Source organism: Arachis stenosperma, chromosome 9, assembly GCF_014773155.1.
Source record: "Arachis stenosperma cultivar V10309 chromosome 9, arast.V10309.gnm1.PFL2, whole genome shotgun sequence".
In the NCBI taxonomy this organism is placed as follows: Eukaryota; Viridiplantae; Streptophyta; class Magnoliopsida; order Fabales; family Fabaceae; genus Arachis; species Arachis stenosperma.
In genome coordinates this window covers 148390770-148462858 of record NC_080385.1, presented here as the reverse complement: position 1 = coordinate 148462858, position 72089 = coordinate 148390770, and the positions used below count along the sequence as shown (strand labels likewise).

At 33.5% G+C, this 72089-nt stretch overlaps 2 protein-coding genes and 1 long non-coding RNA gene across 3 annotated transcripts; 1 reads left to right on the top strand and 2 right to left on the bottom strand.

Annotated features, from left to right (window-relative positions):
* Positions 1-15633: 15633 nt before the first annotated feature.
* Positions 15634-29718, bottom strand: LOC130951454 (uncharacterized). The gene is made up of 3 exons (XR_009073977.1): positions 28856-29718; positions 28168-28205; positions 15634-16196 (listed from the first exon to the last, which is right to left on the bottom strand). It is a non-coding gene; the product is annotated as an uncharacterized LOC130951454 (long non-coding RNA).
* Positions 29719-48536: 18818 nt separating this feature from the next.
* LOC130951894 (cyclin-dependent protein kinase inhibitor SMR1-like) lies at positions 48537-49461 on the top strand. The gene has a single exon (XM_057880644.1). It carries the CDS (start codon positions 48839-48841, stop codon positions 49247-49249), a length of 411 nt encoding a protein of 136 aa, XP_057736627.1. The 5' UTR covers positions 48537-48838; the 3' UTR covers positions 49250-49461.
* Positions 49462-57149: 7688 nt separating this feature from the next.
* Positions 57150-63896, bottom strand: LOC130950854 (uncharacterized). Its single transcript, XM_057879454.1, has 16 exons — positions 63507-63896; positions 63311-63409; positions 62734-62825; positions 62456-62556; positions 61689-61779; positions 61357-61415; positions 61110-61230; positions 60765-60833; positions 60030-60082; positions 59834-59942; positions 59174-59344; positions 58938-59096; positions 58726-58818; positions 58429-58611; positions 57984-58168; positions 57150-57769 (listed from the first exon to the last, which is right to left on the bottom strand). Exons 1-16 carry the CDS (start codon positions 63637-63639, stop codon positions 57424-57426), a joined length of 2064 nt encoding a protein of 687 aa, XP_057735437.1. The 5' UTR covers positions 63640-63896; the 3' UTR covers positions 57150-57423.
* Between the last annotated feature and the right edge of the window lie 8193 nt (positions 63897-72089).

The following is a 72089-nucleotide window of genomic DNA, read 5'->3' as shown; positions in this document are numbered from 1 at the left end:
GTTTGGGTTTAAACTATGGTTGTGATCGCAATTATGATATTGTGATCCTCACATGTGAATTATGAACATTAATTTTATTAACACAATTATGTCATAATTAAATAACAATATTAACATAGTATACATTATATTAGTCATTGTAATCAAGTATTGTTTAGTAAGTATTTTAAAATAAAATTGAAGAAATAGTATAAGATTTTAGTGTACTTGCATCTCATAAAAAAGAAGTACACTAATATTTGGATTTTCGATGAGTGTATTTTTCATTTCAAAAGCAGTATCATATATCCAATTTTATTATGAATTATTAACACAGAAGAGGGATGAAAGGTGCAGGTGAATGTTGTAGACAAAAAATGATAGTAGCAGTAGTAGTTGCAAAAATGGCACTGTAATTCTATAAATAAAGCTTTGTTCTTTATGTACCTCAATATATGTCTTGAAAGGATACACATAATATGTATATATGTATATGTATATGCACGACAGCATCTACCTAACATTATTGGTCTGAAAATCATTCATATATGAAAAAAGTGGTGACAAAATGATGATATATATATCATATATACTACTATATATATATTTTACTTTGTTATATATATACATTCCTAACTGCCAGTCAATATATGTAATAATACATGTGGAAAATCAGATGGATATATATATAGTGTCCCTTGGCACCATTAGAATTAGAAACAAACAATTGTTACGGCATGCATGCATTTGTCATCATCACTATTAAAGTTGTACTTTTTTATTATTATTATTTACCTATTTAATTTCTTGTATGTTAATGTTTGATTAACTATTTCATACATTTATTATAACATGTAGTCAAATTAAAACAGAAATATTTAGTAACAAAAAATTAGTTAAATATAATCGAAATTTATCTTATTTAACATTTATTAATTGTTGTTAGAATTAATAAATATTAAATAAAATAAATTTGAGTTTATTTTTTTGTCTTTCTAATATTATTGAATTAAACGCTTAATTGCTCTAGGAAGAATGAATTATATTTCATAATACCATGATCAAGTTAAATATTGATTTAACTTTTAAATTCATTATTACATAAGCCAAAATTAATTCTAATAATTAATTTCATTAAAAAAATTACAATTAAAAAGTATGTTATAATTTTATGTAAAATTTTGATTTTAACTATCTTACCTACAATAAAATAAAAAGAAGAAAAATGAATTTGAAAATGTGTTTGGGTCCATAATTATTTGAGACACTATATATATGATATAAAAGAGATGGAGTGGCATATATAGTTGGTTCTGACAAAATCTTATTCAAGGAATTGTAATACAATATATAGTGTCAACGAATAAGTTCATTGAAAAAACAAAAGCTAATGAGTAGTGACCAGTGATTATCATAATGCTGGACAAAAAGAAACTATTCATCAATAACATATATCATCACTTTCTACAGGCAGAAAATTAAGATTTTGGGAAAAAAATCATTACTAAATAATTCTATATTTATTTTTATTTTTGTTCCTAAGTAGATATCTGATTCTGAGATATAGTTCATCCTATTCTATATTTAAATTCGTCTATTTTTGAACAAAACGAAATATACGTCAGTTCTTCAAAAAATAGTAGTGGTGTGTATTTATAAACACATTCTCACGCTTAAGTTAATAAAAATGTAAAATAATAAAAATAATATTTAAAATGAATAAAGTAGCTGTAACTTAGTGAGTTACTTGTATTTATAAAATGAATTGGTTTGTAAGTAGTCGTTTGTTTTCTTCAGATTTGTTTGGGGTTTGTTTTTCTAATTGCTTGGTAACTGTTTTTGACTTTTCATGGATTGTTCCGTTGGAGAGAGAATCTTGCTACGTGGTTTATCTCATTTTCTATGGGTTCTGAGTTATAGGTATATTCGGTTTGGATAGTGGATCAATTTCATTAATAAAAATTATTTTAAAGTACAGGGTTAATATAGATCAAATGACATAATGAAAAAATTATATTTTTTTGCAAAGTAGTTGAAACTGCTATCCGTAAAAAAAGACTGTAAATTTAGATTTTCACAAAAAAAAAAAACAAACACACAAATTAATCCTTAAATTATTACTAAAAAATACTATATTATTAATAGATTTTGTTGTTACTACCGACGAATATCATCCGTTGATAAAAACCTCATAAAAATGTTATACTGATGAATTTTTCTTTTTATGTGGGTATGTTATTCCTTTATTTATAGATTTTTCTTTAGTAATTGGCTGTCAGATTTGGCCAAAATAACCAACTTTTTTTTATGAATGTTATTTCATAAAGTTATTAATGGATTTTTCTTCGGTTGTGATCATCGATCAATGTTATTGATGAATTTTTTTAATAGTTAACTTATAAAATTGATCAAAATCATCAAAATTTTCGATGGATTTTCCTTAAACCATGTAGGGGATTGAGGCAAGGCGATCCCTTTTTCCCCTATCTTTTCATTCTTTGTGCAGAAAGGTTTTTCCATCTGCTCCACAGAGGAGAACAGAGGAGAGAGATCTCAGGTCTACGACTCAACGGTAGATGTCCTACGATTAATCATTTATTCTTTGCAGACGACTCAATCCTATTTTGCAAAGTTAATGAGCAGGAATGCCAGAGACTACTAAAGATTTTGGAAGATTATAAGAACGCTAGTGGGCAACTTATTAACTTCTCGAAGTCTTCAGTATTCTTTAGCAAAAACACCCCAATACAGATTAGAGATGCCCTAGCTGAATCTCTACAAATTCCACATGTGGACAGACAAAATAACTACTTGGGACTCCCAGCAGTAGTACATAGATCTAAGAGGCAGACGTTCAATTTCATTAAGGAAAAGGTGGAAAGGAAGCTGCAAACATGGAAGAGATCTCTCCTATCCGTTAGTGGTAGAGAAGTTTTGGTGAAGGCGATAGCTACAGCTGTACCTATCTATACATTGAGCTGCTTCAAGTTCCCTGATTCATTGCTTGAGGAAATACAAAAGAAGATTCTGAATTTCTGGTGGGGTCAGAGAGGCTCCGAAAGGAGGCTACAGTGGGTGAGATGGGATATAATTTGTAGGGAGAAGAAGTATGGGGGGAGAAGAAGTATGGGGGGCTAGGTTTTAAGGATCTTAAAGCGTTCAATTTAGCTATGCTAGCCAAGCAAAGCTGGAGGATTCTTACTAAGCCTGAGTCCTTGATAAGCAAAATTTACAAAAGCAGATATTTCAAATATTCTTCCTTTTTACAAGCCCCAACAGGTCAGCAGCCATCATGGGCTTGGAGAAGTCTACTAGACAGAAGGAGAATTCTGGAGGAAGGGATCGAATGGAGGGTAGGAAGAGGCAATCGGATTAGGATATTTGAAGACCCATGGCTAAGGAAGTTTAATCCTATTTCAGACTACCAGCAAAACAATCACAATCCAGACATGGTATGGGTGAACTAACTCATCAACAATTTCAGACAGTGGCAAGAAGAACTAGTTAAAACCATATTCAGAGCCGATATTGCTACTGAGATTCTACAAACAACTATCTCAGAAGATGGGGAAGATAGCATTACCTGAAAGTGGGAACGAAACAGATACTACTCGGTGGCTTCTGGGTACCGTACTGCTTTTAGACTTTCTCACCCTCCAATCCAACAGCTCCCGGAAGTGTGCAGAGAGAAGAGAGTTTGGAATAGCTTGTGGGAATTGCAATGTCCACCAAAGGTCAAAGTCTTCCTTTGGAAAGCTCTCCACGGTGGTCTACCTGTCCAAAACCGATTACACAATAGGCTGCTGACGATCGAAGATATATGTCCGATGTGCCAGGAATTAGGGGAATCAGTAAATCATTGCATATTTGACTATAAGCATGCAAGAGAAATTTGGAGAAAAGCTGAATTTGAAAACTTTGTTACCTTCAACAGCTCTGAAGATTTCTGGAGGCGATGGATAAAGCTTATAGAGGCGCTGAAGAGAAGACTCAATTGGAAGACAAACAGTGCTCTTACTGCAATTCTCGCTTGGAAGATCTGGCTAGCACGAAACCTTAAAATTTTTGAAGCCAAAGACTCTGCTATTGATGTGCTTTATTCATCTTTTGTGGAGCTCCTTGAAGAATTTGGGAAGAGAAATGTAAGGTAGTGGCTACAGTAGATAGATTCAAGACATTCAGGTTGTCATATTTTGATTCTTGTAATGGGTTAGTAGTGTAATGGGTTAATGGGTAATCTTTTTATTTCATTGACTGTCCAGATTGGACTTTATCTTTGTATATTCATTTTACAAATTTAAATGAATATATAATTAACTTTGAAAAAAAAAATAATTGTTCATTTTATCGACAATTTTTTTTCCGAAAATTGCTTACAAATAATTAGTTAAAATATCAAAATTTATGATAAAATCTGTTATAATGTTGCAGAATTTGAATCGGAGAATGAGAAAAAAGTGAAAGTGTGGAGTGAACTTGGAGAGATTTAAAAATGGAATTGTAGGTATGGTTAATCTCATTTATTTATAAATGACTAGTTCTATATTTATAGATATTAGAAAAATTAAACTACACTAATTTAGCACTCTTTTAACTAACTTAATGCTATGAGTTGGTAGTCTCTAACAAACTTCAGACTCTAACAAACTTACGTAACAAGTCTACTAATTTGAAGATACAACTAATTAGCTATATGAGCTGCATAGCCTTATCATCCAACAGCCTCCCTCAAGCTTGGAGTGCATATATCAACGAATCCAAGCTTGCGATAGAACGATGCAAATGGTCCTAGAGCTAAGTTCTTTGTGAGCACGTCTGCTATCTGCTCTCCAATGGGGATTGACAGTAACTTTAGTGAACCATCTTGTATTCTATCTCTCACCGTATGATAATCTATCTCGATATGCTTCGTTCTTTTGTGAAATACAGGGTTGGCGGCTATATGCATTGCAGACTGGTTGTCGCAGTAAAGAGTGATCGGTTTGCTTAGTGGGGGTATAAAAGTCTCGAAGTATGTAGCTCAGCCACCTTCCCTAACATGCTGCCAAAGCCATAGCTCTATATTCCGCTTCCGCTGATGATCTAGCAACTGTAGGTTGCTTCCTACTTTTTCATGACACAAGAGATGAACCCAAAAAGAAACAAAATCCAGAGACGGATCTCCTTGTGTCTGGACATGTCCCCCAATCTGAATCTGAGTATCTTGTAAGTGATAAATCTGATGAGGCGATAGAGACCTTTATTCCACTGGCTAGTGCACGCTTTATATATCTTAAGATGTGCAGGGCTGCTCTGAAATAATCTGTTATAGCGCAGTCCAAGTATTGGTCAACTTGTTGACGGCAAATGAAATGTCTGGTCTTGTATTTGTGAGGTACAGCAGCCTCCCAACAAGCCTGCGGTAAGAAGTCAAGTCAATTAATGCTGTTCCTGAAAATTTGGATAGTGGAGTTGTGTAGTTCATTAGCGTAGTCTCAGGCTTGACATTTGTCATTCCAAATTCATGGAGGAGATCAGTAGCATATTTTCGCTGATTCATGACAATTTCTTCTTTGCTCCGTGCGATTTCAAAACCCAAAAAGTACTTAAGTTTACCTATGTCCTTGATGTTGAATGTATCATCCAACACCTTTTTCATCCGATTGATTTCGTTCATGTTATTTCCAGATAAAATCATATCATCCATATACACAAGAATGTAAGTGAAGTCATCTCTGGTGCCTTTGGTAAAGAGGGATGTATCTACATTGGATTGAATGTACCCTGAAGCTTTGAGAACTAAGCATAATTTGTGGTTCCATTGACGACTAGCTTGTTTGAGCCCATAAAGAGATATTTCAAGCTTACAAACATTGTTGGGGGGAGTTGATAAACCTGGAGAAACTTTCATATAAACTGTCTCAGAGAGATCATCATGTAAAAAGGTATTGTTGACATCAAATTGGTGAAGAAGCCAACCCTTAGACGCTGCAATTGCCAACAAAATTTGAAGAGTAGACATTTTTACCACAGGATTGAATGTGTCAAAGAAATCAAATCCAGGGATTTGAGTATAGCCTTTTGTAATGAGCCTTGCTTTGTGTCTTTCCACTGTCCCATCTATTTTGAGTTTGGTTTTAAAAACCCATTTGTACCCCACTGCTCTCTTTTCTTTAGGTAAGGATGTAACAGTCCAAGTTTTATTTGCTTTAAGAGCATTTAGTTCTGATCTGATTGCCTCTTTTCAACAATCATGTTGAATTGCTTGTTCATAACTTTGAGGTTCAATGATAAAATCAATAGCTAAAGAAAGAATTTTGTGTGTAGGTGAGAAATTATCATAGGACATGTATTGAGAGAGTGGATATCTTGCCTTGAAAGATGATTGTGATTCATTCTGAGTTGTGTAACACCCTACCACACAGAACTTTACGCTTAAGTCGTAAAACCGAGGTGGTGTGGTATTACGAACTCTAAAATAAAAATATATGTATAATAATTGGAAGAATATAATATATGAGGAGCCTTGAAGAATAGGTAAAATAAAATCGCAAGAAAATTTAAAGCGCTACGCTTCGAGAAAACGTAACTTGCGTGTGAAGAAAACTAGAGCACACATACATATGTATATAAAAAGATAGTAGAAGGTCAAGGGTACAACTTAAGCAAGCTCCTAGCTTAGCCTGCGAAACTAAGGCTGGCCGGAGAATATTTATGTACATATATATAGATATCCATAAACCAAAATACATAAAAGTAACCCTAGTTCTCCATAAACCTCCATGAGGTGTAATAGTAAAGTATATATACACAAGGAGAGTCTGTACATAAATAGATAACAAAGTAAAACAAAATGTAAACTCCCAAAAGCCCACTTCGCTGCAGAGGACTCGAGACGCCTAGTGAGGTGCCTCTCGACCTGTATCTGGAAACCACAAATATCCATATGGAATGAGAACCAGAAGTTTTCAGCATGGTAGAGGTGCCGCATACATAAAATATAAGGTCTTCGGAAAGCCAGAGGCAATCCTAGAACTCTGACATTTAAATTATAAAACTTAAAGATTTAAAACTGAAACCATAAATAGGATGGTCCTTTAAGGCTTCCTAAACTTAACCAAAACTCTAATTAAAATCCTCAAATCTCCATCTTTCCTCCAATCCTCCAACACCGATGGAAACACACAGACAATCAAACAAACAATGGCAAACACAATTAGAATACGCGTAATGTAAATAGCACGTATAACAGTTAAGCATATTAAATTCACATAGGCATTCCCAATTAAAGCATAAGCAGGAAATTCAAACATATGCATATGATGTATATCTATCCTCCTGGCCGTGAGCTCATGTGTCAGTTAACTGCCAGAACATGACATACCCGGTAGCTAACCCGGATACTGTCTCTCGACTGTGCATCTCCAGGAGGCATAAAATCGAGGAATTAGTGCCCTACCACCTTCTCCTGGAGGCATACACCAGAAAAAAAAATCGGGGGATTAGTGCCCTACCACCTTTTCCTAGTGAGGCCGTGCCATACTAATCGAGGGATTAGTGCCTACTACCTTCCTCACATCCCACAAAACACAATCACAAGGAATGTGGGGGAAAAGAATCGAGGGATTAGCGCCCTACCGCCTTCCCCACATCCAACACATCCATACCATCATCATGTTCATTCATTCTCAAATTTGTCATTATTACCTCTTTACATTTGTTCATAATCATTGCACAATCATTCAGTATAGCCATGGCATCACACATATACTTCATACCTTTGTATTTTCGTACATAATTCATCATTTTAAATCTTACTTCACCCCCAAGTTACCACCTTTTCCTAACTTCATCTTAATACTAGACATACCACTAAGATTTAGGGGATAAAAGAATAAAAATAGAGGTTTAGAGGTTCGAAATTAGGTTTGAAAACAAAATTTTATTTTTGCTGAAAATTGGGTCATCTCGTACGCCAGCACTTTGCTCGCGTACGCAAGGGCTCATTTTACCATGCTCACGTACGCAGGATGCCAGACCCGGAAGGGTTGGTCGCGTTGCGTGCAGGTGGTCGCGTACGCAACCCCTCAAAAACCACTACTCGCATACGTCGCGTACGCAAGATGCCAAACTCGTAAGGGTTGGTCGCGTCGCGTTGCAGAAATTTCAGTTTTGCACTCCAAACTTCCGACGCGCATAAATTTTTCATTTTAGAACATTTTCATCCATTCTTCAAACGCATAAAATTCACGGACCCAATTTTCATATGAAACAAGTTTGAAATAATTTGAGGGTCCAGAAGCCGAGTTATGTCTTGCCGAAGTTCGGCCAAAAAAATTAAATTTTCACAAAAATAATCTAAGCTCTGTTTTCAACAATTCACCATTTAAAACCAACTTTCTATGCTCATAATAAACACCAAAACATATCATATCACGGAAACACAACCCCACACTCTTCCATATCCAATCATATTTCATTTTGAATAGTTTCATTCACAACATTTTGCATTCATACTTATTACAATCATCAACACTCAATCTTATTACATATCACCATCAATACATAAGCATTCTCAACCCACCACAAAGAATCATACCTTAATTTTATACAATCTTAAACCTAAATTCCTCAATTAACCAACAACATCATCAACAATCCATCATCTATGCATATTCATCATTATCAACTTTTCAATCATCATTTAATCATCAATTAGCATTCTAGTTCCATCATAAACAATAATCACCAATAAATACTCAATCCATATCCACAATTATCATAAAAAAATACTAAGAATTTAACATACTCTATCATTCCAACCTATCCTATGGTCATCTAGCCTAAGTTTTCACAAGATATTATATATTAAATACAAGAAACTAAAACCATACCTTGACCGATTTCTTCATATAACCCAAGGCAACACAATTTGGCAAAATATCAAGCTTCACCACCAAATTCAGCAATCCAATGACCCAAATCAAGTTTTCGTCTCCTCAATGGTGCTCCAAAACACAATTACACACTACCTATACACATTACCACATCCAGATACCAATTTTCAATGTCTAACACACAATAATCTAAGAATCCGCAAGGTTTAGAGAGTCCTTACCATACTCGTGTCTCAAATGAGCAAAACCCGCTAATCCATTGAGTTTAATTTGAGCCTAAACACCAAGATATCAAGTTTCAATAACCCAACTTCAAAGTTTTTGAAAATTAGGGAGAAAAGGAAAGCTGAGATGAAATTGAGGTTCCTTACCAAAATTAGTCACCGAGATTTGTAGAGTTCAACACCGCAGACGCATGGCCGCAAATAATGCGGTGATCGGAGCTCGGAGTAGCAAGATATGTTAATTTGAAGTGGAGCAAGGGTTTAAGCTCTTTTCCCTCACTCTCCCTCCTAAGAACATGTTTCCTTTGTTTATGGGATGAAATGAGCTGAAGCTCATTGAGTTATAGAGTGTGGGTTGGGCCTTGGGCCCAATACAGACCCACTTCGACCTGTTTGACCTAATTTTAGACTAAATTCTTTAAATTTAATGTCAAAATTCTTATTTTAATTAGCTCTGCTACATAAAACTGTAAAATTTATATTTCTAATTTTTTTATTAAAAATTAATTTATTGATTAATTATTCGCTAAATTTATGACATTTACAAGTTGCTGTACTGGTTTGGAAACATTGGAAATCAAACAAATATGTTGGTGATTTTCTAATCCTACATGATCTCTTAGGAGCTGAAGTTGGTGAGACAGTGGATGTATGAGAAGAGGGAGGAACGAGAGTTTGAGTATGATTAGTGTGTGCATCATGAGGTGTGTATGAGGTGGTGAGATGTGATTGTGAGTGAGGTATATGTGAAACATGATTTGATGTGCTAATAGCAGATTCTATAACATGAGGTGGTGTATTATTTGCAATAGGCATAACAGGTGTATATGCTAATATGAATGTGTCGCCAAAGAATAAAGCACGATTATTTGAAATTTGAGCATTATTAGTAGATGAATTGTTAGTGAATGAAGAGTTAGGAGCATCTTTAGTGTGAAAGGAACATTTCTTTCATAGAAAATGACATTTTGTGATAAAAAATGTTCATTAGTTTGAAAATCTATGAGGAGATACCCTTTAGTGCCAGACTTAAAACCCAAAAATACAGCTTGTTTGGCTCTCTTTTCTAATTTGGTTATGTGAGCAGTTAAAGTCGAGGCAGATGCCAAACAACCAAAAATTTTAAAATATTTGATGTAAGAAATTTTATTAAACATGACTTGATATGGGCTTTTTAAATTCAAAGAAGAGCTAGGAATTCTATTAATGACATGAATGGCATGAGCAGTAGCTAAATGCCAAAATTGTTTAGGAACATTACTTTTAAATAGAAAAGCTCTTATCATGTTTAAGATATTCTGGTGCCTCCTCTTTACTATACTATTTTGTTGTGGGGATTTTACACAGGTGGTTTGATGTAAAATACCTTTTGAATTGTAAAAATTATGCATGATAAACTCCTTACCATTATTTGATATTATGCATTTCACTTTCTTTTGAAATTGAATTTCAATCATTGTGATGAAGTTTCGAAGCAAATCAGAGGTTTCTCCTTTGGTTTTCATAAAATAAGCCCAAGTAAATCTACTATAATCATCTACTATAGTAAAAAAAAATATTTATGGTCTTTGATAGATTGAATTGCTAAAGGTCCCCAAAATGTTAACATGCATTAAATCAAAATAAATTTTAAATTTATTAATACTTGCAGGATAAGGAATATGTTTTTGTTATGTAAAATGATAAGGTGCACAAAGAATGCTTTCATTATCTGAAATGGAAAAATAATAAGCTTTTTTTATTATGTGTAATCTCTTAGAAGATATGTGTCTCAAATATCTCTAAAAGTAGAATCTGCTCTGAATACTGCTGTAAGTGCAGGTACAAATTTATTGGTGAAGGAGTAGAAATCCAAATCAGTATGAATTTTGAATTCCAGTATATACAATCCAGCCTTGACTTCAGCACTACTAATCATCTTCAAGCTCTTCTGATCCTATATCTCACAATGCAACTCGTCAAACAAGAATTTATATGGTAAGTGTTTTGTGGCTTTGGAAATTAAAATTATGTTGAAAGAAAAGGATGGAGCATAAAAGACATTTGTGAGGTTTATATTATTTAAAAAAGAGACTGTTTCACAAATGGTAGAAACCATCTTTGAACCATTTGGTAATTGAAGCATAATTGGATTTATCTTATAATAATTATTGAAGAATTTTAATGAAAAAGAGACATGTGTAGTAGTACCACTGTCCAAAATCAAATCATTTGATTTCAATTTATGTTTGGCGAAGGAAAGAATGTGGCATATATCTACGGATAGGGCTTGTATCTAAATTTACAGTTTTGAATTATGAACAAGATCCTTTTCACAATCTTAGAATAAAGCAATGAGAGTTTGTTTTTGCTCTTTGGAAAATAAAGAACTTAAACTGTTACTATTCTTTCCTGAAATAGAGTTACTGATTTTCTCAATTTCATCATCAGTAGTGACATGATTTATGGTTCTTGAGCTTGAATCTTGCTGGTAATGTAGAGAAAAACCATGCTTGTGATAGCATATGTCAATCAAGTGGCCAGTTTTGCCACAATGAGAGCACTTCTTGATCATTCTTCTTCCTCCTAAGCCACGGCCTCTGCCTCCACGCTCTTTCCCTCTTCATCGAATGCTCATGTTGCCTCTATTAGTGTTGAAGTTACTGCTAATTGTAGCATTTACCAACATCTTACTTTTTGCATGATCTGAACTTGACATACATTTGTCTTTTTTGTTGCAATAATAATGAAGAAACAGTATTAACATCTGGGAGGGATCTCATTAAGATGATTTGTGATCTCACATTTCCGAATTTTTCATTTAAGCCTCTCAAGAACTTAACCACTTGTGACTGCTTTCTGTATCCTCTAACAATCTCTAATCCACACGTGCATGATCCTATACAATTGCATGATGGAATCAGTTGAAACTCTTCTAATTCTTCCCATAGTCCCTTCATCTTTGTAAAAAATGAAGTGATTGACAAATCTTCTTGTCATGTTGAGTACATTTCTTCTTCCAATTCAATGATTCTGAACAAATCTCCTTCGTAGAATCTGTACTTAAGATCTTTCCACAACTCTGATACCACATTATACCACATCACACTTTGCAAAATCTCACTACTTAGGGAAGCATGCAACCAAGACAGAACAAAGGTGTTGCATCTATCCTAAGCTTCAAACGTGCAATCAGATTTCTTAGGTTTTGGTAAAGATCCGTCTATGAAACTGAGCTTGTTCTTCGTCTTCAGTGATATCCAAACCGATCGGGACCATGAGTGGTAATTCAGTGTAGTTAGAGAATTTGGAGTGAGTGAAATACCTGGATTTTTACTCGGATAAAGGTAGTACGGAGATGCACAATCTTGCATCAAATTTGTGTTTGGCTTTGCAGATTGAGCGATCTGCCCTTGCATCGTCGCTAGCTGGTTCATTAATTGGGCTAAATTTTGAAGATCTGAGGCTGAGAAAACTTGAGTTTCCATGTTTTGACATGGGCCTTGCTTTAGATCAACCATACTTTCTGCTAATTTGTCAAAGTTGGACACAATTGCAGATTCTAAATTTCACGATCTCTCTACCTTGCAATGGAGGAGATCCACCAAGGTGTCACCATTTGCACATCCACACTTACCACACCATGATAAAATCTGCTATAATGCTGCAGAATTTGAATCGAGGAATGAGAAAAGAGTGAAAGTGCAGAGTAAACTTGAGAGAGATTCAAAAATGCAATTGTAATTATGGTTAATCTCATTTACTTACAAATGACTAGTTATATATTTGTAAATACTAGAAAAATTAAACCACACTAATTTAGCACTCTTTTAACTAACTTAATGCTATGAGTTAGCAGCTTCTAATAAACTTCAGACTTTAACAAACTTATGTAGTAACTCTGATAATTTAAAAATACAACTAATTAGCTATATAAGCTGTATAACCTTATCATCTAACAGACAAATTTTTCAATAATAAAGTATAACAGAATTATGTTTTTTTTATTTATTTTTCTAACAAATTATATTTTTTGAAAAATTATGTTTTCTTATTTATTTTTCTCTCGCCAAATAAAACTGTAATCATACAAAATAATTATAAACAATCCAAATTTTAATTTGGCATATTTTCATCCGATTTCCTTTTAAACTTAAATTAGAATTTATATAATAATTCAGAAAACAAACCTTACTCATCATATTATCAAACCAATAAAAGAAAAGTGCTAAGACACCCAAGTCAATCCTAATCCCAAAAACAAATGTATGTATTGGTACAACATGTTTAAGAAAACACTTTAAAAAAATTTTGAAATTACTTTCATCTTTATCACATTAAAATTAAAGTATACAAAACAATATATATTTATACACAAATAATTTAATGATTGATATTTTGTGTACACATAGTATTTTTTTTATAATTTAATAGTTTCTTGCGGTATGTGATTTAATTTTTGAAAGACTAATAATTCAACGAGTTAGTTTCTAAAAAAGAAAATTTTCACCCTCTGCCTCTTTATGACCTATCCGAATCCGTCATCTGTCCTCACTACTACCATATCATGGAATGAAGCAAATTAAACAATGCTTTGGATTCTATATCGGCTAATATAATTTGGTCAACAAATTAAATATATAATGACCATATATATATACCTAAGTTGCTTGATCTCGGATCCCTTCTTGTTAACTCAGAAATTGAAGTTTAATTAGTCAAACAATCAACTGAAATTGATCAATATATAGATTATAGTTTAACAAAAAATAAATACATTTCTTTAAGAAAAGATAAAGAGTAATTTCGTTGCAAATTGTAAAGTGGTAGTTAGGTAGGTAAAGACTATGAATGTTGTAAATTTGTTTTTGTACCGAAATTATAATCATCCTAGGGTTCTGGGAAAGCCACCAATGCATGCACGATCACATTCTTCGTAATCCTGTGCACGTGTGACCTCGATTCAGATCTATAGATAATATAAAGTCAAAACTAAGCCCCTAAATTAGGTAGGGATTTGTGATTAGTAGTTAGTCTTAGACTTAGCTTTAGGATACATAAGGTTTTGATTGGCTCATTAAAAAAACAAAAAAAGAAGGCAAATTATATATGTAAAGAAAATGGTTGCAATTACTATCTTGCAAGTCACGGAACTCACCAAGGATATACGAACCTCTTTGAAATAATATTCTTGTTTATCGCAACTATAAGTATATTTTATTAGGAACTAATAATTGTCTAATAATAACAAAAAAAAAAAAAATTTCCCACCAAAAGAATTGAAGGACTCCCCTTATCTTCAATTTTTTGTGCCTTCAATTCTAATCTTCTTAGACATTGTTTATAAGTTTGTTATCATGATTTAAATTTATATTTACGATTTAATTTGATTTGTTTATTAATCTTAGAATAAAAATATTATATACATATTAAAAATTAGCGTATATAAATATATATGTTGTTTAATTTATTTTTAATATATTTTATATTTTAAAATATATTTTATATAAGTAATTGATGGTTTGGTAATTAATATTTGTTGTTTTTAAAACTAGATTTAAATTTTATCTTAATTGTTATGCATATAATTAGAATTCTAATTACCTTCAATTAAAATTGGGATTTTTTATTCATATTTAAATAATTCAATTTTTTATTTAAAAATTAAAGTCTTCAATTATTGGATAGATAAGTTATTTTCCTTACACGGTACACACATGGCATTAATGTGATCTAGATAGTCACTTAATTACTACTATATAAAGAAGGACACAAAAAGTGAAAGGAAGCAATAATTAATGATGAAATGTGAAAAATTCTCAAAGTAGTTAAGCGGGCCAAAGACTAAGGAAGCCGTATAACTATGTTTTCTACCAAAAACTCTATATTATTATTTGGGTTTGGGATGGAACTTATATGCACGTGTGACCATGATAGGCAAGTAAAAGTAAAATTGATGAGAATATAGTTATTTTTGTTTTAAAAAAAAAATATATTTAAATACACTTAAATATATATAATTATGTATAGATATATGTATTTTAATTTTATCTTTGATTGATACTATTGAATTTTGTTAAAATATAATATTTTTATTAATATTAAAAACTATTTAAACTTTTTTATATAATTATGAGTTTAATTATGAGTTTCCTTATATCACTTAGGACTAAACTCCTTACATCACGCCTCGGATTCCTCATCACAGGTTCATAATTAAAAACGGCGGAACCAACTAGGGATGAAATTAACTTTAATTAATTAATTAAAAAATAGATTTATTATAAAAAAATCAATCCTTCACTTAAATAGAAGATATTCTCGTTTAAGATTATTATTAAATTTCTTTTAAAGAAAAAAAAAATTTCACTTGATAAAATTGTAATTTTATCGTTATCTTTGTTATAGTACGTGTCTGCTACCGTATTTGCATCTTTTATAATCAAAAGAAAACTAATATGTCAATTTCAATGCATGATATCCCTTATTTTAAGCACTAACGGATTAATTAACTCAAAATCATCTTAGTGATTATTAGTAACAAGGTTAAATACTTTCACATAATCCGTCTCACAAATAACATCTCATGGATCCACATCCCAGATCAAGAGATATTCTCTCCAAATAGCAAACAACTCCCATTGAAAAATACTATTATTCTCAATCATTTCCAAACTTTCTTTGCCAACTCCCATTACAATCTCTAATAATAATGTAAAAAGTAATAAAGTGAAGTAGTGAAAAAACCCTAAGTCTTCACCCCTCACTCTACGACTCACTCAACTCTCATCTCTGCGTCGTCTACTCTACTGAAGCACAATGGAGCTCTTGCTGGAAGAAGAAGCATTGGCGTAGCCTCTGATGAATCGTCTGCCTCATTGTCGTCTCCTCTGCTATCATCGTTTCCTCCGCCGCTGTGTCATGTGCGGCGACGTCATGGTCTTTGACCTGTCGTGTGCGCTGTCGTCATGTCGTGTGGTCGTCATTGTGGTGGTCTTTGTGGTGGTGGTCGTCGTCACTATTTGTCGTCACCGTTTTGTCAGCTCCGCTCCTCTGCGTCCTGCACGTCGTGCTCTGCCTCTACTAGTCTGGTTTGGCCGTGCTTCCTATGTTGCTGGTCTGGTCCAATTGCTTCCTGCTGAAGATAAGTGCAATTTATTTAAGTATTGTTAACTATATTATTAATTAATAATCTGCTGATGTTAGCTGAAATATTGCTGCCTATATTGTTAGTTGATTCTGCTGATGTTGTTATAGATGAAAATATTGGTATGTAATATGGTTGATAATCTTATTTTTGGATATTTGGAGAGTTGATATTGATTCTAATTTTTTTTTGTTCTATTATTTTGATTATATTTTTTGCTTTTTTTAGTGATTTTGATTTAGCTTTTTTCTTATATTTTTGTGTTTGTGAATTGAGTGTCTTAGGTAACTACATTATCCTTATTAACATATAAATATTGATCAAATTTTGTTATTAATTTTGTGTTTTTTACATTGCATTGAATTAGGATAGTTTATGCTCCTATGCTCGTCATGCGTCGTCCTCTGTCTCTACTGGTCTGATTCAGCCGTGCTTTCTTTGCTGCTGGTCTGGTTTGGTCTAATTGCTTCTCTACTGGAGGTAAGTGTAGTTTATGTGAGTATTGTTAACTATATTGTTAGTTGATAATCTGCTGATGTTAGCTGAAATATTGTTGCCTATATTATTAGTTGATTCTACTGATGTTATTGTGGTTGATAATCATAGTGATTGTGCTAGCATACAAAGCATGAATAAATCATTCTATTTATTAGAGATACCAAGTCGTTATTACAAAATCTGTTTTAATTTTGTATATTATAAAATACAAAATAAAAAACCTTATCAAGTATCATATGCTTTCCTAATATTTATTCCTGTTTTTATTTTCAAGGCCATTTTTCTTTCCCTTTTCATTTTTTAGCTTTGGAACCAACAATTCTTTCTTTCAGGAATTTTTTAGAAAGCACCGAATTTTGCAATGAGTAATCAACCTTCCCAATAAGCTTCGTATGCTACATATTGGGTTGATTGAAAGTAACTTTGTTTATGAATCCTTTTTAAGTTATTTTTTGACTCTCTATATAATTTTGCTTACAATAAATTAACTAATTTAAATATTTTATTACTCTCCCATTACATAATTGTGATAACTGGAACTGGTTCTTTTGACACAGAGGCATGCTTTTTTGCTAAGTTTTCTAGTTGTATGACTTTATTAATTATTTATTCATTTGTTTGTATGACTTCATTAAAGCTTATATAGATAAGAGTTGGATTTCAAAGCCAAGAGGTGGTGCAAAATATAGGGCTAGTTTAAAAAGATTTTTAGACTTTGCATTTGCTAATGCATCGTCCGATGGAATGATACATTGTCCATATCCTTCGTGTGGGTTTTGTCTTTTCCAAACTAGAGAGGATGTCTATGATCATCTGCTAATAAAATCTTTTCCCCCTAATTATACATTTTGGTTACATCACGGTGAGAGACGCATAGTAGAGAGCTCTAGCGATAGACAAGAAGTAGAACCCTGTAGAAATCTCAGAGATTCAATGCATGACATGATCCACGAGGCATTCAACTTTCCAGGACTATTTGGCAATGAAGAAGACTCAAGCAATGAACATTTTAGAGGGGGTGCAGAAGAGTTGCCATATCTATACAGCAAACTTAATCGCGAGACTCGTAATCTTCACAACCTGCTCGAAGATGGAGAGCAGAAATTGTATCCAAGATGCTTAAAATTCTTGAAGCTGTCTTTCTTAGTGAGGCTATACCATATAAAGTGCTTGTGTGAAGTGAGCGACAAGGCCTTCAGGAATAATACTAGAGCTAATGGGGGATACCTTTGAGGATGGAAAGATTCCGACTTCATTGCACGATGCCAAGAGGATCATAAGAGAGTTTGGTATTTCATACAAGAAGTTAGTTGCATGTCTGAATGACTGCATGCTATACCAGGGCGGTGACCAAGAATTGCTTAAGTGCAAGCGATGTGGGACATTGAGATGGAAGCAAAAGACTAAGAAGAATTCCATTATAAGGATCAACGTGGTTGTTAAGAAGAATGAGAAACCACAAGCGGTGAAAATTCTTCGTTACTTTCCCCTTGTTCCACGACTGAAGCGGTTGTTCATGTCCAATAATATATCTGTTGACATGTTTTGGCATAAGAAAGGTCCTAACTCTAACGATTTTTCGAGGCATCCAAGGGACGGTAAGGCATGGAAGGCATTTGATAGAATATATATTGACTTCAGTAATGATCCGCACAGTGTTCGCTTAGTTTTAGCAAGCAATGGCTTTAATCCTTTTGGAAATCGCAGCTCAAAGTACTCTATTTGGCCCGTGATTCTAATCTCGTAAAACTTACCTCCCTAGGATTGCATAAAACCCAACTCTTTTATGCTCTCTATGATTATTTCCAGTCCTAAAATGCTTGGAAATGATATAGATATCTACCTACAACCCTTGATAGATGAGTTGAAGTAGCTGTGGGGTGGTATTCAGACATACGACGCTAACGAGAAAAAAACATTCAAGATGTATGCTGCGTTGATGTGGACAATCAGTGATTTTTTAGGATTGGGCAACTTATCTAGGTGGAATACGATGGTGGGAGAACTTGTCCTACGTGCAACTTGGATTCTAAGACTAACCGACTCACCTGCAATCAGAAATGGTGTTTCATGGGTCATCGGCGCTTTCTGGGTCAAGACCACAGATTTAGGCAAAACTAGGTTAGATTTGATGGTAAGATAGAGGATAGAGGTCCCCCTGTCAAATTGTCTGGTGGAGATATTTCGAGACAGTTAGAGAATGTGCATGCCAAGTTTGGTAAGATGCAAATGGTTGCTGGGAAAAGAGCATGCAGACAACAAGCTGTAGTGCAAGATGAGTCTCCTTGGAAAAAGAGGAGTATATCCTTTGAACTCCCATACTAGGAGAATAATTTATTACGTCACAACCTTGACGCACATAGAGAAGAATGTGTGCGATAACATAGTTTACACCATAATGAATGAGAGTGGTAAATCTAAGGACCACCTTAAAGCTCAAAAAGACCTCCAGGTGATGGGAATAAAGCATGATCTCTGGCCACGGGAAGATGGAAAGTATCCCACTGCGGTCTTTTCCATGTCTCCTTCATAAAAGAATGTATTTCTCGAGCAATATTTCTTGCTGTGTTGACTTACAACAGCGAAAGTTATTGGGCTTGAAAAGTTATAGCTGTCACATTCTAATGGAGCATCTACTGCCAATTACATCATGGAATGTATTACTTGCCCCAATGTCTGTTTTCTTGGTAGATTTCTCATTATTTTTTGATGATTATGCTGTAAATCCATAGACTCTCAACAACTTCCTCTCCTTCAGGATCATGTGGTGCATACTCTTTGTCGCATAGAGATTATTTTTTCACTATGTTTCTTCACGGTCATGGTACACTTAATTGTGTATCGGTCGAAGAGGCACGCCTTGGTGGTCTAGTGCATTATCAGTGGATATACCCAATTAAAAGGTAATTATGCAACAAATTTTTTATTGCTATTATTCCGATAGCCTTAACATAATAAGACACATTTATTGCTCATAAACGTACCTATGTCATCTCAAGCAGTAATGCGTAATAGGGCACAACCAGAAAGCTGAATTACAGAGGGCTACTTATTCGATGAGATTCTCACATTCTGCTCAAGATACTTGATAATGTTGAGAGTAGGATCAATCGACCAATACGTGTTGATGATCGACCGAGTGAAGTTGTGAGTAATGAAATGGCAACCATGTTTCCATTGATTGGCACGGTGTTAGGGACTGCGGCATTTATTAATCTTACACCAACCGTCAGACTTCAAGTACATTGTCATGTATTGGTCAATTGTATGGCTGTAGAGAATATCTTGAAGTAAGTGCAGTTGATTTTGTGGTTTAGGATGTGTGCAAATGCATTTTTTTGATAGTTTGACATTAAATATGTGTGATATAACCAGTGATTTTAGGCCTACCAGAAAGAGAAAGCTGTAAAGTAAAATAAGATCTCAATCTCACATTGACAGGGTTCTCCACAGAGAATTTTTCAAGTTGTTCAAGCATGAGGTGAATTTTTTATATGCCTAATCAGTTTGATTATTGGGTAGTGTTCCGAGAGTTACCTGAAACTGTAGGTTGATCTCGGACGAGATCTTCTATATAGGTCGGAGCTGTTGTGTCCGACTTGATGATGGTGGCTGGGGTCGCCGTGTCCGACGTGTTGGACTTGGTGGTAGTGCTGATCCTTTGTCACCGGAGGGTGGTGGTACCTGCAAGGGACTCCGATGCTTAAGTTAGCAAGGGTATTAAGCAGATTTTTAGTAGAATCAGAGTATGAGTTATACCTGGGTGCTCCAGTGTATTTATAATGGTGTGGAGTGACCTTTCTGGAGATAAGATAGTTATCTTATCTTATCTTTTGAGTGAAGTCATCTTATCTTTTGGAGGGAACCGCCCTTATCTCTCTAGGCTTTGGGCTGCCTTTAGATTTGGGTCGTGTTCCTCTGTTTGGGCCTCCTTGGGCCTCTGTAGCGGTTTGACCTACCTCTTTTATGAAGAGTTTAGATAATCCTGGTCTGAAAAAGGTCGGTCGACTTATCTTCAGTTAGCTCGGGTCGCACAGCTTGACCTAGTGTATGAACAGGTAGTATCTTGTTTTCTGTATCCCAACTGAGGAAACGTGTAATTGTTCCCTAACAGATACTATTGGGAAGCACAAGGCACTCAAGAGAATTGTAGTGGCTCGCATGTGGTCCCAATATCTAGGCTAGACGCTTTAAGGCATACAACATCAACAGATTATATTTAGAACCCTCTCAAGAGAGGATGGGATGGGAACCTAGAATAGTGAGATTTGTCACTTCTGATACTAGGAGTTATGCAAGCAATCGTGATAGTAATATTATTGTTGGTGGCGTCTCGTATCATAGAAGATTAGAAGACATCATTGAGATGAATTACAGTGGTTAATTTACTATAGTCTTGTTGAGGTGTCTTGGCAGACACCATATCTGGTAAAGGCATAAAGCAAGACGTTTTGGGCCACATCTGTGTCAACTTCAATAATCCAATTCACACTGGTGATCGTAAAGATGACAAGCCATACATTCTTATATCTGAGGCTCACCTTGTATACTATGTGAAAGATGAAGTTGATAAGGAATGGAGTGTAGTAGCCCATGTGAAGTCAAGAGATTTGTTTGACATGGGTGAAGACAATAAATACTGTGAGATCAAACTTTCTTTCCAACCAAGTTTGATTGGATTATCTGAGTGTGACGTCGAAGGTTTGGCGTTGACAAGGGATGGGGATTTATAAGAATCCACCACTGATGCCATCGATACTTGCAAAGAGGTTGTATATTTGTAAATGTATTTAGTCCCCAATATAGGATATGTACACTATTACTCTATGTATAGTCTAGTTGAGTGATAGACATTTGCAATTTTACATTTTAACAACTAGAATCAGGTAGAAGTTAGAAAATGCAAAGACTTGAATATTATTACTCATAAGTGACATGTGATTCACCTGAAAACTGATATTAATAATCTATTATAACTTAGAGTTGTTTAATTTTTCTTTTTTAATCTACTGCAACTAGAGATGTATATTGATTAACGTGTATACTTAAAGTTATTTTGCTCACTTTTTTATGGTAGAACTTATTAGGAAAATTGAAAGAGAGAGACTTCTTTCTTTGCAGCACTAGCATCTTATTTTCCAGGGCGATGGAGCAAGCAGCTTCGTTCTCTTCGTTGGAGCACGCCACATCATTTCCAAGAGACTTATGGTTCAACAAGTTGCCTATTAACTCATGGCTAGATGCATTCGCTGCACATATGCACATAGGTGAAGTCGTTAATAAAGTGTCTGGATCAATTTTGAAGGTATGTTCTCATATGATTGATAGCAAAAAAGTTCTTTTACTTTTTGAAAGGCAACAATAATATTAATGATTTTATTATCTTGTAAACAAAAGACATGGCTAAAGTGCTTATATTTATTGAGTCTCTCAACATTGTAGGAATTGGCTCAATTTGAACCAAAGTACCACAAGAAGTTTGGCTTTGGATTCATAACAAGTACAGACAAGAGACTATTGTACCAAATACCAGAGGAGGTGAAGATAAAATTTGGATTTATGCACCAAGTATAGATTTATCAAGAACAAAATATTTTGATTTATTATAGAGCATTGGATTAGAAGTTAGCATTAGTACATTTAGGTTGTCATATAGTATCATAGGTTTCACTTTGCAATGCATATTTAATTCATTGATTTGCTACATCTAGTTCCAAAAGTTCTAGAACTCATTCCTTGTTACTATATTCTTCCAAATAAAATTAACATCTCAGCACAGGGAAAAAAATGGATCAATGCATAATCCATACTTTTAGCCGAAAAAGAGGCTCTTGCATTGCGCAAGAGAGTTGTATCCGTCTACTTAATAGCTTAAACTTTTAAAAAGGAGATGGTTTTGATACCATGATAAATTGTTTTGGAGTGAATAAGATTAGATATATGAAATCTCTTTTCAATTATTAGTTGCATAGTAATTAAACTCTAATTTTATTATGTAAATTTTATTTGTATATCATCCTTGGATGCTCTTGAAAATGTGTGAAGTCAGAAATACATTAAGAAAAAGAAAAAAATAACTGCAAAAATTTTTTAAGTGCTTTTATCAATTGAATAAAACACCATTAAGAACCTACATAGCTTTCTCCGGTGAGAAACAGCTCTTTGGATCTGCATGATGGGAACTTCTCATACCATTTCAGCATGAACAAATTCATATTATTGTTGATATTGTGAATAGTTGGTTATAGTTTTCTATTTTTCTTTGCAAATTCCTATGTTTTGGTCTTATACCCACCTAGTGTTTGTGAAAATGCCACTTGGTAATTTTGAGTAATTTTTCATATCTTGGCTTGGGAAATGAGTTCCTAGGATACTAGAGTCATAATGTCTGACATTTAGTGGCAATTTTTGGGTAGTTAGTTGACTCTTGTTTCTATTGACGCTAGCTTTTTACCAATTAATTTGGTAAGTTAGCTAGGACTTATGGATTAAGGTCAATTATGCTTGCTTAACGTACTCCTCGATGTTAGGGGTAGACGAAGCGAGATTAACTCATCATGGTTGCCATAGTTGTGGTTATGGCGATGATAGGATTCCTTGGATCCTCATTCCCAAGTCAAGGCTCTTTTATGCATATCTTAAAATTTTCACTAGTTTTGATCTTGTTTTTTTTTAATTGCATTGATTTTAATTTTGATCATTTCTTAGTTTTGTTATCTCTTACTTTCTTTAATCTTTCGTTCTTTGATTTCAAAACCCGTTTTCCTCACAACCAAAAGCGTGATACTTCAATTGCATTCTCAGTGAGAATGACCCGAAGTTTCATTACTCTCGATTAATTGTTTTTATTGAAAAATATCAAACTTTGATTGAGAGGATAAATTGTTGGTTTGGACTATACTCACAACGGAATTATTTTATCTAATTTCCGAACCGGCGTTAAATCCTCTTCCATCACTATACTTGAAATATTAAAATTGGTTATTTTTGGCCTTGCTTGTGTTAAAATCCTTTTATCTTGGACTAATTTTTGAACAGCTATCTAATAAACTAGAATAAATGATTGCTTTCAATGCTAAATTACTTATGATGAGGAGGAGATATAATTCCTAATATGTGTATCCAGTGAGTCTAACTAATTAGTGGTTTTAATTATTATATTATTTTGGATCCTTTATATTGAAAGGTGATGGGAATATAAAACTTTCGAATTTTTTTATGATAGAAGCCCCAACAGTTTCTACTGCTATTCTCAATTTTGTTTTTCACTTTAATTTTAAAGATTAGTTCTGACCATGAAGACGCTCACAAAAAGTACCACCTTGAATGAATTCATAAACAAGCAATGGAACTTGTATCTTTAAGTTTCCATTGAACCTTTATGTTTGGCAACAATCATTGTGTTGAAAAAGTTGTTCTTTAAGTTTATTGAGCTTTCTTTTTCTCAATCCACAATAGGCATTAAAGGTTATCACAAATAGCACTAAAATGCTTAAACTGACAACTGCAAACTTATATTATTATTATTATTATTATTATTATTATTATTATTATTATTATTATTAGTTTGTTTTAGTAATCTTATTATTATTATTTGTATTTTGCTGGTTTGATTTATTGTTATTATTATTAATATTATTATTTAAATTATTGAGGGCTCACACTACTATCTACTGAATAGGTAATTATACAATTTCATTATTCAAAACGTAGAACCTAAACTATCTTCTGTAATTCTTCTTTTCAAAATTGTTGACCAAGTCGCCGCTAAGTACTACAAGCGGTTACTATCAAAAGTCGTCTTCTCCTCATCATTGCTGATCATCATGCTTGGAGCTGTTGTATCGCAGGCTCTGTTGTCGTTGTCAAGCAAGTTTTCATCTAAGCTGTCGTCGCCCCCTAAATCGACATCTTTGTCTCGCCATCAAGCCTGTGTATGAGGACACATCCTTCTTCTCTTGTCGTCACTTCCCGCTCCCCCTCGCTGCCGAAAAGTACTACTAGTTCAATTTTTGGAATAATGGCTGATATGATATGAATGGTTTTGTTCTTCAATTTTTGCTGAGTTAATTTGTTGATGGGGTTCTAAGTTGGAGTTTATGATTCATTGAAAGTTATTGTTCAATCCGTTAATTTTGTATTCTGAAGCCTATTTGTTAAGTGCATTAATTTTCCTGACTGATGATTGAAAAAATTTTCTTACCCCAGCTTCTTGTTGCTGATGTGATGAATATGGTTGTTGATTAGTTGATTATTGAGAAAGTTATAACTACATAACTATATCTACACTTTCTCTCTTTCATATTGATTGTGATGGACTTATAGCATGTTTAAAATTATAATTTGTTAGTAGACTTGAGGAATGAAAATCTGACTTAAACTTCAGGTTTTGTAATCTCTTTTCCTCCTCTATTTGTGCTGGTTTTTCCATTCAATCTTGTTAAAATATTGTTCTACACTTAATTACTTTCTTGTATTTTTTATTTTATGATGTGCATTTTTTATACTAGGAATTTAAGATGTCCAGGAAAGTTCGTTACACAAAAAAGTCAAAACTGGAAACACCATGTCAGCAACCTCCAATGAGAGCTCCTGTATCTTTATCCTTCACTGATGATGACTGGCTCATTCCCCTGTCCAGTGATGGTGGTGTCCATGTAGTGGCATCTTTCTGCCCATTTGTCCTCCTTGGAGCGAATCAAGACCTGAGACATAGACCTACGCCAATGATGTACAAACATTAGAGCCATGCGATGAAGACTTGGACCCAGAAGCAAATGAGGTAGCTTCATTTGAACAACACATTGGCAACTTATTTGCTGCTTCTGATGCTGAAAGGTGCAAAGAATGCAAGACTACCGAATTTTGGAATGTTGATGTCATCAGTAACAAATATTGAATCTTAGTATATACACAAATGATTAGATTCTGTTATTTTTATTTTTCTCACATCTTGGGCACAAGAACTACTTAAATGAGGTTTTATTTTTTATAGATTCTGATGGCATAATCAAACAAGTAAAATTAAGTGTGAGAAAAGCTTTGGAGCAGCCTTTTAATGGTAAAAAGATCATACTGAGGTTCAACGGGAAACTACAACCAATTAGAGATGGAGCTGATCTATTGAATGGCGTTCTTGAAATGCTAGGTGCTTATTACAACAAATTTTCTATCTGTGAGAAAAATTGAAAAAAAGGTGCCTGGTAAAAATAGGGTTTATAATGATTGCATAAAGGTAATCATTTTCAGCATTTTTGAATTAAATCAATTCTTTCATTATACAATTACTAACAACTCAAACTTATCGTTGCAGGAAATGTTCCACTTTGATGAAGATAGAGGAAGAAGATTCAAGAAAAAAATTTGCAAAGTATAGGGAAGTCCTGAAAGAATACAAGGGGTAGGTTGTATGACAATTATTACAAACCAACAAGGACGCTTGAGCAAAATCTTGAGGAACGCCCAGTGGGAATTAATATCGGGCATTGGAGATGGTTCATTGATTATCGCAATGACCCTGATACAAAGGTAACCTATTTTAAATTCGTTAAGAAATATTACTATTTATGGTACACTGCTATGGACAAGTTCTGTCTTTAATCAATCTTACTTTTGATGGCATATTAGGAAAAGTGAAGGAAAAATGCTGTGAATCGATCGAAATAACTTTACACTCACTCTAAGGGTTCTAAAAGCTTGGTGAGGCGAAGGAAAGAAGAGGTAATTTAGGTTTGAATTCATTTTTGAACTATATTTTGGACTACAACTTCTTTATTTAGGTTTAATACAGTTATGGTATAAACTGTATTGTTACAGTCAGAACTACAAGGGAGGAGAGTTGGTAGAGGAAAATCATGGATCTTAGTGCACAAACAATTTAATGGCTCCTATATACATAATGAAACTTGGAGGATTGGTGTAAGTACTACGTTTTAATCCTTTATGTTGTTTCTCATTGGATTTAATTATAAAATTGTGTTGAGTATGCTCTAGCCCGTCATTGATTATGTATGGTTATTTACGTCTGTAGGAAAAAATTGTGGAGATTGAGCAGCATAATGAATTCACTAGAATATTGTTTAAAAATAATTTTCTTGTCCAAGCTCTCGAAAAAGAGTACTCAGATAGAGTGCGTAGCATAGGTTTCGAAACGACTCCAAGTCAACTCTTCCGTCCAAGTTTGCAACCGCCAGTAGATGGAGCTTAAACAGAGGAAGCTCAAAGAATGTTATTTGAACTACAGAAAGAGGTGACGGTCGAGAAATTGAGAAAGAAGGAAGTGAAGGATGAAGTAGCAGCAAAAAAATTGAAAAAGAAGGTAGTAGCAGCAGAGAAGATGAAAAGACAGGCAATAGACAGTGTTCTAAATTATTTGATGTAATTTTGTTTGAAGTATATGTTTTGTTTAAGTTGACTATGCAGCGTTATTAATTAGTTAAATATTTTATTGATATTAATATAAATATATTAGTTTGTTTTGTAGTTAAATTTTCATAAGTTCTCGCCCTCAAATGTAGATTTTATAGAAAATTGATAAGATTTTTAAAATTAAAAAATAATCTCAAAAAATTTTCCCATATATTAAAAAAATAAATTAAAATATTTTATATAATAAAAATATAGCAACAATAAATAGTGGCGGTTTGTAATCACCGAAAATACTTTTGAAAAATTTTATGGGTTTAACATGGCAGCGATTCAAAACTGCCACAAATAAAATTTCAGAAAACATTGTAGCACCAAATAGCGACGGTTAATGACCATCGCAAAAGAAGGAAGAAATCACCTTTGGCCAATTGGCCATAACACGGCAGTTCGGAATCGCTACAAATCCTACCAACGCAAAATATCTTAATTGCAGCGGTTGTCGGGAACACTCTAAAATCCAATCCCCGCATCCTAAAGGAAGCCAGTCCTTAAACCACTGGCATTCTGTTTAGCGACGATTTGAAATTGCCACAAATTCAAAAAAAACGTCGCTAGCATTCGCCTATTTTGTAGTGAAATCATATCTTATTACTCTTAATGACCTATGCAGTTGACTTAGTAAACTTAATCCAAATTAAAATTTCACCCACTACCAGCCAAATTAACGTATAAATTTGTTCACTTTTTCTCAATCATTAAAATTTTGAAAAAATTGAATATAGACTCTAAAGCACAGAGAATATTCACCCTATCAATGTTTGCTATCATCATATTCTCTGAATTTTTGTTTTATATGTGATTTCAATTTTTTCTGAAAATAAGATATGAACAATTGAACATTAGCTTTATAGACATAATCAATCCAAAAAATAAACAAAAAATAAGTACAAAACTAGAGAGAAAGTAAAAGTGGAGATAACTAATTTGTGATTGAATTTTAAGTTTCAATAGACTAATAAGAGAACAATTATGAAAATAACAGCAAAAATCAATCATTAATCATAAAACAAGTTAAAAATAAGTAATTTATTTTTACCTGCCACTACTAGCCTTGCTAACCTAATCGTTTTGAAACTGCAATGACAGAAGAAGTTAAAATTCAAACATCTTAAAAATAATTTAAAAACTAATTCAAAAATTTTTAAAACAAATACTGAACAATATTTCACATAAATAAACACTTACAACTACAACAGATTTGTTATTTGGATGCTCTTTTTTGTACTATTTTCTGAACTCAAACTTACAAAATAAAAATATAACAAAAAATTTCAACCAAGAATCCAAGAATCAAGAACAAACTAAAAATCATAACAAAAATTATGAACAAAAAAATTAAGAACAAATTAGAACAAAAATCATAAATAAAATAATGAATTCAGAAATAAAAAATTTCAAAATTAAAATAAAATAATAAACTCAGAATGAATTCTAAGATCGAAATAAAAATAAACAAAAAAGAACAAAATCAGAACAAACTCTAAAATCTAATAAAAATATAACAAAATTATAAGAAGATAGACATACACCATAAATTAGGGTTTAAATACTTTAAACTAACTAGTGAGTGAGTTATCCAGAGATAATAGTGGTGTAAAAGACTTTTCTAACATAGTGGCATCACAGATGGCGCAGTGGCGGCGACGGTGACCAACTGGCAGACTGCATTAAGGCTTTTAAGAAATTACAAAAAAATAATAGGGACAGGGAAGAGGACAACTTACCAGGAGGGAGGAAAGAGGGAGCTCTGGTGACACAGTGAGCAGCAGCAGCAACGACGGTGACAACAGCGGTAGGAGTGACAAAAACTGTAGCGACAGAGAGACCAATATGACGCAAGGAGTTCATGCAGTCTTTGGTGGCTGTTGGTGGCATTGGCATTGGCAGAGGGGGTTGCCGGAGGTAGTTTGAGGAGAGAGAGAAGAATATGATATTTATAGAGAGAGTGAGTGTTTCAAAATAAGGGGAGAGAGCGAGCGATTTCAATTTAGGTAAAATTTATCGTCGGATTTATCGGTGGATAAATTCGATGGTAATGCATTGAGCGTGTCTAAAACATAGCGTTCTATTAATTGAGCTTTATCGATGGATAAATCTGACGTTAAATCATTGCATGTGATCAAAACGAAGCATTCCATTACTTCTTGTAGTGATATCTAAATCAAATTTAAAATGAAGTGTTTGGGAGAAAAAAATAGAAAAAATCAAATAAAATATAAAATCAAATAAGAAGAAGGAGAAGTTCATTGTGATTTAGAGACAAAAAATGCAAAAATTATAAAAACATAGAAGTAGCGAAATCAAACCTAAAATCAAACAAAAAGTAGCAAAAATTAAACAAAACAAGAAATCAAAGAAGGAGAATGAGTAAAAGCTCACTGTGATGCAAAGACAAAAATGCAAAATCAAACAAGGAAAAAAAAACAAGAAATGGCAAAAATTAAATGAAGAAGTTTTGTGTAATTATAGCGGACATGACAAAGAATAGTAATGAAGATGATAGTGGATATTGCAGAAAAAATTATGCCTGAAAATGGAAGAGGAGGTGGTTTTGGCCCATGTAACTCAGGGTAGGAGAGATGAGGAGTGCGTGTAGTGTATGAGTGAGAGTCGAACTATTCTTTTAGTTTTTTGAATTTTTATATTTATATACAGTGATAAATTTTTATGATTGATTTTAATGTACATATAATATAGTTGTTTTAAAAATATATATGCACTCACTTGGTATTTAATAAATTATAAAAAATTATGAATTTATACTTTTTTTATTTAAAAAAATAGTTGTGTTTTTAAAAATATTTACAATTTTTTTTAAATTAGTTTATATTTTTTAAAGATTACAATATCTAATATAACTTTATATATTAATACATAATATATAAACATTTTATTAGTTAATAATTTTAAACATTTGGTAGGCCACATGGCTGATGGTTGAAACATATGGTCCTTTTGGTTTTTTCCGTATGGCACAAGTGGGAATATAACTATACTATACGAATTAAAGAAAAAAGACAACGGAAAAGACTTCATTTAGATTTTATTTCCCATGGTACTATAGACATCAAAGTTAGACAAATTTATATATTTTTGTGATTACTATGATAAGGATGAAGCTTCTAAACCTCAATACATGCGTAGAGCAGCCATTGAACCTGAGCAATGGCTAAATTATTATTTATATATACTTCACTAATAATTAATATTGCACTATAATTGACACTGACCACTTTGACAATATATATGTATATATATGATTTTTTAAGTATATTGATCTATATGTAATAAAGATATCATTTTTGTTATTTTAATAGTTATCAGTAAAGGGAAAGATATAATGTTTTAATTATTACTGTAAATATTAATTTTTAAATTAAAATTTTAAATTTCAAAACATAAATTATACTCTAATTTATTCAAAAAAAATATTTTTACTGTATTATTATATTGACTATATACTAAAATCAATTATTAAAATCAGTTATTAATATAAAATATATATTAAAATATAAATATATATTAAAAATAAACTAAATTATACATATATTTATACACAAATATATTAATAATTAATTTTAATAACTGATTTTAAATAACATTTTTGTTACTACATGTATGCAACTAAATAGGCCTTTATAGAAGTTATCATTTTATAGGATTTGAGTTTATAATATTCTGTCCCTAAGATAGAATTTCTTTACTTAGCTTATTACTTAGATTATATTAACAGTAGTTGACTTGATTTACTAGACGCAAATAAATTATTTTTAAATTGATCTTATCTGTATTATATCTACGCTTTTTTTTTTGGGGGGCACAAACTCATGTTAAAGAAGATTTTTCTTTTCGGTGTTAAATCACTACTGTTTAATCTGGTCATAGGATTCCATTTTAAATGACGTGGCAAATTGATGAAAACCTTTTAAATAATGAAAGCTACATCTCAATTATTATAAGAATGAACGATTTGATCCTCACAAATGAACTCATGATGAGATGTGGCTTGCATGTTAAGTAGTATAAATAATTTTATTTATCATCACCCAAAAGCAATAATAATATACTTCAAATCAAAATCTAAACGTAACTAATTATATGGTCAACAATAATTTTCTCAAATATATATGTTTCAATTTTCCAATAATAATAATAATAATAATAATAATAATTTTTTATTATTATTATTATTATTATTATTATTATTATTATTATTATTATTAATTGAGTAATTGATTTTTCAACGACTTCAATGTGGATTTGCTGTTGTCATATGAAAACAAATTAAAACTGCGATTCATTTATTGTCAATATTAAAATACTATATCATCTTGTCTTGCGAACAATGAGCTTTTCATAGCCCATTATGTATGTTTGTTCATCTTTGGCTCTATTATATATATATATATATATTTCATGCACTATCAGACACATGCATGAACATGAATTAAGTAGGTTAGTTTCTATTTTTATTTTTAAATTAAATAAATTGTACTCTTTTTTGTGGACCAAGACAATCTAGCTAGAGCAGTGCGATTTGCGAGGGTATATATAATATTATAAAACAAATTGTTAAGAATTAATGTTTCTTACCCTTGAAACAATTTGATTATATTATTTTAAACTAAGCTAGTTTTCCCAAAGTAGTCAAATTTTTGATAAAACATACACCTGATATCAGAGCTGTATATATGCTTAATTAATTTGGTAACATATAATTCTTCTAATTCTTCATGAAACCAAGACCCTGCAGTGATGATTAATTATTAATTAATAATTACTATCCAAGCAGCTACTCAGCTACATGTGGTGGTGATTTCTTTACTCCAAGATCAGAGCTTTTGAAATCCTTCCCATATGTATTGTAATTCATATATAAATATGTGCCAAATAATACTTAATATCTATATGGAAAATAATAGTTGATACTACTTCAAAAGTTTGGTTTAGATCATTCCTTCAGTTTTTATCTATTATAGTATATCAACCATGCTGTCTGTATGTAAAAAATCATGATATAGTATTAGAATTTTTATGATCAAAAGATTTAGAATTTAATCTTTGTTATTTTTTAAAAAAAGAAAAAATAAAATAAAATAAATAAAAAAATTTATAAATTTAAACAAATTTAAAAAAGTCTTTTGTGTAAAAAAACGTATTAAAAATATGACTATTCATAAATTTCTTTCTATTAATTTAAATTTTTAGAAAGAATGATGTTATAGCAATATACAAATATACGTTAATTGATTTGATGGCTCATTCTTTTACATACCCATAATATTTTTTTTTCTATAATATATCTAGGAGTCTCTTCCAAAATTAAGGTTGTTCTGAATTCAAAAAAAAACGTAGAGTTCAAATATATTTATTTAATTGTGTTATAATTAATTATTTTATGTTTGGAATAAAATTAAGTTGAATTCAATTACACTATTTGGAATATAATGTTCATGAAAATAAATTAAATATTTATTTCGACTAATTCTCTTTTCATTGAGGGATGTGTTAGCATTTAACAATAAAGAGAGGGGGGCGGTATTCTTGTCATTTTAATTTTTAACTTGAAATTCAGCTAATTCCTATAACAAAACAAACTACTTATTTTGCTCTAATTTACTTTTTAGTCATTTTGTTGGAATTGAGTTATTTCTGGGGTTTAATTCCATACTATTATTAGTTGTTTGCAAATCATGGAATTTGAATTGGATTTTGATCGAATGACTACGATTTCATAAATTCCCATATAATAATCTATACATAATTTTCATGGTTTTCTATGTTTAATTTCGATATAAAAAAATGGGAAAAAAATAAAATTTTCATATATAGATTACATCCATTGAAAAAATTTTCATCTTTAAAGAGAAATTTGGAAAATAATTTTGAAATTGATAAGAAGCAGTCTAATCATTGTGTAATTATTTTTTAATATGAAATTACTTCTTTTAAAAGTTTAAATTGATAAAAAGAGACATATAAATAATATTTCTAACACGCTTCTCTCACATAAAAGTTTTTTTTAATTTGAATTTGAGTAAATTTTGCATAATTTTTTTTATTTGTTTTATGATATTTTTTTTCTTTTGAGGATCAGTAAGAATCAAACTCTAAACCTTGATCATAGAAATACTAATACTATATCACAAAATCATTTTTTTAATTTAAACGGATAAAAAGAAAAATGTAAATAATTATATTTTAACATATTCTCCAATGTATAGTGTATAAGATTTTATTGGTACAGGTTAAAGGAAGGATCAGGGACTCGTCGGTCTTAGTGATGACGTAATTGGACCTTTGGAACGGTGAAGGGTGGTACCTGTAAAGACACTCCAACGCTCAAGTCAGAAGAGATCTAAGAGGCATAGATGAGGGTTATGAATGTGTAACGTACTTGAGGGAGTCCTAGCTCCCTTTATTTAGTTTATGTTGTTATCTTATCTTATCTTGTTGGCTAAAATAAGGGAGATATTTAAATTTGAATGTTAGCTAGAGAATTGCGATCTCTTGGCCAATTTGGGCCGCGGAGAGACCCTCCACCCGAAAAACTAGGTTGTTACTTGGCCGTTTTGGGAGATCCGGAGACCGGAACCGGAATAGTTGCCTCCGGAGCGGGAGGGTATGCATGCTCAGTCTCACCGTTGTCTGAGTTCATTTTGTCGTGGCATCGGAGGTCATGGTCTCATGGACCTCGTGTGGGAAGGTGGAGTGCTACTCCGTGCTTTTGGCCAAGGTCGAAAATTCGTGGGTGTTCAGAACGCTTACCCATCCCGTCACTTGTCCCTTGCATCTCTCGATGATGGGGTCTGCAGTTGCAGTTCCGAAGGTGTCATAATAACACTTAATGGGCAGAGAGAGGTTTGGTTTTTCTCTTTTTGTCCTACGTCCCTCCGTATTTCTATTTGAAATGTCGGGGGTGTCTATTTCTTTTTTGTTTGTAACTACTTTCCTCTGTTTTGTTCATTCTCTATTTCCTTTCACTTGTAATTTTTTCCTCTATTTTCTTCATTCTCTATTGTCTCTCACCTTTCTTTCTTCAAAAACGCTCTCTGTTGCGTTTTTGGGTGGCTGTTGGGGATGCATTTCTCCTGCGCTCATGCTTCATTGTCATTTCTGTTCATTTGCGCAAAATAGGTTAGTGCTTGTATTTGTCTTGGTATTTCGTACATTGTATTACTTCTATTTTTTCATGTGTTGGGTGATTTCTGTGTGGTAGTGGTAGGAACAATAGGGGATACCGCTGTTTTTTGGGTTGTTTCTAGGCGCTTGATAGATTTTAGTGTAGAATTTTGTGTTCTTCCTTTTCTAGGGGAGCAAGCTGATGATGGTTCCCCCTTTGGTTATAGATATGGCTCGGTGGACAGTGGAAGGTGCTAGGGATCTTGTTTATCTAGCCGGAGGTGTTCCCAATGATTATTATTGGGTGACCTCCGACGTGCTGGGTATGCCTTCCCGACTCACGATGTGTGGAGGTGGTGATGCGGAGTGGCAGTGTGAGTTGGCGCTAACTGGGGAGGATGAAAAGGTTTGCTACATCAACTCTAACTCTCTCTGAGTTGCCGACTGGATGTGGGTTTACGAGCCCATGTTCACGAAGTTGGGGGTGCGGCTCCCTTTCTCTGCCTTTGTCCAGGCCCTTTTGAACCGATGTTCGGTGGCACGTCACAACTGCACCCAAACAGTTGGACAACGGTCCAGACTTTTGAGTTAGTCTGTGAATAATTGGAGCTTCCTGCCGTAGTGAAAGTTTTCTTGTATATTTTCTTGTGCACTATCCCGATTAAGGAGGAAAAGTATAAGAAGGGTTATGTATCCTTCCAAGCTCAGCTGTTGTTGAGTGTCTGATTTGTTTGAAGATTCCTTCCATGGGATTAAGGAGGAGTAATTTAAAATCTGCCCTGCTCGGGGTCACCACTTTTTTTGTTTGACTTTGAAAGGCGAGCACCGATTTGCCACTTACAAAAACATTGGCTTGAGTTCTTCTTATTTGACAAAGATTACCTACGAGGGGCTGTATCCTAAAAATAAAGAAATTACCGATGTTTTGCTGGAAATTTTTTAGGATAGGCCGTTGGACTCCCAGGACATTATGGGTGATCCAGTGGCATTTCGTACTTACGTTGGTGGATTTTTTAGTGTGTTTTGCTTTTATTTTTCGTCTTTACGACTTTCGAGATTATAACTTATCAAACTTTCCTTTTGGTTGTGTTTTTTATTTGAGATGGTTGGTGGACAGACAACTCTTGCCAGGCTGAAGGTTGCTTTCCTTCGTGACTATTGGAGTGTGGGTGATGGGGCTTCACCGTCGACTCCTCAATCCGTGACTTAGCCGGACTCACAAATGGTTTCTTAGGAGGGAGTTGTAGCGGAGATGGCCGGTGCTAAGGTTGAGGTCATGGAGATTCTTGTTTTTGACACTGGTAGGAAGTAGAAGAGGCCTGTTGAGGGGAGTAGCAAAAAGAATCTAGAGGAGGAGAGGCTCGTTGCTTCCGTGATAGACCAAGATTTTGGTGCTACGGCCTTCATTGATCAACACTTGCTGCCGGCACTGAAGATTTCTTTCACGATTGCGACATCGCTGGTCAGGCGAAGTCTATGTGTCGTGCCCTTCTTCGCTTGGCAGCCATTGTTCGAAAGGCAGAACAGATGTTGTCCCGGGTGCTCTTCTTCTTGTCAGCAAGCTCCGACAGTCTCAGGCGGAGGTCGGTAAGTTGAAGCTATGGAGCAGCTGGAGGTTGCTGAGATAGCTCAGCTGAAGGCTGTGAAAAGTACTGAGGATGCTCGTTTGGAGATCCTCTGTCTTTTAGAGCAGGAGACTTCGCTCCTTTCTCAACTGCCCCAGGAGGGCAGGCGGGCTGCTGAGGCTAAGTCAAGGGCTACTTCTACACTTGCCAAGGTGGTGTCTTTAAAGACCAAGGTTGCTCAGCTAAAAGAAGGACAAGGAAGGATTGCTCTGTGATGTTGAGAATTCTATTTCGGCTACAGAGAAGGCTATGAAGGCTTAGGTCGGGGTGTTGGCTCCCAATGTTGATATGTTGGTCATGGGACCTTTCAGACCATGAAGGATGGGGAGATTGTAGACTTGGGGTAATTCTGTGTTTATTTTTTGTTATGCCATATGTTCAGTGTATAGATATATTGCTTTTGTGGCTAAATAATTTCGCAAGTTTGTAAGCCATTCATTCGGCACATAGACACTGCTCTTTTGGTGGCTTTTCTCGGGCTGTTTTTTTTTTTGCACTATTTGTGGGCCTTTTGGTGGCCGAATTAAACACTTGTTTTATTTATATGGATATCTGTTGTGTTGGTTTCGGGGTGATCGGGACCTGGGGTATCCATTTTGTTCGTACATTTTTGTTTGGGTAAAAATGCGAAAACTTAAAAAATGAGTATCTGAATAAATAACCTTTATTGAGAGTTGGACCTCGTTAAAACCTCCCGTTGTCTTCTGGGTAGGTTTGAGTGTCCGAAAAAATGAAAAAACAAGAAAAATGGAAAGAGCATGTAAAAATAAAGAAAATATGAAAACAAAAAATAAACCTTAGATTTTGCTAAAAGTATCAGTCCGGTGGAGCTCTCCTACGAGTAGTAGCACCATATGTTTGTGGCATTCCACGATCTTGGTAGCTCAGTCCCGTTAAGTCGTTCCAGCTTGTAAGCTCCCATTCCGATTACAGATTTGATTTGGTAGGCTCTTTTCCAGTTGGGAGTAAGCTTTCCTTCTCCCGGCATAAGAGGGCCAATCTCGTTGCACCGTAAGATTATATCTCCCTGTTTGAAGTCCCGTTTTACCATGCCTCAGTTATACCTCAGGCTTATTCTTTGTTTCAGAGCAAGTTCCCGGAGGTGCGCTATGTTTCTGACTTCGTCCATGAGGTCCCGCTCTACGTCCTTATCGTGCTCTCCTACGGTCCTTCAGGGGCTAGGTTCTGCGACCTCCATCGGGACGATGGCTTCAAGGCTGTATGCTAGGGTGAAGGGGGTTTCCTCGGTTGAGGTTTGGGGTGATGTCCGATATGACCAGAGCACGGATCCGAGCTCGTTAACTCATAGTGCTTTAGCTTCATCTAGTCTTTTATTGAGTTCCTTCCCGATGATCTTGTTGGCCACCTCTACTTGGTTGTTGGTTTTGTAGGTGCTCCACTGAGCTGAACTTCTGTGAGATACCGAGTCCCTCTAGGAACTCCCTGAGATGCTTGTCTGCGAATGGGGTCCCGTTATCTGAGATCACGATCTCCGGAATTTCGAACCGGGTTATGATTTGTCTCCAAAAGAATTTTCGGCACTAAGTGGCTGTGATTGTGGCTAGTACCTCGACTTTGATCTATTTCGTGTAGTAGTCGATGGCGACTATAAGGAATCTGAGCTGTTCGGGAGCCGTGGAGAAGAGTCCTATACGAGGTCGATTTTCTAGATTCTAAAAGGGCGGTCTGCCGTTATTACGCTGAGCTGATGAGCGGCTGCTTACTGAAGGTGGGTATGCACTTGGTACTGCTTGCAGTTTTTGACTAGCTGGAGGGTATCTCTGATGATGGTAGGCCAGAAGTACCCAACTCGGATAACTTTTTGAGCAGGGTTTTGCCCCCAATGTGATAACCACAACATCTTTTGTGAATTTCATGAAGTATGTCGTCTGTTTTGCCGGATTCTATACATTTAATGAGGAGTTGAAACAATCCTCGTTTATACAACTGTCCCAATATTGTGGTGTATTTTGCGACTTTCCGCTTTATACGTTTTTCCTCCTTTGGGTCCTCAGGTAAGTCCCAAGTACCCAAGTATCGGGGAGGTCCAAGAGTGTTGATTGGACAAAGTCAGATTTGTCAAGGTTGTGGCCGCGATGGATGATGTCTTGATGACTTTCTGGTTTAGTGACCGGTTTTCCGTGTTCAACTTGGTATTTGCTAGTTTGGAGAGTAGATCGACTCTCGCTTTTCCTTATCTAAGGGTTGAAGGAAGGATCAGGGATTTGTCAGTCTTGGTGATGACGTGACAAGACCTTTGGAATGACAGCGTGGTACTTGCAAATTAAAGACACCTGATGCTTTAAGTAAAAAGGAATTTAAGAGACATAGGTGATGGTTATGAATGTGTAATGTATTTGAGGGAGCTCTTGACTCTTTTTGTATAATTTGTGTTGTTATCTTATTTTATCTTGTTGGCTAAAATAAGAGAGATATTTAAATTTAAATGTTAGTTAAAAATTTACAATCTCTTAACTAATTTAGACTATAGATATGACCCCAACCCCGAAAATCATATTGTTAATTACTCAGTCGTTTTGGAGACAAGAAATAATTAACAGATTGTCACAATAAATAAACCTGTTGGTAATTAAAACAGATAAAATTTCTTGGCATATTAAGATAGTTTCTAATTAACGAGTTTTCTTTGGATACCTTTGGGAAGAAACATATATTATACATACGAATATGATGGCATGATGGTTATTAGTAAGAGGTCGGTCATGTCATGATCATGATTCAATAATAGATGATAGAAATTGCTAAGCTTTCCCATGATCCAAACATTGCATGAGTGAACCCTCATGCAAATAATGCCAAAAATCCATGTCCAGCTGGATAGAACACCCCATATGCATCTTGAGTGAACAACCAAGCAACATTCATCAGCATTATAAATTACAAATAAAAACCCAATTTACTTAACTCGCCAATTATATATGCATGTAATCAGTTGTCTTCTAGCTAGCTATTTTTATTATTTATTTATTTATTTTCTATAATGAATCTTTTTCGGTGCAAGATGGCTAGCTAGGTATATATATAGTACACAAGTGCATAATTGGAATCTCTATCTGTACTAAAATATAAAGTTAATTTTATTGTTAGTTTCATGTATTTATACAAACAAATCACATTCTTAGATCCTCAAATTCTATTTTATTACATTAAAAAAGAAAAAAATAGTACAGTAAAGGAAGCATGTCGTTTTATCAGATTCTCATGCACCGCCTCAATCTGCATACATATATGTTGTTAATAATAATAATTTCTCAATTATTTAATTATTACAAATAAAGTACAAAGAAGAAATAAGAGAAAACATTTGGTCAGAAAGCAATTGTGTAAGAGAGAAAAACTTGATTGAGAAGAATGAGATAAAGACAGATTGGAAAATTTGGCAAGATCAGCACACAAGAGACTTAACATCAACTCTTCTTAATTATTATTCTCTATGTGGATCTACTCTGCCCAATTCTTTCATATATATATATATATATATATATATATATATATATATATATATATATATATATATATATATATATATATATATATATATATATATATATATATATATGATGATGATGATGAAAAAAGACAATAAATTATAGGAATATATACATGTACATTTATTAACTGAGGAAAATATTATGTGTACACTTCTATTTATACACTCATATCTTACATTATTCACTTACTCTTTCTTTATAACCTTTTTTCCTCATTTTTTTTTATTATAACTCTTTCTTTTCACATCATTTTTCTTATATTTGTCTATTATTATTGTAATTTTTTGCGTCCTTTTATTATATAATTATAATTTTTTTTAAAGTTTCCTTTTTTTTTGTAAGTGACCAATTTTTTTATTCAAAAGTTACTGTATTTTTGGGTCTTATTTAGAATATTATAAAAAAGAAAAAGGTTTATTGCATTTTTTTAAAGATATTTTCAACGATTAAAAATATTTTATCACTCTCTTTTTAACATTTTTTTTAAATATACATTTTTAGCTAAATATTATTTTGAGTAAAGTATTATTTTGGTCTTTAATATTTGGGCTAAATTTTAGTTTGATCTCTAACATTTCAAAGGTCCTATTTCAGTTTCAGAAACTTTCAACTGTCCTGTTTCAATCCAAAAAAAGTTTTGAATGGGTTTAATGTTGTCCCACCATTAAATTTGATACAAATAATACGCATATTGAAGAGCTAATATCATTTTATTTTAGTATGTAAGTAAAATCGATCTATCGATAATCATTAATATAAAAATTTTTCTTTTGATTTTGAAGTGTAGATGATTGATTGTTAGAATTTGGAGTTTTGTACAAAAAAGAAATTGAGGAAAAGTATTACAAGAATGTTTTAGTTATATTTTTCTAACACATGAAAAAGAATATGACTTAACTAGTAATATTATTGACGTTCATACTACTTATTTTATTAACTATTAATGTCAAATTTAATGATAGAACAATATTAAATCTGTTTGAAATCTTTTGGGATAGAAATAAAACGTTTAAAATGTTAGATTAAATTAAAATTTGGCCAAAATATTGAAGACTAAAATAATAGTTTACTACTTAAGAATAAAAAATTAGTTGTCTTACGTTAACTGAATGAGAGTGTTAATTAAAAAGAAAGAAGTGTTGAAAGAAAAGTAGAATTGTTTCTCAAGTTTGAGAAAATTAGATGCGAAGAAGAAGAAGAAGAGTAAAGTGGCAGTTAGGCAGGTAAAGGAGTATTGGGTTGAAGGTTTGTCTGTTAGTCGTAAAACCCGAAGAGAGAGAAAGAGAGTGCAGATGTTACAGTTACTGAATAACTGAATAACAATAACAATGAAGAGTTAGTTACGTTGGGTTCCGTGGTCACAATCATTGTAAAACTACCTCTCCACGTGCGACCTTTTGTTTGGGGCCATATACACACACACATGGGAACTCTAACTCTCTTATTTCTATTACAAAGTCAAATACCCCCTATCAACTGCGTCTACATTCTCTTTACCAGTTTTACCTTTTCAATTTTCAATGTTTTCATTTTATTTATTTATTTCTTAGTTTACGTGTTTTATTGGTTATTTTTGTTTTTAATTGGTTAATTATGTAAAACACTACATGACATTTCATCTAATTTTGATTAATAACGTGACATGTCATGTGGCACACAATAATATCATTTAATATGGCTTGTCATTATCCAGTGTCAAATAATACATAATATTTAGGGTTATTTAAGATTAAATAACATAAAAGAAATGTATAAAATGACTATTTCCATAACGAATATTTGAATGATTTTTATGTAAATATAATAATTAAAATATAAATACATATTATATTAAACAGTCTAATTAAATATATTAAATTATTTAATAATTTTTAAGTATTAATTTATTTTTATATAAATAATAATCCTGTAGATCTTGCTCAATCTCCATGTTTTTTCCATCTTTCATTCTTTGCCTTCTTTAGCCCCTTCCACAAGTGTACTATTTGATTCAATGTCACCTCAATTTACTTTTATGTCCAATCAAACCTAAAAGGCTAAAACTTTTGTATATAATAATTCCTATTAATTAAATATAAAATTATTTTGTACTTATCTCATAACTTAAGTCTTTAACACAGATAATCCACAGAATGTTGTTAAGTTTATATGTAATTATTAAGAAATTGAAGTTTAATCTTTATCGCTACTTCTATACATATATGCTTCCGAAAATAAAAGGTTAAAATGTAAGCACAAATGATCATTGCTCAATTTCAATTGTAAAAGAGATTATTACCTAACAAGAAGTTAGTTACGTTAGAAATATCCAAAGTAAAAGTCAGTTAAATTCTGTTAACATGCACTAGTTAGTTACATTATGTTCTAAATTCTGGCATGACAGTTTGCATATATATATATATATATATAAGAGGGATCTTAGAACTCGTCTTGTCCAATTACACTCAATGACAACATAACTCAGTATTCCTTTTATTTAAAAAAAATTATTAGATATTAATTTATATATATATATATCAAATTTGTATACATTTATACATATTAATCTAGACATTTCTCTAACTAAATAATTAAATTTATCATAGTAAAATAATTAAATTTACAATTAATAAATAATAAACTTATTATTATAGTATAATAATTTTTTATGAGATTTTAAATACATATTTTTATATACGATGATTGATTTTTGTGTGTACGTGACATAATAAAATAATAAAATTAATTTTAATGTATTATTAATGTAAAATAGTTTTATGTGTGTATCTAATTATATAACGATGTCTTAATAAATTTAACTACTTTTTAATTATATTGATCATGTGAATGATCATCTAAAAGAATAAATATAATTGGATAATTATGTAAAATATTTTATATATTAATGTATCAAAATTAAATTTTAAAATAATTAAAACAAAATAATATTTCATAGTAAATAATCAATTTTTCAACAATAGTATAATTAAACTTTTTTATAAATACTAAATATTTACAATCATACAATGACTATTTGGTAAGTAATTTTGTATGTCTATATTATATAATTGAGGTTTTAGAATACGGTATATATAATGATGGAATTATTGTGGTTATGTAAGTATTATTAAAATTAAATAGTATTATTAAAGAATAAAAAATATATTAAAATGATGGTGATTACCGACAGATGAGAGATATATTAAAATTGAGGTTGTAAATAAAGAGTGTAGAGTGGGGATTGGTTATGATGATTAGCGGTGAAAGCAAAGCAGATAGTGGTAATAAGTAAGAAGTAAAAAGAAGTAAGTAGACAATGCACGTGGAAAGATTCATTTGATGATGGGTTGGTATTTGGTAAACCCAATCCACACTAACTAATAACCCAAATATACAAAGTAAGTGTGACATGGTAGATGGGCGTATTCAAGGCTCTAACATGGTATCCTATGCTAATCATATCATCATATATATTCAAAGAAAAATAAAAATAAGAAAGAGTGAGGGGCACAGAAAGATAGATAGGTGGTGTTGCATGCAATGGCCATGTGCACGCGCATATGCTGTGGGGTGATCAATGAAAGCGAACACACCTTCAATTCATGCATCATCATATCCCACCATATGCCATATATATCCATCATTATTATTATTGTTTGCTACTGCCAATATTCACCATGCATGTATCTATAATCTCTTCTTCTCATATTTTTGGTAGAACCATTTCTATCAAAAAAGTTAACTCGTTAGGTAAATGCTGATAACTACTCATATATTTAATATGTTTTTTGTGGGACAACAAAATTAAATTCTACATATTTTCATAATATATATAGAATTCTCATATATATTATGTTCTCATGATGCTATTTATTTCAAAAATGTAAATAATTAGGTGAAGATAAAAAAAAGTTATATATCTAATAATATTATTTTATTAATTTGGAACTAAAATAAATAGTTATATATTTAATAATATTGTCTTATGTTAAAATTCTTTTTTTTTTCAACAATTATCATAATTCAGATTTTTAAAATATATAAATTCTGATATTATTTTTTTTATTAAACTGATAAGAAAAATATATGAATAATTATATATGTGACAGATTTAGACAATCATTTTAATTTCAAGAATTATAAATAAATAAATATTTATTACTGATAAAATGAAGGTATTTGTATGTATTTTCCATTTGTCTACATGTTTGACTAATAATCCAGTAAATGTAGTTATAATATACTATACTCAAGGGGTTGAACTTTTTTTTATCGATGAGATTTACATCTCAATTTTAACCATTATCAAGAAAAGTAAAATTTCAAGTAATCAGGATTCATAATAATATAGCACAGTTTAATCATGAAGAAGAAAATTATAATTTCAGAATTTCAGGAGAGACGGAAGCTTCACAAATTAATTTCTACTATGATTTACTTTAATTTATTGACTGTTTCTTTTTTTGTTTTATCTATAATTAAATTGTTTACTTAATTATTTAATTTATCTTTTAATATGCACCACTCCCAGACCACTTTACATGAGTCAACGTGTATGGTATCACATCAAATAAAAAGGATCTTATCTTAATCTTAATTTGGATTATTACATTTTGAGCAATTTGATTGCTAGTTGAACCAACAAGAAATTAAAATATTTATATTCAAATGTAAAATCATTGTTTAAAATCATGATCAAGTTTAAAATTCATTATTTTCCCGCTTATAGAGTATGTGCGTACGTGTCTCTGTCTAACCCTATAGGAATTAGAAGGTCATTTACGGAATATTACTAATATTTAAATTATACAACCAGAATATATACCAGTTCAAAAATAAAATAATATATTTATTTATTTATATTTATCAAACACGTAATAACTTGATCCTAGCTAGTTGTCCTAGGGGACCAAACACAAAATAAATAAAATAAAATTAGATAGTAAAGAATCAGTAGTCATTTTCATTTGCATACATAGTAGCCATCTGTGAATTATATATCTCTAAAATACAGAAATAAATAATCAGGAGATAATTTTGAGGGAAAAAAATCATTTGCCACATATTCAAATGGATCAGCTATACCATTCAATATTATTGCCTGCCCTATTTTTGTGTTTGTTCTCTCAGTTTTGGTAAATAGATCGATCAGATATGTCATTTTTTTAGTTTAATGGTACAGCATCTAGTCATGTGTACATACCAAATTATAAGTGGATATTCTTTTCCTGTGAAACATATAACATATGCTTTTTTCTTTTTCTTTTTATGAAACTCAACATATCACTTTAAAGTTTGTAAATATTGAAAATGCACTATCTTGATATTGAATATATATACACTTGTTACTATAATCCTGATTTAATTTATTTCTTTGTTTCTTAGTTGCTCCTTAATTTAATTTGTAGTCACTTTGAGATTTATAAGCGTCTAAAAGAATATCTAAAAGGATACCTTATTAGCTTCTTCGTTATAAATTGAAGAAGATCTTTTTGCTTAACATGAATTATGTTGTTGATAAAAATGTAAAATTATTATGTTGCTGAAAGGTGAATTGGAATCAACATGAAATATAAGTGGCCGAGAAGAATGACCAAAGCAGTAATCAATATCATGAAATTTCAAATAAAGTGATTTATTATATATTTCACTTCTTCAAGTGCATATCATGGCATGCTGAAAATTTTCACATATATATAATGATAACAATTAAGTTGAGCATCTTTTCACTATTTAAATCATAACACCTACTGCAATTTGCCTAGTATGTACTTTTTAATTATAAACTTGATTCTATAAAGTTCTGAAAAATCATATAAACCAAAATTAAGCAATCTTTTTTTTTTATCATATGAGATATATACCTTATTAAGCATTGGATCCGAATAATGTATAAATGTCCAAAGAAAGATAAAAATGTCAGTTAACACATTGATTCTCCCCTCAAATGTTAAATTTCAATAAATAAGATAAATGATCTTGAAAATCTTTTTATTTAATAATTGTTTTCCTATTTATTTTTACTAAACTAATATATTTGTTTTACTCCCTAAAATTCAATGAAAATTTAGTTTAAATTCCTTACATATAATTATAAAAATCATATATCTATGTTTCTTGTAACTTTTCATGAACCAAAAATTAAATATTTTACTTTATAAATTCATGAACATGTGTATAAAAAATACTTGAAGTATTTTATTTAAAGAGGAGAGAAAAACTAGGTATTAAAACCAGAATTTGTGATGTTCTATAATAATAATAATAATAATAATAATAATAATAAATGAAAAGAGGAAGAAGAAAAGAAACCTGCTTAAATCATAAATAAATAAAATAAAAATATAGGAAGTAAAAAAAATTAAAAAGAAAAACAATAAAATGCTGTTGTAGAAAAGGGTAGGATGTGAGTGTAGGAATTGTTGCGTGATAGCACGCGCCATAGGAGCACGTGGGGTGGGTATGCGACAGTGATAATCCTTTTGCCCCCCATAAACGTAAGAAGCACTCCTTACGTAAAAGCAACGGACCGTGAATCCCGTTTTGTGAAAGCCTGTTTTATCCCCTGTGCCCCACTCCATCAATCTCCCATACACTCTCACAATCCAAAGCCTACATTTGTCTAACCACCTAAAACGTATTACACGTGGACCTTTTACTTTGTCCTTCACCCAAACGCTGCCGTATGGTCCCCTTACAAATATAGTGATGATGGAAGCTAATTCAAGGATTAAAATTTTTAAAATGAAAAAAATTATAAAATAATAAATTAATTATTTTTAAATTAAGATAATAAAAAATTATTTTTAAATTAAAATAATATAATTCATATATAATAATAGTTATAAATTTAATAATAATTAATTTTTTTATTTTATTATTTTATTAATCTACTCACTTTAGATAATATAAATTTGCATTGAGAAGCATATACGACATATCATAAATATCTCAATTTTGCTAGACACAAGAATAAGATATATTACGGTTATTTAATTAGATTTGTATATTTATATAATTTTTTATATAATAAGTTTAAAAATTAATTATTATTTTATTAATATAATAATAAATGATTAATTATTTGAATAAATTATTTTATATTAAGGATACATAAAAATTATATTCATATTATTTTAAATAATTTTTTTAAATGTTTCTAAAAATTATTTTAATTACACATAACATTTTAGATAAGTTTTGTATTAATAATTAATACTATTATTTCTAAACTCATTTTAAACATATAGATTGACCAAAAATAAAAATTGAACACATCGATATATAATCATATTTAAATATCGTGAAGTATTTACTAAAACATAATTAAACATAAAAAATGTACCTAAAATATATCTAATTAACACTTAGACGGAACAACTCAGCCGTATTTGTGCATGGTACTACTACTGCAAGGAGTAATTCCGTTTATTACTATTTAAAACTAAGCTTGTTTGGATGATATGTGTAATAAAATAATAAATGGCCTCGAGATTCATAAATTAATATATTTCCGGTATGATAACTTGTGCAATTACAAGTAGTTAAGACTCTCTAATAAGATTAATTAAAACTTCTTATAGTGCTCAACATTATCCAGTATAAAATCTTCTGTAATCTCTCTTCTGATCCCAAATTATCAAATAGTACTTCTAAGTTCTAACTTCCTATTTCCCATGTGACAATTTTACTGTGCCAGCCAACATGTAAATAATTGAACAATAGGCATAGTTAGGGCCGCATAGTGGAATAATCAAGGTCTAAATCATCAAATGCTAACTAAAATGCAACAAAAGTTAATAATTAATTATAAAGCAGTTTATTACGGTTAAATGTTAAATATATAAAAAATATAAGATAATATTTTTCGCATTGTGTGTAATTAAATTGTCGTTTAATCGAAACAAAACTAGAAAAAACTCAGAATCATTTGTAATTATCAAAAAATACTGTAATACCCTTAAAAATTGGTGAAAATTTAGGTGCAGTCGACTTCAGGTGAAGTTGATATCTGAGAACGGTTAGATGATTTGACTAATTTGACTAAATTTTCATCTAACGGCTCTTAGATATCAACTTCACGTGCAATCGACTTCACCTGAGTTTTTACCTTAAAAGCTACTAATAACTAATCAAAATATAAATAAAACAGAGGTTATATAGTAGAGATATATATTATTATTGAGATTGAGATATAATAACAACTAATCAAACCCATTCAAAACAAATTAATAAAGATTTTCAGAATTCTTTTATTTTTTAAAAAATAATAATTAATTTCTTATTAATTATTATATTTTTTATTATTTATATCTGAATAAATATCTATTTTTTATTCTATTAATAAGTAGTTTAATTGTTATGCACACTTATTAGAGAATACCTACACTTAATTATTGTTATACATGTCAAAATATATAGTTTTTTGGTCAATTTAAAAGATTTAACACTCACAATTATTCATAGATAATTTGTACTTATCTAACACCAAAATTAAATATATTTTTATCATTTTTAATTCAGTTTAATTTTACCAATGTAAAGAAGGTTTACATATATACATTTATTTATTTATTAGCATATCAATAAAAATAACTACTATACATCTATTTACATATTGATATTTTTTTGTAAAAATAATTATTTTTATAACTAATGTGTGAATAGTCCTTTAAAAGAATAAATATAATTAGATGAATATGTAATAAAATTACTTAATTACATGTTGTTTAGTATATGGCCCTAATTGAAATTAGACATTTGTTTAGAAATAAAAATAGTAAAATACAATATTACTAAAGAAAATAAAAGAGGTCAATGTCTTATTCTTGCAAATTAAAGGTGTTTCGAAAACTAGCTGTATGTTTTCTTTATCAGAAATAGACAGAGATTTTTTTTTTTAAGTTCTTTATAATTTGTTTAATTTGTATTTTTATTTTCAAAATTTTATTAATAAAAAAAACAGAAAATTAAAAAACAAAGGTTTAACTTTTTATACAAAATTAAAAACAAAAAATATTTTTAAAAAATCAATAATATCTTATCTTATTTTATCTTTTACTAATTTAATTTGAAACAAATAGCAGTGGTACCGTAATAAAAGTGTTCTCTCTCAGTAAGTGGAAAATTAAAACCACTTATGGTTTATAATACCCCACTCACCCATTCTTACTTATTCTCTCTCCTACCCTTCAATTCTCTCTCTCCTTCTTCTTCTTCTTCTTCCTTCTCCCTCCTACCTTCTAACGCACGCTTTCAAAGCTTTCCATAAAGCTTTTCCCCCCATAATCATCTATATATAACGCAGACAATTCCAGTTTCACGCACCTCACGCTTAGTAAAAAAAATTAAAGAAAAAAAAGAAAAGAAAAAATAAATTCCATATTATTTTCTTTTCTTTAATTTTAATTTTTTCTCTTCCAAATTCTCACGACGATCTTACAGTTATATATAATCCCCATCCATCTCCATGTCCACCGACCTTCATCTTCACCACAACCTCCCTAAGCTCCGAATCTCTCCGATCAAGATGGAGAACACATCAAGAATCCACTCTCCAAACCAAAACGACGCCGTCACCGTCGTGGAAGAACGACCTGAGGCGGTTACAGACCGCAACGACGGTGGCGCCGTTGTTTTGAGCGTTGTTGAGGTGGAGCAGGAGGAGGAGGAGGAAGAGAGCTACAGGACGCCGACGTCGAAGGAGAGCAAGATTCCGGAGATGGTGACGTGTCCGCCGGCGCCGAAGAAGGCGAAGGCGATTGCGTCGTGTAAGAGGAAGCTTCTAGATGAGTTCCAGTTCTTTGATGTGAACAATAAGGAAGACATGGACGCTTTCTTCAGATCTACTTTTCCTAAGAGGACATGCTCCTGTACATGATCATCATCATCTTTTTCTTCTTCTCTCTCATTATCTGAAAAAAGAAAAAACGGTTATTATATTTCCACGTTTTAATTTGGCTTCCTCCAAGCTGATGGAATGTGAAGCTACGTAAATTACACAATTTTTAATTAGTTTCTTCTTTAATTTCTTCTTCCTTCTCCTTCTTATAAAATTCCGATTCCGATCCATCACTTGTTGGATTAACTCTACTCTTTTTTCTTCTTTTCTTTTCTTTTTTTTAATTATATTGTTTTTATGTTATATATATTTCACTTGTATAAGATGTGAAATATTGGATCGTCCTGAATTAATCGTGTCTGTTCATTAGTTATTAAATTCAGAATCGACATATATAATCCTTGAATTCTCTAAAATTGTGAATTGAGCTTGATGTGGTTCTCTTATGTTAGTTAGATTGTAATTTTGATCTAAGAATCATTATTGGTAGGTAGATACTCAGCATCAAATTAATAATTAAGATTTATTGGATGATAATTTAATTAAATTATGTAATTATTCTCAATTATCGAATTACATGTGAAATTTTAGCTATCGGTGTATGGAATTTATGAATCTGAAGATGAATTGCTTGATAATTGAAATGCATAATGTAGTGGTAGCTAGTTGTGGGTAACATGATGTAATGGTTGGTGAGGTTTAATGGTTTGCGAATGGAAAAACCACATGCTAAGTAGATGTGAGGTTGGTGGCTAGTTAGCTTTCGTTTCGTGATGGAATTAACCACTTTTTTTTATCTAGCTAGGAATATATGTATAGTTTCTGATTATTTTTCTTTTTTTTTCTTTTACCTTAGTGAATTATTTATTATCACTTTTTATTTATTCTTTGGCTGTGACTGTGATGAACATTATAGGGATAGAATCATTTAGCGTAGGAATATATAAAGCTGGTTGATGTGGCTTTTGTAGTTTGACAAATATGCAAAATGCATGAATGTGCATTTGACACGGCTTTGGGATCGATGAAATCAAAGAACTTTGATTGGATGGAATAATAATAATAACAATAATAATAATAATAATAATTTAAAAAAAAGGTGGGGATGGATGCAATTGCAATGCGGTTGATGTGGGCGAGACATGCTATGTGGCTTGTGCCTTTCAAACACTAATATTAGTTTCTTTTTTATTTTGTCTTCTTATGAAGAAATGTTATAAGATCTCGACAAGGATGGGGATTATATTTTTAGACGCCGTATCTGAATGTTATCATCCTCTCATAACGGAATCCTATACAATAATTTTATTTTATTTTATTTTTTTATATATGCATCTGATCAGAGATTTGTTGTATGGTTTTTGTTCTTACTTCCTTGGTAATCAGCGATTTGTATTTTGTTCTATCTAATCCAACAACACCTCATTATATTACCTAATACTAATTATTAATTAAGAAATTTCTTGCTGTACATTATTATTTCTTGCCATAACTTTATTGCCAACAATAATCTTATGCTCAGTAAAATATATATTATAAGGTAAGAATAGTACTCCCACTACCGGCTAAAATAAAAAATAGTAGTCAATTGTAAAGTCAAACTCTTTTTTATTAGAAATTGAGTGGAAGAAATGCTTACACATAATCACTTTGAGTAGCGTCTTTCATATAATAATAATAACAATAATAATAATCATAATCATTTTTAAAATTTCTTTGATGAAAAATAAAATTGAATAAAAAATAATTTTTTTTACTAAATTTATAAAAAAATATATGCATTGCACGTAATAATTTTTTTTACTAATATTTTTTTTTCACTCCACCAAAATTTCATTTTTTTTTTATCGTAACATTACCAAAGGCATTTTCTATGGTGTTTTAATTTACTGTCGTAGAAAAAAAAATGATTGAAAAGATATATTGGATTTAGTTATATCTATCAGGTGTTATCTACTAATTCAGAATATAAACATTATTCTTGAGGTTAATTAAGTTGGAAGTTGAAAAGGCTATGAAAAAGGATTCTTTTATTAATTTTAAATATTGAAATCTTTTGACCGATTGTTGTATGTGTTTATTAAAAAAAAAGAAGTGACATTTGGGAATTCCTAAAAGTATATAGAGAGTGGAAGTGGAGGATTTCACTTTTTAATAGCAATAGTAATTTTAAAATTCTATTGTCAGATTTATTATGAACAAACATGTATATTCTTAAATCTAAGATTGTATTGACCAATTCATTGGATACCTATTACAACGTTTAAAAAAGGGAAAAAAATCCACTACATGTGACATACAAATCAAAATATAATGTTATACTTGAATTTTTATTACCCATATCTTAATAAGCCAACCTGATATAAATCACATTTTTTGCAATGACTTGTTTACAGATATTTCATAATTTTGTGTTGGCAAATTAAATGTCCTTTACAAAATCTTGGCATTTAATTATGAGTTAATTTTAATAAAACTGTTACTAATATAATATTCTTTACACTATATATATGCATTTGCCTAATAAGCTCTTGAGGAATAATCTTAAATTATTATCATTAACGAACTAACAATTAAGAACAAAATTGTAACTTTATTTGCTACCGATCTATGAATTAAAAGCTATAACATTCTCAAACGTTCAAACAAGGCAATACATGGAGTCGATCTCTATATATAAACAATGGAGTCAAATTAAAACAATCACAAAATTTTTATTATAGCGTTGGTTATTTAATTTAAATAAATGAATGGTGTGCATGTAAATAAATGTCAAATTGTTTTTCAGATCAATTTTCTGTTCTTGCATTGATGCATGAATTTTCAATAACAATAACAATAATAACTTTATATGAAAGTTAGCTGTTGACTATCTTGAAGTTTGCTTATGATTTCATTAAATTTGCTGATGAAAAACTTGAATTATTTTATTGGATTTAGTTAATATATATCAGGTAATAAATTTATCAATTAAAAAATATAAAAAAATATAAAAAGTTAAATTATTAATGTATTTATACATTTATTAAAATTAAAAAAAATTATTTTTAAGGTTTTATAGAATTTGGGAAAAATTATTCTTGAAGTGTGCTAATGAACTATTCAGTGTCACTCAATAACTCCTTTTTACCAAGCTAATTAAAGCAATCCCAATGCAGTAGATGCATAAAAATTAGTAAAAGGTCTCTAATCAAATTTATTATTTCGAATGATTCAGATGCATAATATTTTAAAAAATTATTAAAACCCTAAAAATTTACAATTTTCAAGGTACTTATTATAGAGATGATTAAACTTATTTCATTAAATATAACTTTAACAAATACCCCAAGGACAGTATTTAAATAATATAAAAAGTATTTAGTATTTACCACATTTATTTATTAAATCCATTAATTTTTTTACAGAAAAGTACCCATAGCATTGCATTTTTCTCCATGAAGAAATGCATATAAAAAGTAAATTAAGTGAAAAAGTTGTTAATACATGTCAATTGACTTTTTTTTTTTTTTGTGACAGAATTAATTAGGGTCATGTGAACTTTGGTGCATAGACAATTTTTTTAATCAATCCCCATGGCTTCATTTTTACGTTTCTTTGTCTTTACTCTTTAAGGTTCCTAAAAGGTAGGCGTGACCATAAACTAATGAGAAAAAAAAAAAAGTTTAGTGATAGTTGATGGTGAACATGATTGAGTATAAATCCGGAAGCTAAGTTATAAGAATGAAGAAGCAAGTAGTAAAAAAGAAAAAGTAGGGAACTTGATCTATAAGCCAATAATCTTTATAAATAGTAGAAGAGGGACACATTTAGCTTTATGATAACTTGGATATGGAATAAAGGGAAATAATAATTAATATATAGGCAATGTAACAGCATCATCAATTCATCAAATTGAGGAATATGCAAGCAATGTAAGGAACATAGTGATGCTGATTGCTCAGCTAATTAATCATTACATAAAATAGTTTTATTTAATTTCTTTTTTTTTAAATATATTTCAAGCCTTTATGATCATAAATTCAATAATTCGGGATGCAGAGGTTTTAACAAGGACAATAAATTTCTTAATAATAAATAATTAGCGAGTAGTGATTGAAATATTAGGTCTAAAGTCTTATTCTCGTTTAAGACTTATATATTGAGAGTCCAATTGAGTAATAATAAAGAGTTTCATTTTTTTAACCAGGTATTAAAAGGTTTAATTTTCTCTTGAAATATGAAAAATTTTGAGACTTTATTAGATTGTTCTATTTCTATCAAATGTCTACAAATGAAAAATTAATCATCATAATTAACTGAAGATTATGTGATCTGGCGATAAGGGAAAAAAAATACATTGAGAGCTCACAAAAATAATTTACAATAATATTAAAGAGACAATAATTCAAAATAAATTTATTTAGTTTAATATTCATAATTTTGATGCATATAGTATCTGTAATTCATAAATATTACATATAATATTATAAAATAAAAAATTAGACTATTTTAGATTAATTTTTATTATCTTTTAAATAATTTTAAAATTTTAAATTTGTAAACTAATAATTGTATCTATTAAAGTGTTTACAAGTTAATGAATGATTAATCATTGTTTGACACTAAATACTTCAATAATGAATAAAAATATTTTTCAAGTTATCTATCATCACTTTAATTTGTTTCACATTAAATAAATTAAAGTTGATGTTATATACATGATAATAGTAAGATTCAATGATAAAAAGGAATAAATGTCTAAATGTGAAATACAGGTCATACATTAAAAATAAAAAATAATAAAATAAAAATGGACACATGAACCACTATATGAAATTTAGAGATTTAGACCTACATAGATAATTATTGTAATTAGCTAAATAGAAAAGAAGGATTAAAGCACAATTTTCAATGAAGATTATAACCTTTTAAGGCTTTTACAACTAAGTTAGTGAAAGAAAAGAAGAAAAAAGGTTTGTGTGCGGTTGGCAGCAGGAGCATAGGATGCGTCACTGTCAAGAAAAATGATTCCCAGAGAATGCAAATAGATCCATCCACCGCCATGTGGGGCCCACTTGCAAGTTCTTTGTTTTGTAGGAAAAAAGCACACTACCATACACCTTATTATATCTCTTCCCAATCTACATCCTCTTTTGGATACAACTACTTATTAAAGGTAATATATCTATCAAGAAAAAGGAGTTTAAGGTTTTTGTGATTACTGATTTTTACAAATTAAATCTCCTAAAGTAATTTTACATGTGCCCATTTTTAATTAAACTTTAGAAATTAGGAATGATTTGATAAACTTTAGATAGTAAAAGTGTTGCTAGTCTTTTTTTATTTTTTTTACAATAAAGTAATTGCCAAAAATATTTGCAAACAATAAAAAATTATGCGCACCAAAAAAAAATCATTACTATATATTTGTGTATAAATATATATTATTTAATACGTATTATATTTGTGTATAAATATATATTATTTAATACTTATTTTATAAGAATGTTTGATTTAATGATTATTTTTTTAGGGTAAAGTACTAAATTAGTTTCCTACATTTGGGCGTAATCCTGTTTTGATCCCTAAGTTTTAAAGTGTTTTATTTAAATCCAAAAAAGTTTCATTTAGCTTTAATTTAGTCCCATTGTAAGGTCAAAAATAAATAATTAACGAAATATCCTACATGATAGTAGTATAAGAACAAGGTCGATAATTTGGAGAATAAGTACAAGCTCCAGAGGTACAAAATCAATCGTGAATGCATCAATACATGTATTTAATATTTTTTTTAGTTTTATAGAAAATATTTCATTTTAATTATAAGAAAAATGATAAATAAATGTATTGATGTATCCACGATTGATTGTATGCCTTTAGAGCTTGTACTTATTCTCTAGATTATCGATCTTGTTCTTATACTATTGTCATGTAGGACATTTCGTTAATTATTTAACTTTGAACTCCAGTGGGACTAAATTAAAACTAAATGAAACTTTTTTAAATTCAAATAGAATACTTTAAACTTTAAAGACCAAAACAGAATTACGTCCAAATATAGAAGACCAATTTAATACTTTACCCTTTTTTTTATAATGTAACATAATTCTTTGTAAGCAATCATAGTAAATACTTAAATTGGATTTTAGAGAAATTAGATCGAATTTTTTATTTTTTAAAAATCTTTGAGATTTATTCTCGTTGGAGTCCCTTGATCGCTTTCAATTAAATTTTATTATAAGGCAATTAGGTTCCAAAAATATTAATGCAAAATAAATTAATCCCCTTCAAAATGAAGGAAGAACAGATTTGTTTCAAGAAAGTAGTTTTTGAAGACTTTTGAATAATAAAATTTAAATTTTATTAGAGTGTCCGATCAAACTTTTTTAAAGATTAATTTAAATATTTATTCATAAAATTATTTTTTAATAATTATTGACTATAGTAAAAAATATTAATGGTTTCTTTGTGAAAATTAGGCGACTGCCAAAAATATCTTTAAATGACATTTTTATACAATTATTTGATAGTTAATTACCTTAAATATTCTACCAATATAATTATTTTTAATGACCATTAAGGTATACCATATTATATCTATCAAATGAAGTTTTATACACATCACAATATAAATTATATATTCAAATAATATAATCTCTTCATAATCACTTAAAAAGTCGCAAGTTCGAGTCTTCTTATCTTTGATTAAAAAAAAAGAAAGATGTGCTTTAAAAGCTATTAATAGATACAAAGTAAGATGCAAATATATATATAATAAATCATATTTTAGTTAATATATATCAATTGATGCACAACACGACCTATCACGTGCTCTATATAAAAATGCAAAATGTTCTTTTTCTAGACAAACAAATCTAAACAGTTCTAATTATTTTCATTTTTTAATATATTCAGTAAAAACTTTTCTAGTAAATAAATTAAATATCAATGAGATTAGTTTATTTTTATTATATGTTAACATAAAATGAATGATACTTAATGAAATAATTACCATTTTTAAATTCACCAGAATCAGATTCGCAAATGATAAGCAACCGATTTGCTTGTCTAGCTAGAACAATATGAAATACTAATATAATATAATAATCCATAAGAAGAAAAAACAATAACACATTGATATGATCAATAACAGTAATTAATTACAAACACAACACAAGTGGTAGGCATTACTCATTGCCAACTAATTACTAATTATGTAACTAAATAATTATATATTAAAAAAATTATCTAATCCAATCCTACAAGAAAACGTGATAGCATGCAAATATTAATTAAAAGATACTACTCCAAAGCATACTACTAATATACTTAGAAGCACTAGGGTCTGAATGGTATTAATTGTTACCTTTGTTGGAAATTCCTTTAATGCCGGAAGAGAAGAATGGTACAGTATTATTAGTATAGAATCATACAAGCAAGACTATAGGGGAAGAAAATATAATTAAAATAAAAAAGGAAGGAGAAAGAGAGAAAGGATAGGGAAGAAGAAAAGAACATATGGCATACATAGTATTCTCCTGTATGTATTGATTAATGAGGGAGCATAGAAAAAGAAAAGTGTTATTGGGAAAGTGAAATGGAAGGTGTTGTCTCAAAATTGACATGCTTGTAAGTTAGTAAGGATTCCTTTTGTTTCAGGATAGCCAGGCAAATTCATTCCTCTGCTTCTTAACTAAAAAAAATTGAATCCTCTCTATTGATGCTATTATTAAGTATATTTTCCATCATTTTACATTTTTTTAATATGTATAAAGAGAAGATGTTACCTAGTAAAATGTCACATTTAACAACATCAATTGAAAAAAAATATATTCTAGTTAAAGAACTAATAATACATAATCATCTGGTAAAAAAATTAGTACTGCTTCATTAGAAATGGGAATGGATTACTATCTTTTTCTAATTTTTTCTTTCAAAGAGCATAGAAACTTTAAAATGGCCATTCTAATTACTGTCGTTAATTCCATTAAGCACGTAATAAATGAAATATAATACAACAAAAATGCCCTAAAGCCATGCCAATTAGTGCCTTAAGCCCTTTATATGTGCCATAGAAATGGCGAGTGGACTATAAAAGTTAAGCAACATTAGAACTTAAGACTAATTCCATCCCTCCACCCAGCCTAAACATTTTTAATGAAAAAGAAAAATGAAGCAAAATCATATTTAAAGAATCAAGTGATATTATACTTTAAGACAGTGAAAGGGCATTATCTCCGTCCTCTTCTGCCATTGCCACGGTTCCCTCTATTCCCTCTACCGCGAAAGCCTCCTCCTCTTGGCGGCTTAAGTCCCAAAGACTGAACTCCTCTCCTTTTCTGGTGTGGCTTTTCTTGATCCTCGTCGTCTTCTCTGTACTTGGCTTTGCTTCTCGCTGTGAAAGTTATTTCCCGTGATCCTCCCGGACCCTGCTTAACACCATTCGGTACACTACGAGAATATTGTTGATCTTTGAGAGCTGCCACTCTATCCCCCATAGGAAGTGATTCCTCACCAGCAAGTGACTTCTGACTCCAGAACGCCTCTGCGTGCTGCTCATTCTTAACTTCATACATTCTGTGCATATAACAAGGAAAATTATCTCAGTAATTAAGAATCAACAAGGAAAAAAAATAAAGGAATTGGCATGTTCTACAAACAGGCAGCCAATAGTGTAAAGAACTTGACTTCATAGATGATGAAAACTAGACTCTTTTATTATAATAATTGGATAGAAAGCACCAAATCCTGATTGATAAGAGCCTCTGCAAATTGGTAATAGATTCTTTACCTTGGTACCCGAGGTTTCGAAAGTTCATCTTCTGATGATGCTGATACATCAGTCTCACTTTCACTTTGATCATCATCCGTCTCAGCAGGTTCAAAATGCTCTTCTAGCAAGGAAGGTTGCTTCTTAGAACCACCTACGGGATGTAAAGCCAGATATTCGTCTGAGGTCTCCTTAATCTCGTATTCCTGAAATAAAAGTAGCATGAGTAACTGTCTGAAAGAGGAAATATCATGTTCAAAGTGGAGAATTAATAAAACAAACTCTATGCATAAGCCAAATGTCCCATACGTGCTCTCACGTACATTAATAAAATTTAACTTACAGGTATCTAAATTTACAGTGCATCCAAAAATAAATATTTATCTGTATAAGGTATGAGCTTTAATTTATCTCAGCTTATTTGTTAAAGGACTAATAACAACTGGTATATTTCTGATTGTAGTACCTTGTTTGTAAATATCGCTTTAAATCGCTCGTCTTGAAGATCTTCCATGATAAGCCCTTTCTTTTTCTTGGATGACTTTTTATTTTCATCATCACCAGCATCTCTGTTCTCATTTTCAGCTTCTTCACTTTTGAGGAGGCGTGCTGCAAGTTTCCGATTAATTTTGGGTAATTTTTTCCTTATCTGCAAGGGAAACAATTTAGGCAAGACCATGGATTAGTTTTCCAGTCTATATCATTTAATCACCCTTAGCTACTTAAATACGAAAAGAAATCAATTATGAGTGAAGGAATCAACCGTAATTCGAGAGGCACGTTCAGCCTCCATCTTCTCTCTCTTCTGTTGTTCAATGTAAGCTTCATATTCAAAAGGATCCGCCAGTGCTTTAGCCTACAAAATGTTGATATATCATATGAAAGCACGGAAACAGAATCCAGAGCATCTAGCAATACAATATCAGCATTACACCAATTCAGAAGTATGGATAAAAAAGTATCAGCAAAACTCACCTTTTTATATAATGCATAATTAATGAAGTACCCATGCATATAGGCTCTAAGCAAATTAGTGCCAATCAGGTTTGTCAAATTTAATCTCTCAAGCTCTTCCTTTGTCAAAAATTTGTAATGATCATAGATAGTTGTCTGTCCACCTGTGTCTAGCTCCTCCTGTGAAAATAGTTCTAATGTCAAAACAAGTAATAGACTAGCTAATCCTATAATCAAATAAAATAGTTAACACATACTGTGAAATTTTCTATAGAGGAACACCACTTAGGAGCAGGTCCAAGGGATGGTATGAAGTAAGATGGTATTTGGCTACTGTCCAAGGCCAGCAAGATCAAACCACTGCCAGGAAATGTACATACATCATTAATTTTTCCACCTGTAGGCTCAATGCTGGTCATGCCTTCTCCCTGAAACCATTTCATAGCCAATCATATGACAAGTGACAACCAATGTTGATGAACATACCTGAATTCAGTCATTACTAAAATGTGTAGGAAATCATACACGAGACATCAACGAGTGAGCGTAGAAATGTTAGTGTACTCGCCATTTCTATGGCAAATATAGAGGGCTTAAGGCATAAGTTGCCATGGCTTTAGGGCAATTTTGTTGCATTATATTTAGCCTAAGATATACTGGTTTTTAGTTGCGATTCTTGTTCCTTGCTCCCAATCTTTTAAGTTCCATCAAGATGAGTTATTTTTTTGCGGAAGTTTCATATGGTTTGTGCTTTTCATTTTTTTTTTTTTTGGTAAAATTTTCTTTGTTTTTCTCCTCTCACTGATATAAAAGCTGGCTCAGCTGTCAGTATTTGATACATGTTATGGATGACGATATTGTAAGCATAGAAATGTTAATATGAAAATATAATAGCAGGAATGACAGATCTTATCTACCGTTTCAGGATCCCATATTCTAACAACGTGATCATCGCTGGTAATCAACATAGATTGTTCATAGTTAAGAGTCCGATGCCACTTAATATCCAATATGGGACTGCCATACCTGTGAGACAAATTTTAAGCAACCATTAGTTACGAAGTATATATGTTAATACAAACATAAATCTCTGGAACAAGGATGTCAGCTTACATATGATCCTGTATTCGTATTGGATGGGATGAGCGAAGGTCGTAGATGAGAACCTGCATATGCGATATTAAATGTAAACAAAATCCATAATTTCATATTCAAGGGAAAGAAAGGTTGCACCTGCAGACCCCGTTCAGCAAAAGAGAACTTGCATTCCCCATCGCATATAAGATCTCTTTTTAGGGTAAAGGTACTAACTACTGAGGTCTATCCTTGTAAATAACAGAAGAAACACAAGATTATTCCGGTCTTCAATGCTCCCATGACAAGTTTGTACTGTCTAAATAAACTATGTCTACTAAGAGACAATTATTTCCAAGCAAATTACTGTTAAACCAGGCATCAAACACAACATAACTTTTTCTTTCTTTCCTTTTTTTTTTAAATTATATACTTTGCGCATCTGAAACTAGCTTAAACTTCAGAACAAGGAAACTGTGCCAATGAATTATTCACAGTACAAGTTCATTATGCCCTTGATTGAGGGACGGGCAAAATGTTACAGTGTAATTTCTAAGGAAGACCATTCACTTGTTTTTCTTACACTTAATTTTGTATCACTTCTAGGTATATGCAATACCAAATACAGCCTTGCCACAAAATCCCATGTTGCATCAAATATGACCATTTTCCACTTATTCACTAATAAGATGACATATTCTACAAACCAAATAAGTTTTATCATATAAGCAACGTAAGTGTTTGGTTTCTGATATTAGTAAAATAGGATCACACCTTTCCTGCACTACTTCCAACAGCCATTAAGAAACCACCATCTCCATCAAACTCCAATGCAGTGACCCCCTACAGATACAGAAATGTTGCCGAATGAAGATGTCAGTTAAGCAACACAATCTACAACCTCGGGTACAACATTGAGAAAAGGGAGAATGATACATATTTCTGACCATTTGAAACATGAAAAAAAATGAATAAGTGGCTAACAAATCAAACATATCATATTTTGGTCAATGATATTTGCCTTGCACCAAAGGCTTTGGCACATCCAAAATAGTAAATAATAAATATCATCTTTCTCAGATAGACAGAAAATTTGAATGCCTCCACATGTTCTACTACCTGATCAACATCGCCACTAGGTCCGACTGCATCAATTCTGCCAACTGAAGATCTCACACGCATGTCAAAGCATTCGACAGCACCATCTTCACCACCACAGGCAACTAGTCCATGAAGCTTGCTAAATTTGCAAATTCAGAATTTTAGATACAATTTTAGTTACACTTATTCATACCAAGCGTATGATACAATGCTCTTATAAATGAAAGGAAATAAAGCCACTCAGTATTTAAGTTCCACTAAATACCTTCTTGAAACCACATTCAATGCAGGGGATTGTGTATTGAGGGAGGAAAGAAATCGCCCCTGACATGTAAAGAAAGGTAGATCAATAAGTAAGACAAGTAAAAACAAGTGTTGCCCCTATTTTTTGCAAGAAATACACCAAACGAAATACAGAACAAAACATGATGTTTATACAAAATATTGGAATTCCACTCCAAATTCCAAAGAGTACCGTGAGAATATAATTTAAAGTTTGCACCTTCAGATTTCGTTCACAAAGTTCAACCAATATGAAAAAATCAATATTCATGACACTAGTGATGCCTTTGAAACAAAAAATTAAAGCTTGAATACCTGCTCTAAGTTAATTCTGTACAATTCTGGGGAAGAGGCAGCACAAAGCAAATCACAAGACCAGCTGTCATATGTAATATCCCTTCCCATTCTGTCAAACAAGAACATCAAGGCATGTAATCAAACTCATGAATTTCGATTATAATTATAGAAGACTTACTAGGAACGAGTGATGTAGAAATATCATGCTACATTTAACCAGAGGGTCAACTGCAGCTGATCATGTAAATGAACCAGAAATATATGAAAAATACAGACAAATGCAAGGAAAGCTGCTTTTGCATATTCGTGCTAACAACTCAAGATTCAAGAATCAACGTAATTAACTAAGCCAAACATTATAACAAGAAACAGATTTTCCAAATCATAACCAAGTGGTAAAGCACATCGAAAATCAAATGGAAATATTGAAGGAACATTTGGTTTGATCCTTTCAAGTAAGGTGATTAGCTAAAGCAGAACAAACATAATATAGTTTATTTTGGATGGCAAGGAGAGTTTCAATTGAAGAAGCTCCGTTTTTTCCTTTTACCAATGTGTCCAACAAAATGTGAAAGTTCTGTTTGCGGTGGAATGAATCTTAAACAGACTGCATTAAGCAATAGACTGATCAATTAATGCTAACATCCAAGTTTAATTGTCAGTACATATTTCTTTATTGAAGGATAAATTACCATTCAGTCACCAAAAGTATACATTTCTATGACCCAAAATGCTAGGCACCTAAAGAATTCATCATTATATTTTAGTGCAAAGGGGAATAAAACCTTGGTATTCGCAAACTGTAATGTTTTCCATATTTTGCATGTAGACAAACAGAGCGGTCAGCACATAAAAATGCTAGTTTCGAATAGTCATCTGTTAGAACCTGCATAAGCAAAATTATTCAATTACTAAAATAACAAATTGAGAAAATATGCAGGTAAACTCAAGCAACAAATCAATATGCAAAAAAGGACAGTTTAAAACACATAACAAAAAACTAAGACAAAAACAATCAGGTTGCTAACCACTTTCTTCTTTAAACTAAAGATAGTTTCAGTACCTGAAAATCAATAATCTCTGAATCCAAATGCCTTTCAAACTTCAATCCTAGCTCCCGTACCTCGTATACTTTTACTTGTGGTGGATATATACCTTCAATATTGAATAACCATGAGTGCCAAACTTTGAAATTAATACCTAATTACCTATCTTTTCATGCCACTTTTCCTACACCATCATGTCATTTATGAAATCTCAAGAGATCTCACCGAAATGCTAATATCCTATCATCTTCCCCCCACATGATTGTTAACAATTGCAAGTTGCAACTGCTGTCCATTTTTTTTCTCAAGGCCCAAGTTGCTTTAAAATAGTTTACCCACAATAACATCAAATTCCTAACGATCCTACTTTTGAATTTGTAAGTGCCCTTCGCAACATCCTCTAAAGAAAACTAACCATGGTCTTTATACATGTTTTACTTGCTCACACTGCTATTTGCAGTACTTGGTGCAATAATCCATGAATAATCAATGACTAATTTTTCCGTATCACACTTCACAAATTTTTCCTCCTTGTTACTTAATCATCATTACTAATTATTAACGCACACACACATAAGCATGAATTTGAAGTACCTGAAGCTATGATATACTCGCCATCAGGAGTTGCCTTAATCTTGGTGGTTGCAGTTGTGAACCTCAAATCCTCGATCAATTGCACATTCTGCGTGTAACCTAGCAAACAAGTAAATAAATAAAGTGATGAACAAAAAGAACAATGCAAACCTAACAGTGGAAAATAGGAATAGAGAAAATAAAAAGGGGGAAGTACTTTTGACGTTGCGATGTGATTTCTGCTTCTTAGTGGGGAGCCAGGAAGCGAGTGAGGGTTGCTGGGAAGCTATTGTGTACATCTTCACGCCGTTTATCGACGTTGACTTCATGCCGCCATCTCGGGTCGCCATTTTCGCTTCTTAGATGCACAAACACACAGAAAGTGAAGTTTGAAGACGGTGAGGTTTGTTTTCGAGGATTTTGCTCTTGCCGCCTCTCTTCTATTCTACTGAAGAAGAGGGGCGACGCGACGATGAGAGTCGCGAGGCGGAGAGAGGGAGGACTCCGGAGAGGCAGACGGCGACTTGCAGAAGGTGTGAACTGTGAACGGTGCGGCGACGCAGATTCTCAGTGTTGAAAGCTTGGAGAGGCAGCCAAACACTTCAGAACTTATGTTAGGTTGAGTTAAAATAGTCTACAATAATTTTAGATATTTATATTAAAAATATTATTTTTAATATTTATTTTATATTTTATATTCTAATATACATTTTATACTAATGCCTAAGTTGAATGTATCTTTAATATGAAATATCAAATTATTAAAGATAAAAAATATCTAACACCCTAATAAAAAATTTTGGCTTTCAGTATTTAAAATAATAAAAATATGTATTTTATTAGTTATATATAACAAGAAATTTAGAAAGACAATATTAATTCAGTTAACTAATTTTAAAAAAAAAACGATGTTTGAAAGGAAAATAATATAAAAATATTTTAGAAATTAAAACAATAAAAATATCTAAAATTTAAGTAAAAAATATTTAAACTTTAAATAATTTAATTTAAAATATAAACTTTTAGATTTTGTACGGTTAGTCGTGTATTGGATAGTTCGGGTAGTGGTTGGAGTTGGTGGGGTGTGTCTGATTCTGTGATTGTGCTGGAGGTGGTCCAACCGAGCAGCCGAAGTCTCGTTGCGGAGAGATGGGGGTGTCACTTACAAAGACACTCCGACGCTCTAGTCAGTCAGTGCGCAGGCAAAAGGTGGGTAGGTGGTATGTGTGACGTACCTTGGGGGAAGGGTAGGACCGTCCCCATTTATACCGTGTCAGGTGTGGGCCCCCAAGGGTAGAGCCCATTGTGATAGAAGCTTCCTACCACAGCTGTCTAGGACGCGTGTCCGGGTTGACAGTTGGATGCTTTCTACCCGACCATTCGGGTCGGGTGGTAACCGGGTCGGTTTGGCCCGTGACCCCTTTTGGGCCGGGCTGTAACAATGCCCCCAACGCGCCGGCAATAACCGTGAGGGTTGTTGGTGGCGTGTTATCTCTTCTTTCACACGTTGTCGTCAGGTCGGCCATTCGTGGAGAGAACGTGCCCCTCGCGCGCGTGTTCGTTTGTTGCTGAGGCGACCTTTCGTCACCTCATTCTTCGCGTAAAGCATTAAATGCTCATAATGGGCTAAAAAACCATGCGTGCAAAGACTAATTTACCCCCAGGCTTTTCGCGCTCCTTTGGGTGGTAGTTTTAAAACTATTCTGCATTTTGCTTTGGCATTCATCCTTACGTCTTCGTTCTAGTCATCTCCATTTTCTCCTTCTTCAGAAGATCCCAGGGTGTCATTCTCGCCTTCCTTTTCAAATCTCTGTAATCTATCCAGGTAAAACATGTGTTTCTTTACTCTCTTTTTGGTGTTCCTTTTACTTTTGCCACGGTTTCTTCTTTATGCATGTTGTTTGCTTGATTTCGCGTAATGGCTGGTCTTTGGCGTCAAGTAGGTGCGTTACCATTCCAGGGTAGGCCTTGTTTGGACTTTGCTTTTAGCCATGCTTAGTTTTAGTTGCAGAATAGGTTAAGTGTAGTCTCTAAGTTCGTTCCGAGCACCCGACCTCTTAGACTAACTGGGTGGTGCCCCATGTAGGTATGGCTCGCATCGCCTCACGAGCTTCCCCTTCTCCCGCGGCGTACTACCCCTACACCTGGGTGGTTTTTGATCTGAGGGACTCCCCCAACCAAATGGGCGAGGAGGAGCTCACCGAGTTCCGGCAAAACGAGTACTTATGTGGAGGAACTGACGAGGAGTCTAATTATGATGTTTTTGTCCCGGCCCCCAACGAGCGATTATACGAGATCAACTTCAATTCTCCCCGAGTTCCTGACTGGATTTGGTTTTATAAGTACATGTTTACTCAAGTGGGGGTTTGCATTCCTTTTTCCGCCTTCTAAATGGCACTTCTTAGTCGGATTTCCGTGGTGCCGTCGCAGCTGCATCCGAACAGTTGGGCTTCGATCCGCTATTTCGAGATGGTTTGTGAATATCTCGAGTTGCCGATGTCCGTGGATGTTTTTCTTTTCTTTTTTAACCTTACAAACCCTTCGAAGGAAGGGAAGGCGAAGAAAGGGTTCATGTCCTTCCGATCTGCCCAAGGTCGAATGATTTTTGGTTTGTGTGAGGACTCCTACCACTGGTTTAAAGATAAATACTTCAAGGTACGCCCCGTTAAAGGTCGTCATCCTTTCTGGTTGTTGCTAGAAGGGGTACGCCTCATCCCGACGTACTGGAGTTTCAGGGCGGGGTCTAATACCTTCATCAAGGTAACTTACAAGGGTATGTCCACTGTGGACAAGAAGATTGCCGACGTGTTGTTGGCAGTCTTTGGGAAGAATCATGTGAACCCTCATCTCCTTATGGGTGATCGGGAGGTCGGTCGGAACTATATTTGTGAGTGGTTTTAACTTGATCTTTCCTCTTTATTTCTTGCTTTATCTTATATCCCATTGCGACTAAACGGTTTCTTTTTCCTGTTATAGTGGGGATGTCTGCTGAGGTGACGGGTCTCCCTGATTTGTTCCAGATCTTTCTGTATGCAAGCGACGACGAGGCGGCCAACGAGAAGTCGACTGCTCCCCCAGAGGATAAGAGCAAGGCTTCTTCCGTGCAGGGGGCCGGGGGTCATGAGGTCGGTACGCCAATTCAGGGTACCTCGGCTCATGAGACCGAAAGGGCACGTATTTCCCCTTTTCACGAAGTGGTTGGTACTGGAGATTCGACATCCCATCCAGTGACCGACGACGACGTGGAAGAGATGCCCAGTCTCAAGAAGAGGAAAACATCTAGCAGTCTTGAAGGGGTTCTCACCATGATGGAGAAAAACTTTAATGTCGAGAACTTCATAGATGCCCAATTGATTCCTGGCACTAAAGAGCACTTCCACGAATCCTCTCTTGCCGGGCAGGCGAGGTGGATGTACCGACCCTTCTACGCGGTGCTGTGATAGCTCAGAAGGCCGAGTTTGAGCTGTCCGGGATAGAGTCTCTGCGCAGGAAGCTGGAATCTACTGGGAAAGCCAATAATGATTTTAAGCGCGAAGTTAAAACTCTTCGAGAGCAACTTGCCCAGTCTACTGAGAAGCTCCAGGCTGCCGAGGATAAGGCCTCCGTTGTTGAGCAAAAGCTGCAGGAGTCTGATGCCACTGTTTCGCGACTCGTCGAGCGAGAAATGACTTTAGAAAGTCAAGTCGGCGCTGCTCAAGGGCGGGTGGCCGCTCTAAAGAAAGAGCGCGACGAGGCCGTTTCGTCGAAAGAGGCTGCTCAGGTTGAGCTCGCGGAGTGGAAGGCCAAGTATAAAGAAGTCATGAAGCAGGGAAAAAGGTGCGATAATGGCGACTGAGGAGGCTCTTAAGGCTCAGGTCAAAATCATTACCCCTGATTTCGACACGTCGGCAGTTGGTGTCTTCAAGATGATTAAAGACGGCAAGATTGTTGACATGCCTAGGAAATGACCTCTTTATGTTTTTTGGATGTCACGTGGCTTTGTAGAAATTTGTGAAACTGTTTTATGATTCGTTATGTAGAACTTTGCGAAGATGACTTCTTGGGCCGTTTGCTCGGCTAGTGTAGTTAATACTTTTTGTTCATTTGGTTGTGTTCTTGACTTGATTTGACATCGTTTCACCGTTATTGGTTTGTCGCTTGCGTTTGTTTACCGTATTGTTGGTATTTTGGTTAAGCCGAGTTGTGGCTTTTGATGTAGCCGTTTGTTATGGCATTAGCTTAGGGGGGCCCCCGGGGTGATCAGTCCCGAGGCCGCGTATCGTTGTCTTGTTCGCGCGATGAGTTGACCAAGGAAAAGCAAGCAAGAGAAAACTTTGACAAGTATAATTTAATCGGCAATTAAACAAAGGTCTAAAGTCATAATGAAGGTACAATCTCAAATTAACTAAAATTAACTACTTAGCTCGTTTGGTTGCCGAATCGGCATGTGAGCTAGGAGTAAAACCTCCTCAAGTTGCTCGCGTTCCACGTTTTCGGTATCTCTTTACCGTCGAGCTTTTCCAACTTGTAGGCGCCTTTGCCAATCGCCTCTTTGACTCTGTAGGGACCTTCCCAGTTCGCCGCCAGTTTGCCTTCTCCTGGGGTCGGTAAACCAATGTTGTTGCGCCTTAGGACGAGGTCGTTTTGTTCAAATTCTCTTTTGAGCACTTTGGTGTTGTATCGCAGGGCCATTCTTTGCTTCAGTGCTGTCTCTGATAAGTGGGCCATTTCTCTGGCCTCATCCACTAAGTCCTTTTCGACGGCTTCCTCGACTCCCTTTAGGAGCAGTCGTGGGCTCGGTTCACCGATTTCCACAGGTATTACCGCGTCTAGCCCGTACGTTAGACGGAATGGGGTTTCCCCCGTGGATGACTGCTCGGTTGTTCGGTAGGACTAGAGGACTGAGGAGTTCGTCGGCCCAAGCACCTTTTTTATTATCAAGCCGTTTCTTGAGTCCTAGCAAGATGACCTTGTTTGCCGACTCGACCTGGCCGTTTGTCTGGGGATGCTCCACCGAGGAGAATTTTTGTTTTATGCCCAGGCCGACGAGGAACTCTGTGAACTTCTTGTCGGTAAACTGCGTCCCGTTGTCCGAGATGACACCTTCCAAGATGCCGAACCGGGTTATTACCTGTTTCCACATGAACTTCCTGCAATTGGATGAGGATATGCTGGCCAATGGCTCGGCCTCTATCCATTTGGTGTAGTAGTCGATTGCGACTATGAGATACTTGACTTGCCCTGGACCAACTGGGAAGGGTCCCAAGAGATCGATTCCCCATTGCGAGAAAGGTGGGGAGGACGTTAACAGGCTTAGTTCGGAAGCTGGCGCTTTGTGGAAGTTGGCGTTTTCTTGACACTTGACGCATTTTCTTACGAATTCTTTAGATTCTGCCATCATCGATGGCCAGTAGTATCCTGCTCGGATTAGTTTTTTAGCTAGGGCTTTGCCCCCTATATGGTGGCCGCAACATCCTTCGTGGACTTCTCTGAGCACGTAGTCCGTTTGGTCGGGATATAGGCACTTCAATAGAGGCTGGCTGAGTCCCTTTTTGAACAACTGTCGCTGAATGATAGCGTATTTGGCCGCCTCCCTTCTCAACTTTTTAGCATCCTTTTCGTCGTTGGGGAGTTTGCCACTTTCCAAGAAGCTAGTGATGGGATTCATCTAGGAGGGGCTCAGCCTTGACAGGTACAGGGTAACCGCTGGCTCCTTCATCATGCCTTGAATGAGAGATCGGTTACCTTCTCCCAGTTTCGTTGGCCAACTTGGATAGGAGGTTTGCCTGTGTGTTCCTTTCCCTTGGAACATGTTGTATCGTGACCTCCTCGAATGGCTTGCTCAATTCCCTAACCTTTTCCAAGTACTTTCGTAGTAGCGAGTCCCTGGCTTGGTAGCTCCCGTTTACGCAAGGTGACGACTTGTGAATCGCTGCATATTTCCAACCTCGTTGCTCTGACTTCTTTTGCCTGGGCTAAGCCTCCTAGGAGGGCTTCATATTCTGCTTGGTTGTTCGAAATGGGGAACTCGAACTTGATCGACTGCTCGTATACGACCCCAGCTGGGCTTTCTAAGATGATTCCAGCACCCCCGGACATTTGGTTGGAGGCCCCATCAACGTGGAGCCTCCACCGTGTGCTCGTCTTTTCGGTTGGATCCCCCGTCACTTCTACCAGGAAGTCTGCCATTGCTTGCGCCTTGATCGTATGCCGAGGTTCGTACCGTATGTCATATTGGGAGAGCTCAATGGACCAAGTCATTATCCTTCCCGCTAAATCGGGTTTTTGAAGCACTTGTCGGATTCCTTGGTCCGTTCTAACGACAATTTGGTGGCCTTCGAAGTATTATTTTAATCTTCGAGAACAGATTAGGAGCGCCAGAGCTAGCTTCTCCAATTTGCTGTATCTTAGTTCCGCCCCTTGTAGGGCTCTGCTTACGAAGTAGATTGGTTGTTGAGCCTTCCCCTCTTCTCGTACTAGAACCGTTGCCAAGGCTTCCCCTATTATGGCTAGGTATAGGTATAGTGGCTCTCCGGTTTTGGGCTTCTCGAGCACAGGGGGTGTTGCTAGGATTTTCTTGAAGTGTCTAAATGCTTCCTCGCATACGGGGGTCCATTCAAATGCTATTCCTTTTCTCATCAGATTAAAGAAGGGCAGGGCCTTTGCTGCCGAAGCCCTGAGGAAGCGGGATAATGAGGTAAGGCGACCTGCCAACCTCTGGACGTCCTTGACACATCCCGAGCTTTTCATTTAGAGTATTGCTTGGCATTTCTCGAGATTGGCTTCTACTCCCCTTTGGGTTATCATGAATCCTAAGAACTTTCCATCTTCCATGGCAAAAGCACATTTGAGGGGGTTGAGCCTCATGCCGTGTTGTCGGAGAGATGCGAATACGCTTCCCAAGTCGCTCAGCAGGTCGTCAGGTTGTGTAGTCTTTGCGAGGATGTCGTCTACGTAGACTTCCACTGTCTTGCCTATGAGGTTGCCAAATATTTTGTTCATCAGCCTTTGATATGTTCCCCCTGCGTTTTTCAGCCCGAATGGTATAACCTTGTAGCAATAGGTTCCCCCAGGTGTTATAAATGCTGTCTTGTCTTCATCGGGTTGGTGCATCGGTATTTGGTTATAGCAGGAATAGGCATCCATGACGCTCAGATACCGGTACCCTGCCGCTGCGTCAACGAGTGCATCTATGTTGGGAAGGGGGAAACAGTCCTTGGGGCATGCCTTGTTGAGGTCGGAATAGTCTACGCACATTCTTCATTTGATATTGTGTTTTTTTACGAGAACTACATTTGACAGCCAGGTCGAGTAGTCTAGTTCTCGTATAAAACCTACTTCTAGGAGGCTGGCCATCTGCCTGGCCACCTCCTCAGCTCTCTCTTGCGACATCTTCCTTCTACTTTGGGCCACTAGACGGGTGTCCGGCTTGACGGCCAGGTGATGGGACATGACCTGGGGGGTCTATTCCCGGCATATCGGCTGGTGTCCAAGCGAATAGATCTCCATTGGCCCTGATCATTTCCAGTAGAGGTTCTTTCAGTTCATGTGGGAGGTTTCTATTAACAAACGTGAACTTTTCCTCCGTGTCACCGACCCTGAACTTTTCCAGGTCCCCCTCTGGTTTTGGTCTGGGCTTATCGTCAACTCTGACGTCTAAGTCAGCAAGGAACACTCCCGAGGCTTCTTTAGACCTCTTCCTCAGGGAGAGGCTGGCGTTGTCGCAAGCGACCGCTGTTTCTAGATCTCCTCTTATGGATCCCACAGATCCGTCATCAGTAATGAACTTTATAACCAATAGCTTCATGTTGATTACCGCCTCAACATCGTTAATTGTTTTCCTTCCTAGGATGATGTTGTAGGTTGTGGAGTCCCGTAGAACCACGAACTCGGCCATTATTGACCTTCGGCCTTGTCCCTGTCCTACAAAAATCGGTAGAGCTATTACTCCATCTGGCTTGATGAAGTGATCGCCCACTCCTATGACCCCGTGCTGGTGGGTCGATAGGTCGGCATCCCATAATCCTAGCGCATCAAACACGTTGCGAAACATGATGTTCGAGTCCGCTCCCGTATCCACAAGGATTCGTTTGACGAGGCCGGTTCCCACCCTGACCGTGATGACCATGGGTGGGTTTTCAGGGGCCTCGTCGAACCACTGATCTTCTCGCGTCCTCGCATGTGGTTCAGTACGCTGCTGGGGGGATCTCCGTCGCCCTCCCGGTGAGGCGACAGAGGCTGCTCCTTCCGCGCCGGCTGTTCGGCCATGGTCTCCAGGACCCAGCACAATGTCCATTTAGGGATTCCCCACAGACGGCGCCAATGTACGGTTAGTCGTGTACCGGACGGTTCGGGTAGTGGTTGGAGTTGGTGGGGTGTGTTTGATTTTGTGATTGTGCTGGAGGTGGTCCAACCGAGCAGCCAAGTTCTCGTTGCGGAGAGATGGGGGGTGTCACCTGCAAAGACACTCTGACGCTCTAGTCAGTCAGTGTGCAGGCGAAAGGTGGTATGTGTGACGTACCTTGGGGGAAGGGTAGGACCCTCCTCATTTATGCCGTGTCAGGCGTGGGCCCCCCAAGGGTAGAGCCCATTATGATAGAAGCTTCCTACCACAGCTGTCTAGGACGCATGTCCGGGTTGACAGCTGGATCCTTTCTACCCGACCGTTCGGGTCGGTGGTAATCGGGTCGATTTGGCCCATGACCCCTTTTGGGCCGGACTGTAACATATTTAATATTTAAAAAATTTAGTTATTTTGTTATTTTTTATAGTTTTATCAAATTTATAATTATATTTTTATATATTTTTATTAATTAGGTCT

Bases quoted from the DNA above. Each gene is read 5' to 3' on its own strand.
- LOC130951894 (XM_057880644.1), top strand. From the start codon at position 48,839: ATGTCCACCGACCTTCATCTTCACCACAACCTCCCTAAGCTCCGAATC.
- LOC130950854 (XM_057879454.1), bottom strand. From the start codon at position 63,639: ATGGCGACCCGAGATGGCGGCATGAAGTCAACGTCGATAAACGGCGTG. The intron at 61,416-61,688 runs GTATTCAAGCTT...TTTACATGTCAG, and splicing joins ACAGAATTAACTTAGAGCAG to GGGCGATTTCTTTCCTCCCT. The intron at 61,231-61,356 runs GTATTTAGTGGA...TTGCAAATTTAG, and splicing joins TTGAATGTGGTTTCAAGAAG to CAAGCTTCATGGACTAGTTG.